Source organism: Heterocephalus glaber, unplaced genomic scaffold (assembly GCF_053883595.1).
Source record: "Heterocephalus glaber isolate CG9 unplaced genomic scaffold, H.glaber_assembly_v1.0 deba00001472, whole genome shotgun sequence".
Taxonomy (NCBI): Eukaryota; Metazoa; Chordata; class Mammalia; order Rodentia; family Bathyergidae; genus Heterocephalus; species Heterocephalus glaber.
In genome coordinates, this window is record NW_028258315.1 from 1,699,856 (window position 1) to 1,769,716 (window position 69,861).

The 69,861-nt window shown below is 52.8% G+C and overlaps 1 protein-coding gene and 1 long non-coding RNA gene across 7 annotated transcripts; one reads left to right on the forward strand and one right to left on the reverse strand.

Moving 5' to 3' along the window:
* Positions 1–17,719: 17,719 nt before the first annotated feature.
* Positions 17,720–22,297, reverse strand: LOC147826151 (uncharacterized). Of its 3 annotated transcripts, none has more exons than XR_015439271.1 (3): positions 21,953–22,297; positions 20,919–21,385; positions 17,720–18,020 (listed from the first exon to the last, which is right to left on the reverse strand). It is a non-coding gene; the product is annotated as an uncharacterized LOC147826151 (long non-coding RNA). The 3 variants fall into 3 exon arrangements; XR_015439270.1 differs by having other exon boundaries at positions 20,919–21,096; positions 21,193–22,297; XR_015439269.1 differs by having other exon boundaries at positions 20,919–22,297.
* A 56-nt stretch (positions 22,298–22,353) lies between these two features.
* Positions 22,354–39,178, forward strand: Irf4 (interferon regulatory factor 4). Of its 4 annotated transcripts, none has more exons than XM_087181710.1 (9): positions 22,355–22,454; positions 23,168–23,405; positions 24,259–24,445; positions 25,205–25,293; positions 25,850–25,994; positions 27,691–27,798; positions 30,410–30,763; positions 34,091–34,203; positions 36,140–39,178. In XM_087181710.1, the coding sequence occupies exons 2-9, from the start codon at positions 23,190–23,192 to the stop codon at positions 36,281–36,283; spliced, it is 1,356 nt and encodes a 451-aa protein (XP_087037836.1). In that variant the 5' UTR covers positions 22,355–22,454; positions 23,168–23,189; the 3' UTR covers positions 36,284–39,178. The 4 variants fall into 4 exon arrangements, with proteins under 4 accessions (XP_087037837.1, XP_087037836.1, XP_004847855.1 ...); XM_004847798.3 differs by having other exon boundaries at positions 25,853–25,994; XM_087181711.1 differs by lacking the exon at positions 27,691–27,798 and having other exon boundaries at positions 22,354–22,454.
* Positions 39,179–69,861: the final 30,683 nt, after the last annotated feature.

Consider the following 69,861-nt stretch of genomic DNA (forward strand, 5'->3'; position numbering starts at 1 on the left):
CTGCCAAGGTGGAGAACGGAGTTTTAGACTTCACTGGATCTCTGCTTCTCACTGGGGAGAGATGCACAAATAAAGTCAAGTCCAGTGGTCCATGACCTAAGCCTTGCCCTTGAACATACTACTTAGAATTCTTGCATTGGAACTTTGAATTCACTGCATTGGAATTTCATCTAACTTTCGTGTGTGTTTAAAATACAAACTCTTGTGAAACTGAAGTTTTTTACCATTCGGGAATCTCTTAGAGTATTATTTGGTAGTCTGCACTGTAGCCTTGAGAGAAAGATGGGAAAAGAAAATGCAATACTTGTCTCCTAGTTGAGAGCTTAACGCTACCCGGTTTTGAACACACAGCAAAAAAACAACAGCAAGGCATGTCGGCTGGGATCAGCTCAGCACCCAGGAAGGTGAGGGGCTGTTGGGAACCTCTTTTTTACAGGCATTTAGTGGCTCCCTCCTTACCAGGTAGTGCCACACTGTGACCCTGTGGGGTGCACCAGTGTTCTGTACTCTGGTTGTGTTTTGTCAGATCAGCTCCAGAATTTCGAATCCACTGTGTTATTCTCAACGTGAAGTAATAAAGTTTACATGGGGGCAGAGTTTGAAAGAAAACAGATCTAAAAAAAACAGAACTGAAGAAGTCCTTATCACCCTCATTTGGCACAGCATAAAACCCCTCTGGAAGTAAGAAGAAATCAAACAGAATGAAACTATTTTCTTTTATCTGAGACCAGGGACCCGCTGGCTGGCTGCTCAATTTCTCCCCTCTGGCGTGGCCCAGACGCCAAGAGGTGCAATTCTATCTCTCGGTTCTCTGGGGCTGCTGCGATGACGAATTAGCAGCAAAGTGCGCTGCTCGGTGGAGTCAGCGTCAGAGGAGCCCCATGTGATGCGAGTCGTGCACTGTGCTTAGCAGAAGGGACCTTTGGGAATTTGGCAAATAAACAGCAGCGTTCTGACCCCTCTTCTGCTCCAGCAGCAGTGTGGGTTCGGCTGCAGCAGACCGGGGGCAGGGACGGAAGAGGCAGATCTGGGCCTCCGGAGGAGGGAGTGCTGGGGGGAGGGGCTGTTGGCTTCGCAGCTTTAGTGTCCTCTGTCCCCCTCCTGGGTGCACCAGAAGTGTATGGTGGAAGAGCCAGCACAGTGGAGCTTGCCTGTAATACCAGCACTCTGGAAGGCTGAGGCAGGAGGATGACAAGCTGCAACCCAGGGAGGGCAGCTTTTGAGATCCTATCTCAAAATAAAAAAAATTTAAAGGGCTAGGATACAGCTCAGGGTTAAGGTCTTGAATTTAATCCCAAGGACCACCAGAAAGCTAGAAAGGAAAAAGAAAGAGAAAGACAGAAAGAAAGAAAGAAAGAAAGAAAGAAAGAAAGAAAGAAAGAAAGAAAGAAAGAAAGAAAGAAAGAGAGAAAGAAAGAAAGAGAGAGAAAGAGAGAGAGAGAAAGAGAGAGAGAGAAAGAGAGAGAGAGAAAGAGAGAGAGAGAGAAAGACAGACAGACAGAAAGAAAGAAAGAAAGAAAGACAGACAGAAAGAAAGAAAGAAAGAAAGAAAGAAAGAAAGAAAGAAAGAAAGAAAGAAAGAAAGGGGGCCAGGGATTTAGCTCAGTGGTTTCGCTGCCTTCCTTGCAATCCCAAGGTCCTGAGTTCAATCCCCAGTACCAAAAAAAAAAGAAAGAAAGAAAGAAAGAAAGAAAGAGTGGGAGGGAGGGAAGAAAAGAGAGAGGAAGGGAGAAAGGGAGAAGGAATCTGAGCATAATACACATGCATACACACTACACATGCAATCACACACATATTGACATGCATCATATGTGTGTACACCATTCCCCAGAACTATGTGAGCACTTTGTACACATAGTGTCACGGTTTGGGTCTGGATGTCCCCCAAAGCCTCATGTGGTCATAGGCTTGGATCTAGAGTGTGTGAAGCTGGAATTGATTCGTGATGCAGTGCTAGGCTCAAGGGCACTAGGATTAAGGGTGTGAGTGCTGCCGGCTCTAGGCTCTACGTAGTCTGAATGAGATAAAAGGGGAGGGAGACGCTGTTAACTCTTTTTCCTTTGCTGCCTTGTGTGCACCATGTTGTTTCTGCTCTCCCATGGCTGTTTGTCGTCCCTGCCTTAGAGTTGGCTGATTATGGACTGAAACCTGTATGAACTGTAAGCCAGATAAACCCCTTCCCTTCTAACTTTGGGTGTCGGGCATTTTGTCTCGGCAATGAGAGAGAAGTAACTAACAGTCTACCTCTGTAGGATGGGAATTATGACTGTGTTCCTGCTGAGAAAGCTTGTACTTAGAGTGGTTAACCTACAGCCTTATGCTAGTAAGAGAGTTCAGAGTGAATCCAAGTTTCCTCTGCATCCAAAATCCCAAAGAGAGAAGCAGTACAAAAGAAAACCCTGACTTTAAAACAATATAACTCCTCAATGAACAATGCAGCCCTACTTCAAGGGCAAACCCCTGGTCTCCCCAAAGTATGAAAAATCTAATCTTCCACCCTTACCCTCTCTGCCTGTCTTAAACATATGGTCATTGCTGAAATAGTATATATGAGGTGTGATCAAAGATACAATGAATTTTTTTAAAGTTTTTTACAGTAAAAAATAGTGCTGTTAATCCCCTAGAACACTCCCCCTCGCTCCCCCACACTTACTGCCTTGTTCTTGCATTTTCTGACACAGCTCTGGACACGCTTTCATGTCTTCAGCTTCGCTGTCAAAGCTGCCTTGACATCCTAAATCGATTCAAAATGTTTACCTTTCATGGTCATTTTGACTTTGAGGAAGATCCATAACTTGCGCAGTGCCAGATCCAGGGACCAAGGTGGATCATGTGCTTAGCTGGACGGCACTCTCTAGCAGCCGTCGCTGCATTTTGATCACCTCATAAAGACACTCAGGAAAGAGGACTCCAGAACTGCTTTGGAAAGTGGGAAGACCCAAGCATGTGTCGGAAGTGAGGGGAGGATTCTGAGGAGGATTAACTGCGATGTGCCTTTCACCATAATAATTTTTAAAACTTAAACATTCCCCATATAACCTGGTCACACCTTGTATGTATATGTCCCTGCCCCTTGGCCTGGAGATGAGCAATCTCAATGTCTCCATGCAGAGTGCACGCATGCACGGACACAGATTTACACAAAGGACACCATCCCACGAGGCTCTTCCCACGCGGCAGAGTGCACTGACACTCCGGTGAACACATCTGGTCCTCTGACGTCACTGTTGTGGTCACATTGATTCAAAATCAACACCTATTGGATTTACGTCCTTTGAGATGTAGACTTGGGCACCATTTTTCAGTTCATTCACTCTTTTAACAAGTGTTAGCTATGAGCCTGGTCTACACCATTTGGTCTTCTAGGTTTCACAGCTGCGCTGCAGAACCCTGGCCTGGCAGCACCACCTGCCAGAGGAAGGGGAGAGGAGGTGAGGACACAGGACAGGGAGCACTGGGGCTGGCGTCACGTCCTGTGCTCCCATGCACACCGCATGTGTCCTTGGCTTCCCGGAAGTGCTGCCCGCCATGGGTCACAGGATCTGCATGTTTAAATATCCTGAAATGAAAGAGGAGGCTGGGCCCACACCTAGGAAGAAGAGCAGCATGGCTTTCCACTTACTCTCTGTGTCTCTCTGTCTCTGGTCTCGGCCTCTCTCTCTCTCTCTTTCTCATATATATATATATATATATTCACTCCTCTCCGTCTGGAGCTGGCGGATGGAGGCTGCTCTGAGAATCCTGGGCCATAGTCCGTGGTGCCCACTCCTCAGCAAGAGGCTGTCCTCCCTTGGTAGGAAGGTGTGGGCTGCAGACTTCTGCCCTCAGCCAAGTTCCGGGGGGAGCCCGGCTTCAGCCTCAGCACCCCTCCGCTTTGCCAGCCTTTCCTCTGGGGTGCTGGGCTCATTCGTAGGTCTTTTGGGAAGTATTTTGTTTTGTGAATAAGAGGATTTCAGTTACTATTATTCTTTAAATGGGACCCTGGCACTCCAGCGGCGTTTACTCCCTCTTAGGCACAGTGATGTCAATCCCATGGTGCCTGTAGCCTTGGCCGACCACTTCCCACAGCTGAGTGGGACACCTGCCAGGCAGGGTCTCTGTGCTTGCTCTCTACCAGACACCACAGCACTTCCTGTCCATATGTGTTTGTTTTTGATTGACAAATACAACTGGGATTTACCTACGGTGCCCAATGCAACCTGTGCAACATGGGCATTGTGGCATGGGCTCGGGAAGCCCACTGCTCAACCCGGGAGAGCAGCACACGGCCTGTCCTGTGTGCTCAGCTGCTCAGGGTCCAGGTGCGGGATCTCATCAGGAAAACAGCAAGAGGGTGAGGGAGTGCATGGCTCAGCTCTGCTCAAGGCATTCAGACAACTGCCTTCAACCTTCACCTGACTGTCCTTAGGAGGTGCTTCTGGTGACCCCTAAACCCAAGGAGGTGCTTTCATTTTCCCTCCGTTAGAACAAGCAGGATAGCTGCTGGGGAAAGGCTGCACCGGCCCCTAGCTCCCCCTCCTACTCCCCTCCTCCCCCTCCCCCGTGCCAGCCTGCAGAGGGCTTGGCACCACGGGCCGTTTAGCCTCAGACTCATTCTGGGCTGCATCAACAGAAGCAGAGGAGCCAGGACTATGGGGCTGCCCGGGGCGGGGGGCCCTGGGGGCAAAGCCCGCATCCTCTGTGGCTCCTACCCTAGTCCTGCCCTCGCCCGCCCTCGGTGACACCCTGGAGCCCCCGGAGCCCACAGGGAGTCTAGATTCCTGGCTCTGGGCCGAGAACGGTGCAGGGTGGAGGGGAAGACAGTCAGCCGCCCGGGTCCCAAGCTCTACTGGCTTTTTTAAAGGAAAGAAACGCAAAATATACAATGCACAAAATCACAGGCAGCCAGATTGCCACTGTAAGGATTGATCATTTAAAGTCTTGTCATCTTTACTTTTTTTCTTAAAGGAAAACATATAATGATGAGTGTAATTTCTAAACAAGTCAAATACAATTTCTATACTCTTTTTTAGACAGGCAGAAATGTCAGACAGAATTCACAGATGCACAGGGGAAGGTTAGGAATAGTAGGGGCTGTGGATCCGTGTCGCAGTAGGGTGGCCTGGGAAGGGCAGGGCCGGGCCTGGGTGGGACGAGGGGCCCGGGACACACTTCTGCTGGGGCTGTCTGCTGCCCCTCAGGATGCCGTGGACACAGAGGCCTCCCTGCCTGGGTGTGGATGCCCGCGGCTTCGCCCCCAGGCCTGAGTTCCTCATTGTGAAACACAACGGCCGGACCTCCCCTCACAATGTCTCTGGCGGCGTCTGTGTCTGTGAGGCTGGGGCAGCATCTCAGCTGGAGCTTGGGGAAGCGAGGGGCCTTCGGCTGCTGACTGAGTGGTCGAGCAGGCGGGTGCGGGGTGTGAGGGATGCTGGGCACCGAGCTCCACAGTGCAGCACAGCAAGGACATGGTCGGTGTCACCACCGGACACCGTGAACGCTGCACGCTGGTAGGTGAGGCTCAGGGTCCACGGCCAAGGTCACAAAGCAGTTGGCTTGAGAATTTCAGGTGCGGGAGGGCTGGCTTCTCCTTGGAGCTGATGCGGGCCACACTGCTTCCTCCCAAGACCAGGAGCCTGCACCCAGGAGGGACAGAGGTGGCTCCACCCGTCTGGCTCCCCCGCACTTTGAGTGCCGTGTTGCCTTTCCTTCACAGTGCGGTTGCCACGAGCTCACTCTGGGGCTGGGGCTGTGCGCTTGCAGTCAAAGCCCACAGTCTGCGTAAGGCAGCCACCTGCCTGGGCCAACTGGGCCTTGGGGCACACAGGAGCCTCCGCACCCCGCAGACACCATGCAAGGCCAGTCACTCTTTGGGCTCAGGGCTACTTCCGCTCGCTGGTTAGTGTTTCAGGTAAACGACTGGGTGTGCTGACATTCTCTCGGAGACCTCGCTAGGCGCCACCCTGCCCTGCTGCACACTAAAACAGAGGCCGGCATGTGGCGGTTTCGGACCGAATCACATCCTGTTGAACCAAGACCAGCATCATAACAGGTAACCACGCTCACGGGAGCCATGGCCCCTGGGGGCCGTGGGTCTAAGTCCATCACCTCCAAACCTAAGCTCCTATGGGCCAGAGGCTGTGCAGGCAAACTGCCAAGGTCCCCAACACTGTACAGACTAAACAACTTCCCTGTGAGTCAGCATGGGGCTATGGACAGCTAAGATCCAGTCTGGGTTCTGCAGATATCTAAAGAGCTCCCTAAAAAGAAACTTTGAGAACAGCTTCCTACTCAGAGCTTCATTACAAAGGTGCAGACGAGGTAGTAGAAGTAGTGGGTATATAGCAGCAGCAGCAGACACAGTATCAGCACACCCTTTCATGTTTATCTCAACCTGAAACGCTGCCGTAGTAAGAGCTGCAATGGTAGCAGTAGTCATAACAGCATAGTGGCAGCAGTAGTAGTAGCAACGGTAGCAGGAGAAGCAGTAGAGTAGTAACAGTAACAGTGATAGTAACCGTAATATCAGTGGTAGTAATAGTAGCAGTAATAACAGTAGTGGTAGTAGTAGCAATAATAGTAGCGGCAATAGCAGTAGCAATAAGAGTAGAAGTAGTTGTAAATAGCAGAAGCAGCAGTAGAAATACTAGTAATAACAGTAGGAGTAACAGCAGTAGTTGTACCAGTAGTAGTAAGAGTATAGTAGTACTAGCAGTAGCAGTGGTATCAGAAAGCACAGCAGTAGCAGCAGTAGTAGCAGTAGCAATAAGAGAAGACGTAGTAGTAGAATAGCAGAAGCAGAAGGAGTAATGCTGGTAATAACAGGAGCAGGAGCAGCACAGGAGCAGCAGTAGCAGTGACCCCCAGTAGCGTAGCAATAGGGGCAGTAGCAGTAAACAGCAAGCAGCAGCAGCAGGAGCAGTAGCAGCAACAGTAGCAATGCAGCCGGGCTCTGCCAGAGCAACAGTAGCAGCAGACACGGCAGCAGGAGCCTCGGTGCCCTGTCAGTCTCAGCAGCACCAGGAAGAGCAGGCCGCCCCTCACTGAACCCTCCTGTGTAGCTGACACTGCACTAGTAGGTGTCACCTCCTTGAATCCTCCAACCCGCTCTACTACAGACCTTCAGTGGCTTCAGTTCCCCTAACCAAGTGTGAGCGCCTTCGCTCCTGCGAAGCCTCGCAGCAGTGGCGGCCCCACTGTGGCCTCCTCCACCAAAAGCCCAGCAGTTCAGCCTGCACCCTTCTTTCGCTTCCTCAAAGGCAGCCGCCATCTCCCTTTGCACTTTCCACCTCGTCCGGCCAACCTCCCTCTCCGGGCCAGGGTGGAGCATGCTGGATGTTCAAGCAGGACCCATTCAGGAAGCGTGGGGATCTCTCCCAAGGCACCCAGTCCTCTAAGGGAGCGGCACCTGAGACCAAGGCCTGGGGCGAGCAGAGCAGAAGAATAGATGACCCCCCCCCACTCTAACGCTAGACTCAAATGAGGGTCCAGAGTCCACCCTGAAGTAAACAGCCCAGGGGCTGGGGCGTGGCTCCGTGGTAGAGCACCTGCCTGGCTTGCAGGGGGCCCTGGGTTCTGTCCCTGGCACCCCCAAACTGGGCAGAGCTAGTGCGAGAAAGAATTCAACTGTCTTGCTCCAGCCGCTGCCATCTCTCTCTTGGACCTGGTGGAAAACACAGTGCCTAGCAGGTGCTTAGGAAAGAAGAGGCAGCCCGACCCAGGAGCTTCAGGTATAGGCTGAGCCGAGGCAGGTCACGGTGGGCTGAGCCGAAACGTCAGCTCTGTGCTCTCTTTCCACAAGGGCTCCCAAAGGTGAGAGACATCTTCCCGGACGAGACCTCCCACCTTAGTCAGGAGCCAGAGCTGATCCCCACACCTCTGCGGGATCCTGAAGCCTTTGAGTTTTCAGTCTACTATTATGCTGTATCATGCCACCGCTACATTTGAATTCAAGCAGTGAATCTCCTTTTTTAAAAATAATTCATTAATGGCAAATGGACAGACTTCTCTGGCCTATATTGGGTTGTTCACAGGGGCTGGGATTTAGCTCAGTGGTTTCACCGCCTGCCTCGCAAGCACAAGGACCCAAGTTCAATGCCGGTACCATAAAAATAATAAAATAAACTAAAATATATTGGGTTGTTCAGACTTTTTGAAAAGTTTGATTAGAATGCTTTGCCAATGATAAAAAAAGATCTGAATACTTTCTTAAATGATTTCAGTTTGGATGCACTGAGTAGCTCTATTCCTGCGGGCCTGGTGCCCTCACATCGTACTAGGGCTCTGTCGGATGTTCTTGTCTGGACAACACTGCCCAGTACTGCACTGCCTGGGTCCTGATTGTTGGTTTATAAATCTGACAAACGCATGCTCATGGCTCCTTCAGAATCTGTGTAAGTATCGCATGTAGAGTGCCAAGCTTCGTGATGAACCCACTGGGGAGATGCCCTATTCCATGTCCCTGTTTCCTGGCCAGGTCGGCTCTGTACCTTATGCTCTCCTGGATCCTGTTTCCTTAAGAACTACTTTTAGAAACACGAGGACAGAGGTTGGGTTGTTGGTGTCAAGCTCCTCAGGCTGGCAGAAGCTGGAACTGCTCCAAAGCCACCAATTCCTTCTCCGGCCAAGCTCCAGGTCTCTGTTTAGCAGAGGGACAAAGGTCCACCAACAGCGACAGGACTGAGCCCATTTCTCCTGGTTCTGCTGGAACCCTGTGGGCTCCAGGATGTGCCCAGTGCAGCTCTGGGTAACACAGGCTGGGCTGCGTCCAGACAAGCAAGATCTCTGCTCTCCAGGGCCAGCATCTCCACCAGAAGGTGACAACCGAAAGACCTAACTGTGAGGATGGATTGATGGAGAAGTGGGCGATTCCAGGACTCAAACAGGGAACACCAGATGAACCTGAGACATTTCCTGGGCCATTAAACAAGGAAGTGCTTGAAAAAGAAAAGGGCACATCAGAAGGCCACCGGGCCAAACCAAAGGAGCCAAAGTGGAACAAGTTGATCAAGAAAATAAATAATGAGAATATTCAATTCTAATCCACAAAATGAAGTCCATATTAATGGTATTAAATAATTGAAGGAAGAAATAAAATAGAAAGAAGGGACAGTTCTTCCTTGAAGAAGAAATCAAGTTAACAAATGCACAAGGAATGAGGAAAATACAAAATCACCAACAGGCAAAGATTGCAGCAGCAATTGCTGCTGGTGGGATCTGCTGAAGGTCACTAAAATCGCTAGGGATCGTGTCAAGTAGAAACTGCGCATTTGCGTAGCCTCAGCTCACCTCCCGCAAGAGACGAGCAAACAGGCAGAGAAAACCAGTGACCACTCCACAGGGGACCGTCGGACACCACCTCAACCGGGTGACCGGGGAGGGCAGCACTGAGAGCCCCACCAGTGTCGCGAACCCCGACACAATGCACCCAGGGAGTCATGCGGTCAGTGGGCTCCTCCCTAGGCCCTGCTGACCTCAGTGTAATCCGGGAGAACACCGAAGGCAGACCGAGAGGTTCTGCAGAGTTACCAAGTGTCCGGGGCACAAACGACTAGGAAGGACTGAGGAACCACTTAAGAAAGTCCAAAGGATCTACTACAACCGGAACAGGCACTGGGCTGAGGAGGCTGCTTCCACCCTGCAGGAGGGTACAGCTCATCTGCGCCTCTCACCGCTGCAGGGGCAAAGTGCCCTGGAGGGAAAAAGCAGCAGGATCTGGCCGCCCTAGGCCAACAGTTAAGACAGCACAAACCAAAGTTTCTTCTTTTTTACAAACACCAGGATAAAAAATTGGCCTTATTTGAAAATTTGTGCAAACTTTCTACTTCATTTTGTCTTTTAGGTAGCTTGCTGTTTGAAGAGCACTATTTAAGATGAGGAAAAAATAATTTAAAAAATAGAAAATGTGATCCTTATCCTTGGGGCTCATTAGGGGGAAATACGATATGATGAGGGAAATACACAAATTAAAGATTTCAAAGTGAGCCCTTTGGGGAAAAGCAAACCACTACACCCTGTGGAGGGAAGGAGAATTAGTACAGCCACTGTGGGAAACTGTGATGTTACTCAAAAACCTAAAAATTGAACTACCATATGAGCCAGCAATCCTGTGACAGACATACAGCCAAAGGAATGAAATCATGTGAGGAAGAGATACTTTCACTTTTGTGTTTATTTCAGCATTATTCAAGACAGCCAAGACAAGAAATCAAACTCAGGGTCCATCAGTGAAAGAATGGATTAAGAAAGGATGATGTGTATCCACAATGGAATAATGTATAGCCTTTTAAAAGCAGAAAATCATTAATGTGACAAAAGAGATGAACCCGAGGACATTGCCCTAACTAAAATAAACCAAGTGCAGAAAGAGAAATACCATGTGATCTCATTTATTGAACTCACAGATGTAGAGAACAGAAAGGTAGTTACCAGAGGCCGAGGGCAAGGGATTGGGGACATGTGAGCCAAAGGACACAAAATTTCAGTTAATAAGGAGGAATAAGTTCCAGTTTCTATTGCACAGTATGTAAATATGATTAATAATGCACAAATCAAAGATTAAAAGCCAGGCCCAGGGGAGAGTGAAATTCCATCATTTGCAACAATGTGGAAGGACACTGAGGATATCCTGTAAGTGAAATAAGCAGGCACAGAAAGACAAGCAATGCAGGACTCACCCTTGTGTGGGATCCGAGAACCCCTGGCTCACAAGCAGAGCACAGCAGAGTGGCCCCCAGGGCTGGGCCAGGCTGAAGGGGCCGTGGGTGCGCACAACACAAAACTGCAGCTAGATGAAATATCTTTACGAGGTCCAGTGACCATAATGAAGAACAACGAATTGTACATTTGAAAACTGCTTGAAGAGCAGACTAAGTATTCTCACCACAAGAAAATAAACACGTAAGGTAGCTGGACTTGGTCATTTCACAATGTACACATCTATCAAAACATCATACTGTTCCCCTTAAGTGCTACGGCTCGAGGGGTTCCCCCAAAGCCCATGCGTTACAGACTTGGTCCTCGGCCAGCGGCAGCCCTGGGAGGTGGAGGGGCCTGCAGGAAGTGAGGCCTGGTAGAAAGAAGCTAGCTCAAGGGGCACATGCCCTGGGAGGGAACGGGCCCCACATTCTCACCTGTGTCTCTCACTTTGCTTCCTGGCCACCGTACTTCCTCCTCCAGCAGGCGCTGCCACCATGTTGGACTGAGCCCAGACACAAGCAACACAGCCCAGGGGCCTTGGACTGAAACCTGTGAAACCATGAGTCAGACAAACCCTTCCTCACTAGGTTCCTTATCTCCAGTGTTTTGGCAAAGCAATGGAAATTCAGTCAATGGAGAGAGAGAGGGAGAGAGAGAGAGAGAGAGAGACAAGAAGAAGAGGAGGGGTGGGGAGGGGAGGAGAATCTGGCTAAAGCAAGTACTGGGATAGCCACGCTACCCTACTTGTAGGTATTAACTACATTACGGCAAACTTTCAGATGCTGCGTATGCTCTGGGCTCTAAGCTTGGCACTGCCCTTTAGAGGAAAGTGGGTTAGACTGAGCCATCCACACAGAGGATGCTGTGGTTGAATTCGGGCCAGGACGTTGAGAACCCTGCCTGCTACTGCTGAAGAATGCACTCAAATCTTCAGAAGATAAGATGTGTGGGGGCGGAGACAGCAGTGAGGTTTTCGGGACAGTTGAGGGCAGCTGGGCACTAGGTCTGAGGTCATGAGAACAATCTGTGTCATGAAGATCAAAACCTTTCCAGCTTTGGTTCAGATCGGTGGGGCTGAGGTGCAGACCGAGGCGGGGGCGTTGGGTGAGAGCCCAGCAGGAGGACACTGTGACGTGTGCGTGTGGCCAGGGCAAGCCCAAGACCATGCTCGACGCCTGAGAGCGTGCCAGACACGTCGCAGAGGCTCGGGGAGGGTGCGCGCGCACACACACTCACTCACACACACACGCACACCCTGGTGTCTGCCAGGAGGACGGCCTGGAGCTTTTGGTAAACGCAGCTCCTCCGAGCTGGAGAACTAGAGCCAGTCGGCTGAGAGCTGACAGGAGCAGGAACCACGCTCCGGTGAACCTTTGTGTTTCTCCGATGCTTAACCCAGACAGCAGCTCTGAGCTTGGACAGAGGGCTCTGTGCTTCCCTGCTAGGAGCTTCAACCAGAGCCGGCCTTCAGGCAATGCACACAAGGGCAGTAACGTGACAACAGATGCGACCAGCCTCAAAGACAGGTTAAGGAGTCAGTTCTACGGTAGCAAAGGGCAGTGGGGCTGGCAGAGATGGGGGAATTGAGGAAAAGTAGAGGACTTGTCCTCAGATTTTAGTAATTGATGCGGCCAGTTAGTCTTGCCACCTGTTAGGGTTCTGTTCCTGAGGAAATATCACTGGTTTTGATATCTCCCCAAAAAGTGTGAGATTCAGGAAAAAAATGGAGCTAAGAAGCATTTGTGTAAGTACTTCATGGTCCTACTGCACATGTTGGCAACATGGTGGGGATTTCCCTCACCCTGGAACATTCTTCTCAGTGTTCAGATTATATCATGCATGTAATTTTGCATCTGCTGTCTTCCCTTAACCTCACAGAATAAGTATTTTCCCCAAACTAATGAAAATTTTCATACATGTGATTTTCCAACTGTGTGGATACACCATGAGCTCTCTGTCCTCCCAGGGCTAGATATTTAGCTTATGGCCAAGAGTCACAGATACTGATGACAAGATGAGAATGTGCACGTCTGCCTGCACTCTGGACGAGCTGCAGGTCTGGTTGTGGACCTTTGTGCTCTCACGGAAGTGGGTCTGGATTTTCTTTCTCTTTTCAATGGCCAGTCACTCATTTCCTATATCCAGAAACATGTACTGAGCACCTGATAGGTGCAGATTCCGTTCTACTGCTGGTCATGGCGGAGGTCAAGAGAATCAAAGCCCCCCATGCACACACACAGACACACGCACATAGTGGTGCTCACAAAAACCCACAAACGAGTGGTGGAAGTAGAATGTGACCTGCAAGCAGTGCTGAGTGTGCTGTGTGTGCTGAGGACCGCAAAGGCCCCCGAGAGGTGGGAGGGTCCTGGCAGCTCCTGGCTGGAAGACTGGGAGACAGATACCTCCGAGCTGTCCCTCCCAGCACTGCCCCACGCCCCACCTCCCCCTGCATCCCCTGGCCCTGGTCAGGTCCCCCTTGAGGCCTCAAAGGGACGAGCTGGCCCTTCTTTCCCATGAACTGGCACCTGCCACAGCCTTCGAAAGAAGCCACCTGGCCTTCCTTACCGGGTGGCTACAGGGCCACACTGAATAAACCTACGGCGGGGGGCAGTGATCCGTGTCCACACCAGGAAACTAGTTCCTCCTGCCCTCCCTGGCCTCACCTGAAGTTCGGGCAGGGAAATGGGGAAGCCTGGGGCTCACCGCAGTGTCCACCATACTCAAGGCAGGCGGCCGCTCCTCTGTCCCTTGGTGTGCCCCTGCTCCACACACCTGGGCCCACCTGCCTAGCCTGCAGGAGAAGCGCATCTGTGAGCTTCGGCAGGACAACTGCCCGGCATCTGCAAGCCCTGCAGGCACAAGTCCCAAGCCAGGCTCATGAGCCCCATTCGGAACTTCGCCCTTTGTCATCATTTGCTGTCCCTGTGGACAGCACCTCCATCCCCTGGAGCTCAGCCTGCCTGGCATCCCGTGTTCCCTGGCTGGTTCCACCCAGGTCACCCCACCTCGACGCCCCTTGTCTTTCTGTACCTGCTGTCTAGCCTGACAGCCCTGCCAAGTTTCCTCCCTAGAGCTCGAGTGGACAAGGCAGATGGCATTACTTCCAGTGCAGAACCCCGGGAAGGTGGTGCTGGCTCTGAGCCTGGGCCTTCTCGTGGAGCCTACTTCTTTTATCTTCTATTTTGAGAAGCTCCTGAGTGGCCCAGGTTGGGCTCAGACTTGTGACCCTCCTGCCTCAGCCTCTCAACAAGTCGGGATTCCAGGCTGCACCGCTGTTCTCTGCCCAGCTCCAGAACTTCTGCTATGCACCTTCACCCGTCCTCTCCCAGCTGTGCTGTCCTCACCCTGCATGCCTCAGTCCACCCCCAGCAGAATCCCCAGCTGCTGGATGGAAATGCAAATGCCCAGGTCCACGGGCTGAATCCCAGCCATTGGGCTGGGGCCCTGAAGGCTCTGATGGTGACGCTGAAGGAGAACAGCCGCCCCGCAGCACAACCCCTCCTTTCCTCGGTGGCTCTCCTGAGGGCTGCACCCTGCCCCCAAGCCCCGTCTCCCACACATCAGGACTTCGGCCATGCTCATGGCAGCCTAGAGTGAGCTCCCCTCTGCTCTCAGGAATCCTGGACCACAAGGTGCAGTTCTTCCCGATGCTTTCTCTAGCTCCCAGCCCTTTCGCTCCAGTTCCTACGCCTTCCCTTTCCCGCTTTGTCCACTCTGCCTCCCGCTGGAGGACTTCGAGTGTGCACAGTGCTGTTCACGCCCCCTTCACAGCGGCCTGGTCTTAGCTGTACCTGCACAGCGGGTGCTGAGTTCAGGTAAATCGCAGACTCCAGATGTCATTTTAGCTCACAATGGTCACAAGAATGGTGCTGCCAACTTCAGGACCTGTCTCTGCAAGCCCGGCCCCCAGGTCGAGGGCCAGCCTGCGTTGGGCCATCTCTGCCTCGCTGCCCGAATCCGAGCCCCACACAGGACCGGGAGCCAGGGCAGAGCAGGAGGAAGCAGACGGGACCCACAGGGCCCTCCAGCTGCAGAGCGGGCAGCTGCCCACATTCCCCTGGACCCGGTCACACTGTGGGTGCCGGGCCCTGGCAGTGAAGTCCCTAGGCTGACACTGTGGCATGCTGGGGCCTCTTCTTCCACCGAGGAAGTGGAGAAGCCAACCGAAGTCTCTCCCAGCCAGCCAGAAAGAGGCAGATTCTCCACAGTCGGTGAGCACTGTGTGAAGCGCACAGCCCCACAGTGCCTGCGCCAGAGAACCAAGCTGCAGGGCTCTCCCACCCCATCACAGGAGACTGGGGACAACACTCGAGCAGGAGCAGGGTCGCCATCACCTAGGTCTGCACAGGGTGACCCGGTATTTTAAGAGTGCATTTTGTTCTGAAAATTATTCAACAGGCTAATGCTACAGCACCCACTAAACATATACTCATCCGCTGGATGGACACATTCCAGAGCTTCACCTCACTGATTTTCAAAAGAAAAAATATTGAAGGAATTGGGAAATGTCTGTGGAAAAATGTTGATAATTTCAGAATCTTATAATATGTAAAGAATATATTGGGTCCTTTTGTCACAGATGCTATTTTTTAAAGCCAGGAAAGAGTAAAGCTTATCAAATAAAGAAGGGCATATAATCTGTAAAACAAAAACTTGTTCATATAAATCACAAATTGTCAAAATTAAACATTTCAAGATTCCCCAAAGTTCCACGCAGCTCATTCTTCTTGAACCTGCCCAAGTGTAGCCCAGAATTCGTTTGTGAACCTGACTGTATTGTCTGGGACTGCAACAATATGCTGATTGCTCAAGAGAAGGCAAATTAATCTATCTAGAAGCTTAATCAAGGGGCTCGAGGCATAATCCTGAGCTCTTCTGTTCAAAGTGGTTTCTTTTTATTTAATGAACGATGCCAAACAAAAACAGAGCTCAGTTCAGGAGACAGAAACACCACCAAGTCCGTGGGGACCGAAGAGGAGCTGGAAGGCCAGTCCCAGGCCTGGGGTTCGGGACACCCTCGAAGCTCCAGACAGACGCTGTCCTCCCTCCCAGCTGCTCCATTGATCTCAACAGGGTCATCTCCAAAATGGACCCTAATGCCCGCACACTTCCCCCTCAGTTATCGTGAAGACCAGTGAGGAGCCCATGGTTCAAGTGGTGCCTGCTGTACTGGTGACGGGGGAGGATGTGTACTGGACTCACTCCACCAGACTGGAAGGGCAGCGCTGCTCCCTGCAGTCAGTCGCTTCCAGGCAGCAGCCCACCTCCCCCTCAGAGGGTACCAGACTCCCAGGAAGTGCGGGCCAGTGGGCACTGCCACGCCTCACGGCCTTCGAAACCCTCCGATGAGAGCAGAAGGCTCCTAGGGGCCAGGCTTTCATTCGCGCTCTGAAGATCCAAGGTAGGAATTATGGTGGCAGGAGACTGAGGGTCCCACTGACTGAGGCTCAGGCCGGCACCTGGGAGGTCTGGGCGGGAGCCAGAGGAAGCACCCTCGGGACGCTGGTGTCGGAGCTACAGCGTTGCCTTGCAGTTCGGTGAGGCAAGACAGGCGGCCTCTCAGCTCTCAGGGGCAGCGCTGACGGGACATGGCGAGTGGGCACAAGTGTGGCTGGGGGTTGAGCCCCTCAAGGATGAGGGCCTGTGTCCAGCACTGCGCCGGCAGAGAGAGAGGCTGGTTATTCTGGTCGTTTTCCATGGCCACCACAGAGACAGGAGCCTGAGGCCGGCAGGAGTGTGTCACTCTTTCATAACAACCCTCTCAAGACCACTGCCCAGTCCCTTCCAGGTGACACTTCCAGGGACCCGGCTCCTTCTCGCTGGGCCCCTTTAACCATCCCATGGCCTCCTGACACACCGAGGACCAAGCTTCTGGCCATGAGCCCAGCACCCACTCAGACCCGCCGACCATGCCACTGGCGAAAGGCAATGAATCCGCCAAGGACAAAGGAGCAGCCGCGCTGAGAGTCACCATGTGGGCCAGGACTAGCACAGGGCCGGGGCTGTGGCTGGCAGCACCCACCCTCCCCTTCTACGTTTCCTGCAGGACAGCGCTGCCAGATGTCTTCGTGCGGTTTTGTTTGTGTGAGTGAGTGGCAGACTGAGTCACTGGTAAACAGCGACAGACTCGTGGTCTGCAGGCTGGGAGGCCCCTGAGGGGCAGCAGCAGCTGGGCAGGCCTCTCGGTGGCCGTGGTGGAGGCGTCCCACGGTGACAGGGTGAGCTGCTGGGTCAGGCTCTCCTCCTGGCCTTGCGAAGCCTCCATCACCATCACGGGGGTCCTGCCCTCACCCCAAAGCTAACCCTAATCTCCTAAAAGCCCGACTCCAAATGCCACTGACTTTCTAATCAGGGGATTAAGTTTCTAACCTGTGAACTTTTGAGGAGCACATAGCACCAGATACACATCTTGATCTCAAACAAACAATGAATAGTTTCTGTAGTATAAATAGGGTCCAAATGTTTATATGGAAAAAGTCGTTCACTGTTTGTTTGCAATTCCAACTTAATTGGAGGTTTCACATTTTTATTAGCTAGAACTCACACCCCTACTCCAGGCAGAAAGGCCAACAAGGTGCCAGAGAAGTTGCTCCCGGTGCTGCCAGAGGAAGTGGATCAAAGCAGAGCAAGATTGGCACTTCAGTGGGTGCTGTCCTCCACTGCTTGTTTCCTGGCCTGGGGCTGCTCTGGGAGGGGCTCTCAGCAGGCCACCTTCTTCGGAGACCGCAACTGCCCCACCCGGGCAGCCGACCAGTGCCAGGCCGGTCTGTGGGTGGAAGCGCCCTGGCCCTTCTCCCCAGTGTGCAGCAGGCTCCTCCAAGCTCCGGAGCTCTGGAGATCTCCCTGAAGTCTTCTCAGTTCAGCACTGCAGCAGCTTCGCTCTCTGCCACATCCTGCTTCCTTCCCTTGACTTCATGAATATCCATTCAAGACACTTCCCAAAAACACCTGCTGAGGACCCCTAGTCCAAACACCCCAAACCCAAAACTTCTTGAGCACTAGCACGATGCTATACACAGGACATTCTATACCACGAATCTTTGTTTCCTGCACAAATTTATTTAAAATATTGAATAAAGTTACCTTTAGGCTATAAGATGCATATGAAACATAGGTGGATTTGTGTTTATATTTGGGTCCCAACCCTAAGACGTCTCATTTTGTACATCCAGATATTCCAAGTTCAGAAGAGCAGTCCCAGGCCTGAGACACTCTCGCCCAAGTGTTTCGGATAAGCTGCACTCAGCCTGTGCTCAGCCAGTCCCAGAATCTGCAACTGCCCCGTGAACGGCAGAGAGGACTTGGGTCCGCAGTCAGTGATCCTGTCACCAAGAGCGCACCTGGAAGGACAAGAAGCACCATCTTCAGGGCTCACTGCATGGACCACGCAGCAGTTTCAGGTGTCACGGGCCAACATCTCCCAAGAGACAGCTCTGCCTTGCAAATTTCTGCTGGATAAAGAATTCAGCTGGGTAGTAATTCAGGGTCTCAAATTTTACCTGTCTGCCCTCCCCCCAAAAAACTATTCCTAACTGCTTGCTCATCCTGTCCCCCAAGCTCAGAGACAGAGTCCTCGACCTCCCCTCCCAGCTCATCCACCCTCTGGCTTCTTCCGTCAACCTGTGCACCCGGCCCCAGCTGACAGCCCAGGGCTCCTGGGCATTACTGTCGTTCCCGCCATGCTCATGCTGTTCCAGATGCATCATCTTCCACCGTGGTCCTCGCCTGGCCGCAGAGGAGGCTGGGTCAGGATGAGGCGACTCCCTGCCAAGCACAGCACACGGTGCTCAATGGGCCCCTTCTGCCAAGTGACCAGGGGGGTTCCAGGTTCATTCTGCATCAGCCAAGATCTCAGGGAAATCTCATGTAAGCAAGTAGCACGCGCGCGCACATGCACACACGCGCACACACACACACACACAGAGGTCTCAGGAGCATCTTGTTAGCACCACGTGATCTATCCTTTCCTGAAAAACACTCTGCCACCCACGTGCCGCAGCGGCAGGAGTAACCCTGGTGCAGCAGATGACACTACACCGCCTCAGTGTGCGGCTGAGAGAGCAGTGGAGGTGTCACCGGCTCAGTGCTGTGCACTGCCACGGACGAGTTCTGCCTCTCACCCACTGCTCCAGTGCTCAGAAAGCCGCCAGTGACTGCAGGCCATTCACACACTCGCTGGCTGGGAGCCGGAGCTGGCAGGATCCCAGGCTCCTTTCAGGCCACGTCACCACTTACGTAGCGAGTGACATGGAGAGAGGGCAGCGCTAGAAGGCAACTTCTTGGAAACCAGGCCACCAGGAGACAAGAAGGGAACAGCCCGTTGTTTATAAACAGAAGGAAAAGAGACAGTGTTGCCCTAGTGTCTTTGACCTTGTGACTTCTCATTCCATAATCAATTAAAGAGGCAAATCCCACTTTCCACAAGCAAGAAGCTGGTTAGCCCCTGCCCAGCCAAAGCTGGGCACATTAACCCCGGCACCAAAGGGGCTCACACGAGGCTTCCCCACAGCCCGTGTTCTGGGAAAGTTTATGCTGGCACTCTGAAAATTCCTTCATCAAAGAAACTCAGAGAATCTTCTAAATTAAATTAAAAAGTGTATATAGCTCTATACAAAAAAATACAGTTTGTGCATCATAGTACTAGTGAAGAACGTAATATTTTACAAAGAATCCTCAACTCCATTCTCTTAATTATGTGTGCATTGAGAGTATTTCATACACAATTTCATTTCAAGAATGGCCCACGCCAGCTCCCATCTTGTACAAGCTTGTAAGGTTAGATTATTTTCTCCAGAGGATTAAAGGTTTGAGAGGCATGGCTGAGAATCAGCGTCCATTTCCTCCTATTTCCTCAAAGAGAATATAGTTCCATGAAGGAGAATGAAGTGCAGACCAGCAGTTAGATCAGTGGCTTAAAAAATAATACAGCTTTTCTGACTCCAAATTCATCCAACAGGAAGCCATGAATGGTTGCAAGACCAGAGAGAAGAAAACTATTGAGGGCAAGGAGAGGGTTCAGCGGCCAGAAGCTGCCAACTTCCTCATCACAGGCCGGGCTCTTCACCCACTGACTTAGCCAGGGAGCTGGGCCTGGAGTGGGATGCACCCGACCCCCGGCCTGCACTCAGAGGCTGACCGGAAGCACTGACGCGAAGGGCAGCCCCACCAGGGAAGCCCCGGAGAGAGGCCCTCGGCAGAGCTGTATTCTTGGGCCTCGAGGACCTCTCTGACATCTTTCCTCATCCTGGCTGCCCTGCCCACCAGGGAGATGCGGTTGACGATGTGTCAAATACAATGGAGTCCAGGGACTTCTCCAAGCACCGAGGTAGGGTATAAATGGCCCAGGCCGGACGTGCAGAGCACCTAGGATACGCCAGGCGGCGGCACTGTAGATTAGCACCACCAGGAGCAAACCGCTCCTCCAGACCTCGTGGCTTAACCAGGTGTGGTGGAGCCTCACAGCCTGAGGTCTAACCCCAGTAACGTCCTCTGCCAGGCAGGACCCCATGGTCAGGGCATCATCAGCACTGCATACTCAACAGCCCCAAGCATCAAGGGAGAGACTTATCCTAAATGAGCTTCCTCGAAACAATAGAACACTTTCAGGATTTTTACAGCTAAAAATGATACTCTAAAAATTTTCAAAGATAAAATCACATTGGCTTTAACACATCACTGTCCTGCTCCCTTTTAAGAATGAATCAGTGAGGAAATAGCGTCCAGAACAAGGTTTCGATCCCACCCCCACCACGCTAGAGGGACCTAAGGACCTTGCATTTGCCAGGCAAACACTCCACCGCGCTACATCCCAGCCAGCACTTATTTTTGTGTTTCTAATATGGGTTTTATAAAACATTTTTCTTGCATGTGATTACAAGATATATAATTGTAAAAGACTGATCTTTAAAATGCTGAATTTAGGAACATTTAGCTCTTCTGCATTCAGATCAGCCATACTGGCAACAGCACCTCACCTGGATGACTCACTGAAAGCTTCTCATGGAGTTTGAAGACTGGCTTTGGTTTGAGGTAGACCCTGAATTCACTGATTTTCCATTTTCATTTTTCAACTAGTGGTAATATTTGGAGATAAATGTCTGGTCTGTTAGAGACTGATTTCCTCAAGTCTCAGTGGGGGAGAGGAAGAGGAAGTTCCTAAACGGCCATGTTTTTGTTGGTTGGTTTCAGCTGTGACTCTGGATGTAAAAGCTTTTTGGTTACCAACCAGCAGCACCTACCTGGTCATCCCCTAAGCCAAAATACGGCACACAGAGTTTCAGGGACTTGAGCAGTTCATTCTCTGCATTCATTTCACCATATACTTAAGAAAACAGCGCTTCTAGTGGATGTGCATGACAAACAAGTAGACCAGAAGATGGCGTTGAAGGTTAGCAGTCGCTTCTTCAAACGAGGTAGCTGTGTAAATTTAAAGAAAAAAAAAATCATGCAATGACTATTGTTTTGAACTTCTAAACAAGGATGTAGCTGGGTGAGCAAAATTTTGAAACTGACTAAACCCAGGACAGAGGACACGTGTGCGAAAGTGCACAGAGCTCTGCCTGTCGCTGTCCTCAGCAGTGTTGCCCGGGACTCGGGTGCTTGGAGGCAATGTAAAGCAACCTCTGCTCTGTCCCCGTGGGGCTCCACGGGCTCCAGCTCCTCCCAGGTAGGAAGCACCTCGAAAAACGCGCTGCGCTGAATCAATCTGTGAACAGAGAAGAAAGGAAAAAACAAGCTGTGACCAGAATTTTCTTTGAACGAAACCCGGTTGTTTATTACAGAGACTCTGATCATGGAAAACTTACTCACCCGGGTGAAAGAAACATACAGCATCCTGTTACTTTCTGAGAAAGCCTGTTGGTTTTAGGGAAAGCACACCTATCTGTACCTCTCTGCCTGTTTTACTCTGGCCTGAACTTAGTTCACTCCTCCAATGAGGACCCCGATCCAATATACGAGATTAATTAAGAAACACTGAGAAACAAGGGAAATCAAGACCTGTTCAAAAGTTGCAGGCTGCCCCCGGGCGGTGATGAGAAAGCTATAGAAACTGCTCCGACAGTTCACCTGAAAATGCTAAGTCAATAAATGTGTGCGAGTGCGTGCGGGGGGGGGGGGGTCCCAGCCGACCTGGAGAACCTTGGGGTGAAAGCTCCGGGGTTAATTTGGGGAATTAAAGACAGTTTGGAAAACTAAGTACATCCTGGATCCGCTTAACTATTACTTCTGTGTTGGACATTTATACCCCACTAAGAAACTGCTTTCCACACACACAGGTTAGAGCGATGTCACTGTAAGGTGACTGCGATTCAGAGCGGTTAACTTCGCCCCTCCTCTTTCCATTGGCATTCCCGAAACTTGGGCCCCCGCACCCGCGCATCAGTGTTGGACCGCAGTTTGGACCACGGCTTATCACTTCCCGTTTTCTCTTCGGTGGCGATGCTCGTCCACAAGGAGGGCCAGGTCCCTCCCTGCTCGCGTGCCCTCCGTCCAGCTCCTCGCCGCCGGACGGCCCTGGGCCCTGGGGCGGCTTGGTCCGCCCGTCCTGGGTTCCCGGCCCCGCAGGCCGGGGTCCGCGCGTGCGCTCTGGGTAGGTGCCCGGGTCGCGGGGCCGCGGGGCCCGGGTCCCTCTCCGAGGCTCCGAGGTCCCCGCCCCGTGGCAGGCGGAGCCGCCCTGCCCCGCCCCGCAGCTCGGCTATAAAGTTCCTCTTTCTCACCTCCCCGCTTCTGCCCTTGAAGCCGGGTCCCCCTGCGCGCGAGCCGAGTCCGGCGAGGTGAGGCCTGCAGCGGGCAGGGAGCGGGGCACAGGCGGCCTCAGGGCGGGCAGCGCTGGGAGCGGGTCGGGGTCGCCGGGTCGGGTAGCCCAGATCCCTGGCGAGGCCTGGGGAGGCACCGGGCGCACCCCGCCGGCTCCCTGGTCCCCGCCTCACGCGACCCGACCCGCATGCGCGCACCCGACCGTTCCGGCCCGGCCCGGGATGACCGAGGCGCCGTGGGCTCCGGTCGGGCTCCTGCGCTCAGGCCGCATCCCACAGGGGCCCGACGCCCCGGCGCGCGGGGCCGGCACCGCCCGAGCAGCGTCTCGAATGTGGGCGCTCAGAGCCCCGCGCGCGGCCGCGGCCGGCTCCGTCCAGGCCGGAGCTGGCATCGCACTCTCCCGCCTCAGCCTCCTCACTGACCGGGACCATCTGCACTGCGCGCAGCTGCACTCCCACCTGTTCGTAACCCGGTCCCCGCCACTTGTTGCTGCCAGGACCTTTTAATCCTCGCTGGCTGGGGCAGGTGCGGGTGACCGGGGACGAAGCGAGGGCGCTGGAGAAGACAGCGGAGGGAAGCGGGGCCGGGTGCTGCGCCCGGGACGGTGGGCGAGTCCACGTGCCGGTGCTGCGTGCGCGGCCCAGGGCTGCGGCTGGCGGCGGCGAGGCGCGGACCCGGGCTGGAGAGGCCGGGCGCCCGGAGCGGCGCTCACGCGAGCCTTGTCCCGCAGGGTGGCGGGCGCAGCGCCCGGGATGAACCTGGAGGGCGGCGGGCGCGGCGCGGACTTCGGCATGAGCGCGGTGAGCTGCGGCAACGGGAAGCTCCGCCAGTGGCTGATCGACCAGATCGACAGCGGCAAGTACCCGGGGCTGGTGTGGGAGAACGAGGAGAAGAGCATCTTCCGCATCCCGTGGAAGCACGCGGGCAAGCAGGACTACAACCGCGAGGAGGACGCCGCCCTCTTCAAGGTGCGCGGCGGGCGGGCGCGGGCGCCGGGACTCCTCGTCCCTCCTCGGTCCGGTCCGGGGCCCTGCAGGGGCGGAGGAGGCGGCAGAGGCCGGCGGGGCGGGTTTCTGTTTCCCTCCGGACCCGGCCCGGCCCGCATCCCTCTCAGCTCTGCATCACACATCTGCCCTCGCGGCTTCTCTGTTTCCCCCTCAGAGTTCCTCGCGCGCGGGATCTTTCTTTGGTTCTTTTCTGCTCTCAGGCTCTAGCACTCTCACCTTCTACCAGTTTCTCACTTTCCGCCTCCCAGTGCCCCGCTCCGGCCGTCTCAGCGCCCCTCCTGTGCTCTCTCCCGGGCTGGGCCCTTAGAGCCGTTTGCCCGGGAGCCCAGGGGCCCCACCTGCAGGCGGGGATGGGGACTTCCCCGGGGATTTGCTGCCCTCGGTGTGGTCGCGTCCACACTCACTCTGCAGGGGCCTCCCCTCCCTCGCTGGTCCCAGCCAGGGAGTAGAGCCCGTTCCAGGGGCCTCCACGCCCGCCCCTCTTCATAAATACCCAGAAAAAGGCCATCTCTCCACCGGGCAACCAGAAGTCCCAGAGTTATTTTGCCTAGGGGACACCTGCTGCCTGTCTGTGACACATTTTGAGCCAACGCATAAGCAGGAAGCATCATTCTTCCTTGGAGAAGTGCCGTTCCCAGATTGTCTTTAAAAAGACCCATGGTTTTTTTTGTTTGTTTGGTTGGGTTTTTTTTTTGGTACTGGGGATCGAACTTGGGTCCTTGCGCTTGCGCAGCAGGCAGCGAAACCACTGAGCTAAATCCCCAGCCCAGAAGACCCGTGTTTTGACTTTCCCTTCTCCGCTCTTTCCTCCCAGGCTTGGGCACTATTTAAAGGAAAATTCCGAGAAGGCATCGATAAGCCAGACCCTCCTACCTGGAAGACTCGCTTGCGGTGTGCTTTGAACAAGAGCAACGACTTTGAGGAGCTGGTGGAGAGGAGCCAGCTGGACATCTCAGACCCATACAAAGTGTACAGGATCGTCCCAGAGGGGGCCAAGAAAGGTCAGGGCTTCCCGAAACCCGGGTGGCTGCCATTGGCGCTTACACTGCCCTCCTTTCCTTCTGAGTGTCACTTGCTAGTTTTGCTTTTGATAGCCCAGCGGGTCCCTTGCCCAAATTCTGTGATGTTTAAGTTGAAAATACTGCAATATTGGTGTGGGATCATTTTGCGGAGTCTGCCTCTGTGAGTGTGAGTGTGTGTGTGTGTGTGTGCGCGTGCGCGCACTGTTTCCAGTTACAGTATGGAAAAAGAAAGCCTGCAAGACTCATTAATGCTTGTTGTCTAATAGCTGTTAGTGATGTTTTCTACAAGGGGAAGCATACTGTACACCCACAAAGAGTTACTATTTATAGTAATAAAAATGCGGCTTTTAAGAGCAGGCTGGGGTGCTTACTACAGCTGAGACCCTTGGTCCTCTCTGTCCAAGACGAGGGTCAGTGTGTCCCAAGCAGGGCCCAGGATCTTCATTTTAAATAAATCCTGCAGCGTCTGGCTGGCCCTGGCTTTTGGCAGACGAAAAGCACATTCACACATTGTGTTTTATTAATTTCTTAAGTGTCGTGCACAAGGCAGACCCTGTCAACATCACTTTAATGGTGTGGACGAATAACTGCCCAAGGGAGTTGCTAGAAAATGCCTTATTTGTCAACATCATGCTATGCATTCTAAGAATCAAACCCTCAGGTATTTTTCCAAGATTTGACATGAAGTCAGTTCCTTTTTTTCACTCTGTGCCGTTTCCCTCTTCCCCAAACACACAGGCGCCAAGCAGCTTGCGCTGGAGGACCCTCAGATGACCATCAGCCACGCCTACTCCATGACGACACCCTACACCTCCCTCCCAGCCCAGGTTCGGAGGACAGTGCAGGGTGCTGGGGCCGGGCCGGGTCTCCGAGCTGGGCCCTCGGAGGCCTCAGCACACACCTGGTCACTGAGTGAATGTCTGATCGCTGTCCCTGGTGGCTGAGTGGGGAGACTGGGTGTGTTCTGCCTGGTTCCCCAGTCCTCTGGGAATCAGACCTCTGAAGGGTTTGGAAGCAGAGCTTTGTCATGTGAAACCACAGGGCAGCTGATCACTGCAGGCTGCCCAATGTGATTGCAGCTCCCTGTGTCCACTTGGGTGGGGAAGAGAAGGCAGATTTCCCTACAGTATTTTTGGTGCCAAACGCAGCCATATGATGATGCTTTACAGCAGTCGGCACTTCCCAACAGTGCCCCATTGTGCTCTCAGATCCTCTGTGGCTCCGTCCACTTGGTCTGATGAGCGGTCCACTCGCGTCTTTTTAGATGATAAATGGCTTCAGCTGCTGGCCCAAGAAGGGGTTCCCTGAGGGGCTGGGAAGATGTGAAAGCACCTCACTTCCCAGGTCGACACTTTTCATCTCAGCTTCCCTGCGTTGCTTTAGCAGGTCCATAACTACATGATGCCGCCCCACGACCGCAGCTGGAGGGATTACGTCCCTGACCAGCCACACCCAGAAATCCCGTATCAGTGCCCCATGCCTTTTGGTCCCCGAAACCACCACTGGCAAGGTCCAGCTTGTGAAAACGGTAAGGAGCATGCTGGGCCCGAGACAGAGCGGATGGGGATGTGGGCTCTGGGCGTTCCCGGGGGTGCCAGGGCTTCCTCCTTCTTGGGGGCTCCTAGAAAGACCCTGTGTGGGTCCTTAATTACACATCCCATACAGCATCCCAGAAAGCTAAAATCGCCCTTAAAAAAACAAATAGAAGAGTTCAAGGAACCTCCCCGCATGGAAGTAACAAGCCCAAGTCACCCACTAAGTGAGGGCCTGGGCTGCATTCCGGATCTCCTAATCCCAAACCCAGCCTTCCATGTAAGACAAGACCGCAGCTTCAAATGTTTGTCGATACATTGCTGAATGTGTTAACATTTTTCATCTTGTCTCCAATCTTTTTTGTAACCGTAAGCAAAATGGGCTGGATGTTGGCAGCCTTCCCTCCTGGATTTTCCCTTACTGCTGACTGAGGGCCCCAAGCTCAGCAGTCTGTTTCTGGCCATCTGTCCACAAGGGGCAAATGCCAGCTGTGCCCGTGCCTCCCTGGGCAGGGACACCCCGAGACTACTGAGCGAGTGTCCGTCCCTGGGACAGAGGTGTTCTTGGCATTGAAGGAGATGATAGGAAGGGAGTGGACAAACGTCAAGAAAAAGAAAGACAATGTTTTCGCTGGAGCCTGGCTAGTACTGGGTCCCAAAGACCGGCTCATCTTGGATTAGATGTGGTCTGCGGCCCACAGGGCCCAGGACATCAAATGAGGCTGCACGGCAGATCTTAGGTAGCTAAGTGCCAAGAAAACTTTACCAGTGAGTTCAGTGCAGTGAGCGAAGGCCTGAGGACTTTGGAGTCAGCTGCTTCGGTGGAGGTCCTGAGGGGTCAGCACGCTGACCTCTAATGCCTCTGGGAATGTCGCTGCCCGTAAGGCAATCCTTTCCCCTTCCTTGTCCTGTTCAAGGCATTCTTGCCTTCTGGTGTTGAAGGGTTTTTATCTTCATTCAGTATTTGTATTGAGTGGCATGTTAAGTAGAGAAGCTTAGAATTGAGTTTTATGGGCTTTTCAAGGGTGATTTGAAATGACACTAGTTTCTGGGACTCAGGCCTGTGCCCAGAGTGCAGGCTGCAGTGAGCAAACAGCACAGGAGTTCAAGGCAGTGCTTTGAGTTGTGCGATGAGATTGCATGGAGAGTCCAACCTCCACCACAGGAGATGCTAAGCCAGCGTCAGCACAGTGGGGTTCTGGGCACGTTCTTTCTCTATTTATGCTCAAGGCAACACATAGCTACTGTGCTGTCTGAGACCCAGGTCCGTTTTCTCCTGAACCCAAACGTACCGAGCAAAACAGATATGGACTTAACACTCCTTTGGTTTTTGATCAGGCTTTCGGTCAGAAATCATCCCAACTGAGCTCAGTGCCCTGCTATGAATTGGCCATGTGAGCAGGAGCCGATCCCCTTGTCTCTCTCTGAGCCTCAGTTTCCCGGCTTATAAATTATGGACAGGGTTGTGAGTTTCCTTCCAGTGCTGTGCAGTGGCTCCCTCCTCCTTCAGCCTTAGTTTTTCCAACTGGATTTCAGTTGTCTTTGCCCTAAGAGCCTGTGCCCTGCCGTCTGCAGGCATCAGGGTCACTGCCTGCTGGGCTGGAAGGTGCCCAAGGCCGGCCTCCCCCTCCCAGGCTCAGTGCACACTCAGACCCTCTTCCGACACCCTCTGCCTTTTATTTGCAAATGCAGGTTGCCAGGTGACAGGAACCTTTTATGCTTGTGCCCCACCTGAGTCCCCGGCTCCCGGAATCCCCATAGAGCCAAGCATAAGGTCTGCAGAAGCCTTAGCGCTCTCAGGTGAGTGCAGTGCTCGATGTGGAAGCTCCTGCAGGAGGTGGCCTCTGCTTTGGCTCCTCTGGCCTTGGGAAGTGGTGGGGACAGAGACACCGGCTTTGCACCCTCCAGGCTCTGGAGTGGGCTGGAAAGGCTTGTAGTCACCGCAGAGAGCAAGGAGCAGCAGGAAACTTGGCAGGAAGCAGCTAGCGTCTGTAACAGGTCTCATGGGGGCTGGACGGAGGTGCCTAAGCTCTGCCTGGGCACCCACCTGAGCTTCTGGAGCATGCCACACCCCAGGCTCCTGCAACCACGGTGCCTGTGGCCAACGGTCTCACAGTGCAGAACAGTTTCCTAGGAAGGCGTAAGAACTTCCACTTTGAAAGGCTGTTCGTCCTTCCAGGGCCAGCCCCAGACTCCCCTCAACTTCTGAGGGCGCTGTTTGTGGCCCAGCTGTGTGAGGCTCGCTCACCCAGAGGAGTGCACACTGCGCTCTCTGCTCTTCCACCAGACTTGCAAATTAGGGGTTCAGTCTGACTCACGCCTTCCACTTCTGAAAGAATTCCTGCACCTTGGGTGCTGAGTTGAGGAAGGCACCTCAGGACTTAGCAGGTGTATGTCCTCCAAGACAATTTTGGCTTTAAAGAATATTTCAAGGGCTGGGGATTTAGCTCAGTGGTTCTGGTGCCTGCCTCGGAAGTGCAGGGTCCCAAGTTGGATCCCCAGTACCGAAAAAAAAACCAATCTGATACAGATTGAATATTCCTTATCTAAATTGGGAACAGAAGTGATATACAAATAATAGTTTAATTTGTTCTTTGGTGGAATTTGAATTTATAGTAAAAATCTATAGCTCAAGCTTTGGAATTCTCACCCTGCTCTGACCTCTTTAAAAACCATTCACAGAAAATATAAGCTAAATTCTGAAGGTTTTAGGGAGATGAGAGTTGGGCCTTCTGCCCACCAGGGAGCGACAGCTTCACCTTCCAGGTCCTTTCGGGTTGTAAATTTCTGAGGAGGCCTGTGCCTTTCTCCTGGGACAGCGCTCACCAATAGCGGAGGATCCCGTAGGGTGGGGAGCTGCTTCTGAGCAGCAAGACTTGTGTTTGTTTTTAGAAACTCTCAAACCCTTTTTTGAGCATCTCAGACTTGTGTGGGTGCCTAAAGAATAGGAAATAAACAGCTATTTATATCTCTGCAACCTTGTGATTTCTGACACATTAAATGAAATGAAACCTGCCCTGAGAGTCACCTCCGATGGCCAACCCCCACTCACATTGGCTGAGCATCTGACTCGGTGTTCACAGTGGCAGAAATGGAAGCGATGGCCGTGTGGGTTAAATCTCAAAACCTGCCCTGAGGAATAAGAGGGTTTTGTGGGTTTCTTTTTTGCTATGCATAATGCAGTTTAATTATCAATCTTGGATGCATTTATCAGAGCTGTGATTCCCTGCCATGTTACATTCCACCCAAGACGCTGGGCCTCGAGTTACATTTCAGTAAGGAGCCCTCCGCCAGAATAGCTTGGTCCTTCAGTTTGTGGGTGAGACTTTAAAGAGGTTTCTGAAATCAGTAAAACTTATAAATAAATTCATCTTTTAAAGATTTTTTTAGAAAGCCCAGTTTTAGAGCTATTCAAACTTAAACACAAACCTGAGTGAGATTTCAGCAGGTTTGACACTGATGGAGGCTTGTACAGCACTTCACACACACACACACACACACACACACACACACACACGCACGCGCGCGCTGCTTTTGGTGCTAGGTTTGGAATCCGGGGCCTCACAGAGGCTAAGCAAACACTGCACCACGAGTTACCCCCAGCCTTAACTTCTTTTCTTCCCCCAGAATGAATTTATGATAAAAGCAGCACATACTACTCATTATAGAAAACTAATTTAAAATCAGAAAGACAAAAGGGGCAAAACTAAAAACATCATATTCCAGCATCCCGAAATCACCATTTGTAGTTGAGGGAGTAGTGGTTAGACTGCTGTCTGTTTTGCCTGTCTATCTATTACCTATCATCTGTCCACCTGTCATCCACCCTATCTATATCATCTATCCGATGCTGTACTGATACTTTAGGGAAGTTCCAGGTGTGTGGTCATTCTGTACTTGCTTTTCTTCTGAAACATCATTATATGCTTTTTGCTAGTAACGTTAAACTTAGGGCTCACCTCCTCCAAACTCAAAATAGATTTGCTTAAAGATGAGTTTCCATTCAGTGACGAATTACTTCAGATGTAAATATCACCACTGTCCGCATCATTACCCCAGAGTGACTCCTTAGATTCTTTAACAGAGGTGCTCTCTAATTTGACTTTAACGTATTTCGCAGAAAATTAATGAAATATATGCGTTCCTTTATTTTCAAACAAATGAAAGCACCTATGAGCACATAAGCGTTGGGACTGCTGGGTTGGATGCGTGTCCTTCCACAGCCTCTCTAGGCAGATGTGCTCAGGCCGAGGCTGTCCGGAAGAAGACAAGAGCACAGATGTCTCCAGGCTCCCATCTGTTGGCTGCCTGTGCTCAGGGAGACCCAGGAAGCCTGTGTCCACCTCCTGAGCTTTGCTCTGGGGGTCGACCCGGGCCTATCAGCGCTGACCGCAGAGCTCTGTGTTCGCAGACTGCCGGCTGCACATCTGCTTGTACTACCGGGAGATCCTGGTAAAGGAGCTGACCACGACCAGCCCTGAAGGCTGCCGGATCTCCCACGGACACACCTACGATGCCAGCAACCTGGACCCGGTCCTGTTCCCCTACCCGGAGGACAACGGACAGAGAAAGAACATAGAGAAGCTGCTGAGCCACCTGGAGAGGGGTGTGGTCCTGTGGATGGCCCCGGATGGGCTCTATGCCAAGAGACTGTGCCAGAGCAGGATCTACTGGGACGGGCCCTTGGCGCTGTGCAGCGACCGGCCCAACAAGCTGGAGAGAGACCAGACCTGCAAGCTCTTCGACACGCAGCAGTTTCTGTCAGGTACCAGCTCACCGTCTGTGGGGGAGGTGGTGACAGAGTGGTCACAGGTCCCCTCCTGCCCCAGGTGGAGGCCCCGAGCCTCACCCAGAAGTGCCATCCCGCCCAGCTCGTGTCCACCTCTGCCTCTGTCCTCATCCCCTCTGGTCCCGAGGCCCGGTGTCCAGATGAGATGACCCAGGTGGACAGGGTTCCGGCTTAGCGCTCAGCTCTCTGGTTTTCAGAGGCCACCTGTTGACATAGCTCTGTTTCATTGGCAAAGGTCTCATCAAGCTTATCTACCGAGACTTCAGCTCTTTTCTGGTTCCTGGAAAAATCGTGGAGGTTTTAGGTACATCTAACATTCTCGGTTGTGAGTCCCATCACCTCGTGCAGATGCCGCCGTGCAGGTGGGACCGAGGAGAGCGGTGCCCCGAATCCATGTAGCAAAGGGGAACAAGGAGGAGGCTTCGCCTTGCCTCTGTCTTGCGAATGCTGTGCATCATGTTTTCCAGAATCAGTGCACTGTGTCGCTCTGGTTTTGATTTCAAGACAGTTCAGTTAGGCCTGGGCTGGTGTTCATGAAATCACTGACTGCCACGGTGGGGCTTCTTCAGCAGTGTCGCCCAGCTCCCCAAGGAGAAGGCTGCCACCCTGCTGGCTCTTCCTTATCCTTTCCTTCTCTCTCACGGGTGCCCATGCAGAGCACCTTGTATCTCAGGTTTTCATGTAACTCGCTTTCCTGAACACGGGGACCGTGTGTTGTTTAGCACTTCACACACATCGTGGAATGGATGAACCGAGCTCACTAGTGTGCATTACACACATAGCTGGAATTTTCTGTGGAGAGGCCACTGCAAACTACTCTCCTAGCAGTTCTCAAGTGTAGAGTACACCGTCCCCCCCAAAAGAGCTGAACTCATAGAAGCGGCAAGTTCAACTCTAATTAATAACTATGGCCTTGGCACTGTAGAGTAGGGCCTATGGAATTTATCCCTCCTAACTCAGAGTCTGTACCCTTTGACCTCCTTCTCCCCAGCCCCTTGTCCCACCCCCTGGTGACCACCAGTCTACTCTGCTTTGTGAATTCGGACCTTTGTATTCAGATACCGAGGGGTGAAGGCTTTCTAATTAAGACACCCCAGAAAACTGAGGTCATTCGGGGTATGTCTTTTGTTTCCTGGCATCTTTCACTGAAAATAATGTCCTCCAGGCTTATCTGTGTTGTTGCAAATGACAAGATTTCCTTCCTCATGGCAAAGTAGTGTTCTGTTGTGTGTACACCACATTTTCTTTATCTATTCATCAGTTGGTGAATAGTTAGGTTAATTCGCGATCTTGATGACTGTGAATAGTGCAGATACACTGGTTTCATTTCTGTTGGGTACATACCCAGAAGTGGATTTGCTGGATCCTGAACGTGCTTCATGTTGTAACTCATTTAAAGTGAAAATAGGAAGCACACACTGCTGGCACTGCCAGCATTTGATTGCCGTTTTGCCTTAAGCAGCCCAAGTTTGCACAAGTTCATCCAAATTCTCCTTTGGTGCCCAAAACAAATATTCCCCAGATAAAACCCTTTCCCCAGAGGTGGGATGCAGGAAGAGGTTGCCCAAGGTGACTGTGTGGTGAAGAGGATCTGGGGCAGACGCCCCTCAGCGGAGGCCACAGGACTGTCCCTGAGCCACTGCTGCACTAGCCATCCGCACTGGGGCCTGGCGTGGTGCTGGCGGTAAGGAGCAGAGAGGAGTGGAGAGCCCTGAGGGCGGCCCTGCTGCCCACCACAGGGTCTGAGAGTGCTTGCAGTCCTGGGAGAGGGAGCTCCCCAGGCTGGCGTTTCGCCGGGGATTGTAGATCTTGGTTTCTGTAGATTCAGGGCTCAGATTAAGGCAAGCCAGAGAACTGGCACTGGCTTCTGCACGTTTCTCTTGCCGTGCATGCTACAGGGAGTCAGGAGCCCCGCTGTGACAGATAGAGCTGCAGGGTGCACTCAGGTGAGGGGTGGACGTGGCCCAGAAGCAGGTGCAGGAGGAGACAGGCGCCAGGGCACGCAATCTCACTGGCCTTGCACTGCGGATTCGTCAGTGAGCAAGGGCTCTTCTCCCTCATTTCTCTCGCCTTCTCTGTGGCTGGGGCCTGTGCTCTGCGGCACTACTTCTGAGGTTTACGGAGGCTCAAGGAGGATGCTGGGACTTCAAAGCTCCAGCTGTGCATAGGGACAGGTCCCCCCGTCGTCTTCACGTTGGCAAGTGTATGAGACATAGCTTCTCCAGAGCCTGTGCCCGCTTTCCACTGCTGGGCCCCAGCTCTGGGAGTGTGCTCCACACATCCTACTGCATTGCTGAGGTTTGATTTGAATTCAGGAAGGAAAAAAAGTGCAGGAAGTCAAGTAGTCCTATGAGTTAGCTAGAAACTTCTGCTGCACAGAGCAGTGGAAATCTTTGCTGTCTTACCCATTCAGGATTTTCACCCTGCTAGGGACGGTCCCCAGAGGCATATCTGCTAAGGATGTGGTGGCACAGCTGCTCTGCGGGAGTGCACAGGCTCCTTTAGACTTGCACCTTCTGCAGAAGGGACTCTGGATGTGAGCTCGGGTTCTGAGAACCCCCTGGAGTCTGCCAGGGGGACAGGAGTTAGGACTCACATCTTTATTACTTGTTTTCCTCGAGTTACATCCCCAGCCCGGACATGAGTCTTTCCAACAGTGTTCCCCTCTGCTCTGCACCTTTCAGGCAGGAGCAGTGGCCTGGCATAGGGGACCCTGGGGCTTCGTCAGTCCACAACCAAGTCATTGTTCTGTCTCCAAAGCAAGGCGAGAAAGTCTGCTCAAAGACCCACCCTCTGGGGTTTAGACCTAGAGCCAAGTGGGATGTAGCTGCTGATAGCTGGGCCCCCAGCCACCTAGGTGTCCCTGAGCCATCTACGTGTCCTCAGTAACATAGACACTGACTGGATTGTGTGGCCTCCACAGCTGGGTCTTGAAGTTTTAAAATGGTCCTGGGATGTGGGAACATTCTGATTTTCTTAATGAAAATATCTCCTTTGCGGACGTTATGGTTTTTGCCTCCAGGCAACGCCATTGCTTCCCTCCTTTCTGTGACCTGCGGCCTGCCAGTGGGCCGGCGCTGCAGAGCAGTGCTTCAGCTTGGGCAGTGCCCCCTGCCCCTGGTGTGCGCGCGCGCGCATGTGCGAGTGTGAGATGTGGTATCTGAGGGCTGCACACGACGGCCGGCCCTACTTCAGGAGAGGAGCCGGCCCCTTTCTCTGCCCGGAGGGAGCACAGTGCTCTTGCTTCTGGGTCCCCTGGGCGGCGCGGCTTTCTGACATGGTGTGGCCTTGTCTGTTTCTCAGAGCTGCAGGCCTTCGCTCACCACGGCCGGCCCCTGCCGCGCTTCCAGGTGACTCTGTGCTTCGGGGAGGAGTTCCCGGACCCTCAGAGGCAGAGGAAGCTCATCACGGCTCACGTGAGTATCTGGTTACATCCTCACTGCCCTGCACACCATCTTCCGGCTCTGTCAGAGTTCCACTGAGAGAAGACTGGGAAAAAGGGTGTAACCCTGAGCTAGCGCCCGAGGAAGCGGAAGCGCGCGTGCGGCAGCCCAGCCCAGGGACCCGAGTGCTGCTTCCAGCCCTAAGGTCACGGGGCGCAGAACCAGAGACTCCAACCCAGGGCTCCACTCACCTGTCTCCTTATGTTTCAGAAGGACTGACACTAACAGTCGCTCTTTGAAGTTCTTTGTGTCTCGTGGCTTTTAAATACTGCCCAGCTGGCACCTCTTCCCTGGAGGGAGAATCTCTCTCCAGTTGGGATGTTACCCATTCACATGTGTGTATTACAGGTCGTCTCCAGATATTTCCCAGCCTCTCTTTTATTTCTGGATTTCTGGGAATTATTTAATAATTATCTGGGGGCAGCTACATCTTTCAAGAGTCCAGGTAGACCAGTTGCTCCCCCCGGACTCCTGCACAGTTTAAGATTCATGCATCTGTGCACCATGTACACATCTTTTTCATAAAAGAGAAAACAGGTTTATATGGACACCACTGAGCATTCATTTGTCATAGAAAAAACATTTGTCATTTGAAAAAAACAATTTTTGATTTTGAAAATTTTACATTACTACAAACAGACAATGAGCAATCCCAGGTAAAAAGTTACACCCCATGATATCAAAATTCAGATGAGATTTTAGCTCTAGTGATATTTCTTATTGAAAATTGGAGGAGGAAGGTGTGGCTTGGAGGTAGAGCACTGGCCTAGCATGCATAACACCTTTAGCCTCATCTGTAGTATCCAAAAGAAAGAAAGAAAATTGAAATAAGACACTCTTTAAACTCGGACATTCAGTTTACTCTTCCTAATTGTAGAAACAAAAAACCAGTCAACCAGCAACAAAAATATAATCCCAGATTTTAGCATTCTGTCCTAACTTCTCTCTAGTGAATGATAGCATTGCTGGTGTCTGGTTGTGAACAGAGCTGGCTCAATGACCAGAGAAACCCAGCCTTGCTAAGCAGCATCTGGGAGGAGTGGTAACATCCTACATCCATCCAAGTGTGAGGCTCAAGTTTCTGAATTTGTGCCTTTCCACACAGTAGGCAAGGAAGACTCCCAGGCAAGGTGCCGTGGGATCCATCAAAGGAAAAGGTACAGGTGCACACCCATGAGATCTGTTTTTCACTATGGATTTAATTCATCTTAGGTGCTTGCAAAGGAGTTGTGCAAGACATTTATACCACATAGCGCGAAGGCTCAGTTTAACACATTTCATTGAAAGCATTCAGCTGGCCTTTGGTGCGGTGATTCGGGAAAAGCTGAATGTAGACCTTTGGTGGTCCAAACTAATAACCAGACTAGATATGTTTGGGGCCAATGAACTTCTCTTTTCCTTTGATAGCAGTTTTGTTGCTGTTGAATTTTATTTCCTTTTCTTTTCCCGTTTGGTTTAGAATTCTGTAGCCTGCCAGGGTGTCTTCAGTCGTTCAGGATGAGCTGTCACTCTGTCGTACTAAAGTTGTGGAAAAATAAACTCATTAGTTTAAATTACCCTGAAATTTGCCTGACCTTTTGATTTGATTGTTTGATCTGATAATGTTCATTCAGTCTTAGCGAAATGTAAATTTCAAGTGGTAGTTGATTTAGAAGTTCAGCTTTGTGTTTAGTCTCAACTGAAGTCCAGAACTAAGTAGATTCTGTCCACAGGTTGCTCTATATTCAGGAGTAATAAAAAAGTGGCGCTTCAGATGACTTTAAATATGAAATGTCTTGGTGTGTTATAGAATATAATTTTGAACTTTATTTAGAATTTAACCCTTAGAATTTGAGAGTTATTTCATGATAAGCTAATTACACAATGTTAAAAAGAAGACCTCAATAACATTTTTAATGTCTTGTTAAAGGTGGAACCCCTTCTAGCCAGACAACTGTATTATTTTGCTCAACAAAACAGTGGACATTTCCTGCGGGGTTACGATTTACCAGAGCACATCAGCAGCCCCGAGGACTACCACAGATCCATCCGACATTCCTCCATTCCAGAGTGAAAACCATCCAGACAAATGACTTCTTTAATTGTAAGTATTTGGCTTTGACAAGGACAGCCGAGGGACTGCCCTCTCTCTTACCTCCAGAGCTGAGGAAAATTGCAGCTCACAGCAAGGATGGGTGTAGAAAATCAGCTGCCTCTGACAGGAAGATGAGCTTATTTCAGAAGGAACTGTAGTCTTCAGGTCTGATGGGCAGACAGCTCCGCTGCTCCGCTGACTGCCACCTTTCATACCATGAATCTCACCAAGCATTTCTTCATTCTCTAAAATAGAAGCTGGAATATGGTTCTCTTTTGAAGACTGAGAAAGCTTGTGTTTTGGCAAAAACTTCAGTATTGTATCATTTCTCAGGGAAACAAAGTCCAAATTGCAGACCACACTGCACATCCAAAAGAACTGTATTCATGTTTTAGGAGCCACAGTTCGTGTGGAAATATTGCTGAGGGATAGAAGCCGAATCACCTGCCCCGGCCGGGTCTCTGCAGAGTCCACCCTTGCACCCCATTTCCTCTCCTTGGCCTGCCCTGGAAGCTAGTTGGTGAACTCTGTTGCCATTTCCTTCAGCCAAAAAACCTTAGGCCTACTTCCACATAGGAATAATTCATTTGGTTCTTGTTTCTCATTCTCTAGAAATTATTACTAAGACTTTTTTCTTAAAGAAGAAGAAGGAAAAAAATCAACAGACCCAGTACTAAAGATGTATTTTTAAAGCGTGGTGACATTTCCCCTCTTCTGTTTGTTATGTTGGGGTATTGGTAGTATCCATGACAACACTGAGAGGCGGAGCTGGGGCTCAGGTTGTGAGCCCATCCGAAGACCCAGGCAGGCTTCTGCTAGTTGTGTAACTGCACACTCAGGGGCTGTTTCTGCTTATTTTGTATATTAGATGCTTCCTCATGCCAATAATAGTTTGGCAGGGCCTTAAAATTACTGGGCTTTTGCCAAATCTATTTTTGAACAGAATCCCACCAATTCCCAATTGCCTGGATTCACCAGACTGCTTCCCTTCGTGTCTTGGGTAGACAGGGGTGCTGCCCTCCAGGATTTTTTCTCCTACTACAAAATAGCTGGCATTACTTCCAGGCTCAGCAAAAGAGTCAATAGTTCCAAAGTATGTGGCTTTCTTATACTAAGCTTTATTCTGTAATTCATTCAGCAAGCACTTAGTAAATGCCGGTTGTATCCCTCGCATTACACAAGTTACAGCCTTTATCAAGTATAGAATGCAATGAAGCCCTGGAATGTCAATTCTTTTATTTTTAAAAAAGGATTTAAAAAAACTAAAATATTGCATATTGACTATATTGGCTATAGTAAATGAAAGCAGTCTAGAAGAGGAAGAAATAAAAGGCAGCTGTTTTTCTCCAACACAAATCCCCCCCCGCCAGAAGTGTCCGCAAGAAGACTTTAGCTTTGCCTGCAGGCACACACTTACCTCACCCTTCTAGAGGCCTGCACCCAGGAGGGGTGACTTGGCTCATCCACCATGCAGCGTGGGTGCCTCGGGGAACCAACGTGTCCCGTGAATGCCGTGATTTATACATCTTATAGATGCAGAGTATCGGGGGTATATTATCCTACGGGAAGGTGAAGATAAAATCGGGAACTGCTGATTCCCAGGGCCCCCGTCCCTTCCTTGCTCCCCTGAGAGCATTTAATCTAGTGCCAGCGTTTTACCAGTCTCCTCAGGACCTGTCCCTTCCAGACCCTGTAGTCTTCATTTTCCAAGTGATGCCTGATTTTTAATGCTGTGTGTGTGAATTTTTAAAAAATATTTGCTGCTTTTACAGTTAATCCTCTTTTTCTGAAAAATGCCTGTTGGTTTGGGCTATGATCTCTGATCGCACTGTCATACTGACATATGTGGACTTTTTTAATCTTGAGGGATGAATAGGAGGTGAACAACGAAAGGTCAGGTGAAGAATCCTGACAGTGGTCTCCGGAGTTTGAAAAGGAATAGTTTCCTCATTTGTCGTCTCATGTGATGTGCACACTAGAATTTAGTTTGTATTAAATGGAAGATGCTGTCGAAGATTTGAGTACTTGTTATGGCTAAAAAGCTCTGAATCACAGAGGAGGGATTGTACAAGTCTCACAGATACATGGGCTTGGTTTTTCGCTGTTCTTGGGATTTCATATGTCTAGTGAAACTCTGGGCAGTAACTAACGTCATCTGGACCATTACAGAGACCAGGTGACCAATTTGTTTAGAGCTGAAACCTTGTAACTCCCCACCCTGAGCAGAACAGAGCGGACACCCTGAAGGGAATCCAGCTGCTCAGCGGAGTTCGAGCGAGAGAGTTTGCTGCATTGAGAGAAGGAATGTAAAGTGCAAAGGCATGAGCAGCACTAATGGTATAGTCATCACTCAAGCACAGGAGGACCATGTCCATGAGACTGAGCTTGCGGCTGGGTCTCACCCATCCTTTGGTATCTGTTGCTGACCACCGTGACGCAGGAATGCAGCGAAGGTCAATTCCCCTGGTGTTTATTTTCACTGCTTTGAGGAACATGCCCATAAATTATAGTTGAAGTGGAAGAGAGGAGAGATGTGGTGGAGAAAAGAAGAGAAAGACCAACAGGTCAGTCCTCCAGTGGACACTCCTTTTTGCTTCAGATTCTTTGAGGTGAAAGGGACCTTACAGGTAATGGGATCCACTTCTCCCTCTTCCCCTGCCCTGTGCCCCCTATGTTGAGAGAACTGCTGGTGGGTAGGACCCTGGCTGACTCAGTGTTTTGAGGGTCCTGCCGTGTTGTTGAGACCTTGCAGAACATTCTGTGAACATTCTTCATACCTGTCATGGATTTTGATGTAGATTTCATTTTCAGAACACACTGATGTGATAATACAATGTTTTTAGTTAGCTGATAAATAAAGACTTTTAAAAAACATTGTCATGGAGTTTGTGCGTTACTGAACACTCCTCTTGACAGCTTTTTACTTACTTCCTCCTTCTGTTCGACTTTCTCAGTGAGGCTGCTTTGGCAGTCTACTTCCTTCCTGGTTGTTGAGTGTCCCTGAAATCAGATCTCAACTTGCTCAGCTTGTTTTAAAAAAAAAGAAAAGAAAAGAAAAAGAAAAGAAAACTGCAAATGTGCTAGCTTTGGGCAATTCTCAGAAAGGACACATCTTCCAGATGTCAATACATCTGGAAAGAGTTATTCATCATCTTCATTCCCTTGGAACCTGACTGCTTTTTGTACTTCTGTTCTAAAAGTTCTAGTAGCTCCCGGGAAGTTGTTTGTAATATCTCCTTTTATATTCAAAGCTCATCTGATCTTGTTGTTGCTGAAGGGGGAAGGGCCATAGGCTAACCAGCATTGTGATCTAAAACTGTGGCTAGAAATTGCAGCATGAAGATATAATCCCTGGGGGTTCCTAAGTCTACTGCTGGCCTCAGCTCCAAATTCTCCCTCTGAGCGGCCAGCTGAGTCCCTTTCCCACCTGTGTTGCTGTGTTACTTACATGGCATGGTCCTTCCTGGACCCATCGACTTTCAGTCTCACAGAAGACTGTCAGCGTGCAGGGCTGCAGCCTGGGTGTCTAAATCCTTCAGCTGAAGGCTCCAGGGAGCTGTCAGAAAAGTCACAGGTTGGGTCTGGGACCCCCAACATATTAGAATGATTGTTGAATTGGCTAAGTGATAAGCAAATAGAAAAATGGAAAAGCACAATGATCACACTGCTTCTCAGGGCTCTCTTTGCTCCACACATGGATAGCTCAAGTCAGTATACATAGGCAAGATTGTTTTTTCAAATAATCTATCAACTGCTTGTATCTAAATGAGTGTTTCAAAGACATTTTGAGTCACTGGGCTTGCCCTTAAATCATTTTACACCTCCTTCGGGCACCAGGAAGTTGAACCTTTCTTTACAGAGCAAGTGTGACTGTTTTGGATTCACTCTGCTAAAAGCAGCAGTTAACAAAGACAAGTACACACATTAGTGTCCAGCAATACTCATCTGTGCAGGAAAAATAGTGAATGGTATATTATCTCTTCAGAAAGACCTATAGGGTCGGTTGTGATATCTCACTTTTTCTAGGATGGGCTGTACGTAAATTAACCTAGGCAGATGGGTTCCTTCTGAGTCAATGTCCATTTAGGGACTGTAGGTTGCTTGAGAACATCCAGGGCTCCTCAGTGGTCCTTGCTGTCCCCAACCTGACCAGGAGTAGGCAAATGGCTCTACTCAGAAAGTCCTCAAAGGCCCTGCTCCCCTCCCTGGGCATCTTCCTCTGCAAGCCACCCACTCCCCAGGAGCTTTGAGGTGGGAGCCCTCTCCTGGAAGCATTTCCTCTCTGCTCTTGTTACCCTCTGCTCGGTTCTGTGAGGGATGACATTTCTGAGTGAGGCATTGAGACAGTTTCCCCACTCTCTTCCCTCCGCACACAGCTGAGCCTTTGGGACCCAGGTGTAAAACCAGCAGGGAATTTGAGAAAGGTAAAGCCTTTCAGCCCTCCTGGCCTCCTACCCCAGGCTAGAGAAAGATGCTCAGAAGTGGGATGAGAAGTGAGCCCCAGAAGAAATGAGTACTCAGACTCCAGCAGCCCCTTAAAAGGAGAATCATCTTCTGGATCCTGGAAGAGGCTTGGGTGACAGTGGTGCTGAAAGCTCCAGTTATGCAGGGGCGGAGCACGGGACTGGAGGGTGACCCCATGGCTGCCTTATGGACTGATGACTGTAAGCAGGGATGGGTGCCCCAGGATGGGTGTGAACAGACGTGGGGGAGTGGGCCACCCTCCCCACGGACCAGCATGCGCACACACAAACACACACATGCTTCCACACACCCCCCCAGCACTATGGAGCTGAGCCAAGCTGAGTCTCAACTCAAGGGAAGGGGAGGTGTCCAAAGTGAACTGAACTTGAGTTTCTACCACCCTAGGAGAGTAAGAGCTTAGAATAAAAATGATATTGCTAAAGATAATACGAATTATATTTCTTGAAAGCTTCAGCTATTAGCCAGCTTTCTGTTGCTGTGACAAAAGAGCTGAGACAAACCTCGGTGTTTCAGAGGTTTCCATGGCTGACTGACTGGCCTATGCTTTGGGCCTGTGGCCAGGAAGCACAACATGACCAGACATGTGGTGGAGGAGGCTGGGCAGAGAGAGGTGGGGCAGGATCCCACAATATCTTCAGGACACACCCCCAATAGCCTCACTTCCTCCCACGAAGCCCCACCTCTTAAAGCTACCACCACCTCCCAATGGTACCACAGCCTAGGGACCAAGTCTTTAAACATATGGGCCTTTGGGGACACAAATCATAGCAGGTATGGACTAAGATGTGTACCTACTGTGTCTGTAACTCTGGTTGTAACTGCTTGCGTATTAATTTTTCCTCCCTACTCTAAACTGGATTTGGCATTATACACCTAGGACAGCGACAGTTTGGCCCAGAAGAGACACTCAGTAAGAATGGAATTGGTGAACTTTAATAGGTCTTTTGTGTCTATTTCCGTTGGGGTTCTGGCTAAGTGATGGTCCATCTCTAGGATGAACTGTTGTAGACTATTTTAAAACTGTGTATTACATGATTTTATGGCACGGGGGAAATGGTTGTTAATTTGTTACATGAAAAAGCTTTTAAAACAATGTGATATATGTTTTTTAAAATGATATGGAATTTGTACCTAAAGTAGTTTAAAAAGACCAGTCAGCAGTATAAATTTTATCCCTGAGGGGTGAGGCTACATGGGGATTTTTAATTTTCTTGTGTATTTTTTTTTACTGTTTGTGATTTTTTAAATTTCTCCAATGACCACAGATTTTGTTACTAGAATGGAGGAAGAAGGACAAATGTAACCTTTCGAAGCTGGTACGTCCCTTTTAATATTTTCTGGTGGTTTTCCTCTTTCTCAGGCTGCTGTGCGGGGTCCCCAGGGGTCCGGGCCCCCACTCCTGTGACAGTTGGTACAGGCCCAGAGGGTGCAGGCCTCAGGCAGCCCCGGTCCCCCTGGCCGGTGTCCAGGTTCACTTCGTTGCCATGCTGTTCCCTCTCCCTGTTGCCGCCTTTTCCGCAGGATGGCCTGTGCCCTCTGAGCTCTGACACTGCACACGAACCTTCCCCGGCTTTTCTAGCTATGGCCACTCCCACGTGGGACCTTCCGTGGCCGCTGCCTTTCCTCCTACTCCTGCCTCACCCCCCATCCATCCACCCCTGGCCCACTCTGCTCCAGCCCTACTATTTCCTATGCTAATATCAACACTTGGAGTTTCTTGGAGACAGGAAGGATGAAAACATTGATTCTTTTCTGTGGAAAATATACATAATATAAAATTTACCATCTTAACCACTTTTAAAGGCACGTTTCAGGGCATAAAGTACCCTCCAGAACTTTTTCATCTTCCCAGACTGGAGCTCCACACTCATTAAACGTCAGCTCTTCGTGTCCCTCACCCAGGCCCTGACACCTCTCTCTTTTAGTTCAAATCCATTTGGCTACTCCAAATAATTCATGTAAGTGGAATTGTGCACTATGTTGTCCTGTTGTGAGTGGCTTATTTCTCATAGCATAAGTCCTCAAGGGTCATCTATGTTGTGCATGTTAGAGTTTCCTTTCTTTCTAAGGCTGAATAGTATTCAATGGTATGAAAGACCTCATTTGGTTTATGTACTCTTCCCGGATGATCTGAGTCGCTTCCATGGTTTAGCTCTTGTGACTGAAGCCATCATGTATACGGGGAGACAAAGGGCCATTGAGACTCTTTCAGTTTATTTGATCACATATCTAGAAGTGGGAATTGCAAGATCATGTGGTAACTCTACAGTTCACTTTTTAAGCACTCACCGTACCGTCTTCCATGGTGAGGGCACAATTGTGCCTTCCCAGCAGTACATAGGACTCCAATTTCTCCACATCCTCAGCAATTTATGATTTTCTGAAGACCACTGACTATTCTAAAAGATACAGCAGTACCTCGGTTCACAAACTCAATTCTCTCTACGATTCAGATTGCAAACTGAACTGGATGAAAACTGAATCAAATTTCCCTGTGAGGTCAACATGGAACCTAACCACTGAATTTGATTTGGTTCTTGTCCAACTTGGTTTGTGACCAGAATTGTGGAAAAAATCAAGTTGGTGAACCAAGGTACCACTGTGCATCCACTCGATATCTACTGATGCCCCACCCTGTCCCTTTCTCCCAGAAGCCCCCAGGGCCACTCCATGGCCTGGACCTGTGCCAAAGGGGAGTAAGGGTTGAGACAGATGCTATGGGAAAGGAATCTCCAAGAAGGAAGTGTCTCCATTTTCTACTTCAAAGTGAAGAATCTGAGGTGTAGAAACAGAAAGTTATCAGCCTAATGTTGAGCAACTACTAGGAGGGAAAGCCGAAACTTTAAGCCTGGTCTTTCTGCTTTAGCTCTTATTTCTGATGTCACCCTGTCTTCCCCTCTGTCACTGCTGGATGGGAAGGAGATGAGGCACAGTGCTCTCCAGTCCGCTGCTGGAGAGCAGCCTTGGCAACAAACCTGGGCTTCCCAAGACACCTTGCTGCTCTGAAAAGAGGTGAACTCAGCGGCATCCCTAAGGGGAGCCAGTCCTCCAGATGGGGCAGAGCCTGGAAGCAGAGACCGAGATGGCTCCCCAGGGAGACCAGGAGAGGGGAACCCAGGATCTGGATGGCTGCTGGGGTCTGGTTAACTCTCAATGAGGTTCGCTCTGAATGAACATTTTTTTGGGTGCTGCGGGCTTTGACGTGTGACAGTTGATCTCGTGACCAGAGTCAGGAACGTGGTGAGTCCTCAATAGATGTTTGTGGAATGAATACATTTTTAAAAATATCAATCTTATCTGTGTAATCCTTCAAGTAATCCTGGAGACTGCACTTCCCACCTTACAGATGGGCAGTGGGCCCTGTGAAGGTCGCATGGCAGCAAGTGTCGGGGAGGGGATTTGATCCCGGCTGGTCCTGCCCTGTGGTCCCTCTTAGTTTCTCCTGCAGCATGGGGGTCTTCTGCACGGGGCTGTTGTCAGGAGGCGCAGGGCGTCCTGAGCCTGGCACCCAGGTCCCGTGTGAATGGCACCTGCTATTTCTATAAACTCCTTCGAGAGTGGGCACAGTGCCACATCTTAGTGGCCTCTAAGTTTTAATTATACATACGCTGCCTTCACAGTTTTTGTGTATGATTATTTATTTTAATATTATGCAATTTAAATGTATGACAAATATTTAATAAGTTAAATCAGTTTGCTTACTTTATTATTTAAATAAATATTACCTATTTGACATATTTCTTAAGAAACTTTTAAAAGGATTATTATGTTCTCGAGACCTTTAGGTCGACTCACTTTTTAAATTTAAATATCTACTTTAGTGTCACGCTGAGCCGTAAAGGTTTCTAGAAGCCGTACGTTTCATACGCCTGAAATAAATTTTCACCCATTTAAAATAGATAACAGCTCAAATAAAGAGCTCACTGGTGCGCCCTCGGGACTCCCTACCCGTCAGACCCGAAACTCCCGTCTCCATAGCACCCGGCACAGCGCCTTCCGAGCCTGGAATCCACCAAGGGAACGGGAGTTCTGAGCAGCCGGGAATGAGGGAGGTCGCGCTTGAGCTCTGGCTCCGGGCAGTCCCCATTCTTCCCCACCCTTTTACTCAGCAGTGGTCTCTGTGCTACTGAAAGTAGCGCGGCACAGCTGAGAAGCTTTCTGTTAAGGAAACTTCTCAAGTTCCAAGGAGCGCCTTTGTGGGAAGGAAAGCTGCAGGTGGGTCCCTAGAGCCCCGGTGGCGGTGGCGCGGAGCCCGGCAGGAGCCCAGCCCAGACACAGCCTCCGGCCTCCAAGGTGCCTCGCAGCATGACTGCTCCTCTGTCAGGGATACTTGTTGGGAGCTTTGGTGATCAAATGAAAGAAAAGGAAGAACAGACGTGCAGCCCCTGCGGCTCCACGCTGTAGTCACCCGCGGCCACATCCCCTGGGTGACCTTGCAAGGCTTGCTCACCGCGGCAGCTGCCACCACATCACTACGCCTGCTGCCTCAAAGTGAGCGCGGCACAGCTCTGCGAGCCGTTTCCACCACGTTCGTAAGTCATGGCGATGCCTCCTCAGGGGTTTTTCTGACATTTATCATCATATCCAACATTAAACTTGAAAAATGTTTGAGTTGAGATAGAACATGTATCTTTTCTACTTTTGAAGAAAGGGGAGAAGTAGCAGCGTGCGCGCTGTTCTCTGTGAGTGGCGTTGACGTGGATGAGCTGATCCTGGTCCGAGCAGCCGCTTGGTTCCGGGCGCTTCTCCGGGCCTGCCTGCCGCCCCCCCCCCGCCCCCCCAGACCTGCAGCTCCTTGCAGCTGGAGGAAGGCGCGGGTGACGCTCACCAAAGGGGGAGGACCTTTCCACCTCTTCCCCAGAGTGGGCGGGGCGCGGAGGGGAGAGGCTTGTGCTGTCCACGAAAGGCAGATTTGCGGTGGACTCAGTGCCCACTGCTCTGCTCAGAGACACCCAGCCCCTGTGGTGGGAAGCAGGGAGACCTTCACGGCTGCTTGCTTCTGATCCGAGAATATTTCTTCTGCCCCAATTTTCACCTGCCCCATAGGATGAGGAAAGTCCCCTTGGAAAAGCCTAAGGAAAACCCAGCCACAGGGATTTGTGCGACCAGAGTTTGATGGAGAACTTGGTGGATCCCAGCACTCGGGACAAGGTTTTTGTTGGGGTTCATTGGAGGAGGAAAGGCACCTCCTGAAGACTGGATGGGAATGGTGGGGCCCTTTCCAGACACGCTCTGTCCTTCCCACAGTGTGGTCCTTGAGTTCCACATGTCGCCCAGCATTTGCCATGCTCAGGGTTGCAGGCCCCGAGCAGCTGTGGCAGGTGATGGCTGAGACCTGGCAGGCCCCAAGTCTGCTCCCCAGCCTCCCCCTGGCCCATCAGCAGGAGGTCAGGGAGAGCACATGGCCCATTATGAAGGGCAGGACCCAAGGTACTGCTGAGTACCCATCCTGAATGTGCTCCCAGTGATCCTTCACTGCTGGCCTGGGTGGGTGCCCGAGCCCCAGCCTGCTGGCTCTGGGTAAGCCCGGCGAAAGTCCCCACCAGTCCAGAATGATGAATAACCGCCTTGCGATTAGAGCGCCACACCAGCAGCGGAAGCTCTGGTCAGGGGAAAAACAAACCTTTACTCATCTGACAGTGGAGGGCTTGGGGCTCTCCCAGTTGGCCGTGTTCAAGCCTGCTGGCCTCGTGTCCCTGGGGCCACTGCTGCAGATGCCAGAGAGCCTGCAGCAGGAGCCAGCCTGCCCTTGCCTGGCCACACAAGCATGCCCATGTCAGGGGCGCCCCCTCCTCACATGGGGTTCCGAGGTGTGGGTGTCAGGGGCCCAGGCAGCAGGCGCAGAGGACCCTGCAGGCCTCCTCAGCTGCGTGGCTTCCCATGACCGTGAGCCCGCCAGCTACTTCCTGTTTCCCTGCGAGCCTCTGCAGCAAACCACCTCTGAAAGGCTGGGAGCTTAGCAAGCTGCAGGGCAGGGGCAAGCCCAGCCTGCTGTGGGAGGACGGGGAAGGGAAAGGCAGCTTGGAAGGCCGGGGCAGAGCTCTGAGTCTGCGGCCAAGGCCTGAGGAGGCTTGTCTAGAAGTCGACGATGCACACCGGAAACCAGGAAGCCCCTGGCTCTGTTTCTTCAGTGCGTCTTTGCATCCGTCGGTGTCACCAGGGACTCCTGGAGGCAGAGAAAGATGGCTGCCAACTGGGTTTCCTGGGACTCTGGTGCCTCTCTGCCTTGGGAACGGCCCTGGGCTGGGCACTGCCTGCAGCTGCAAGGGCACAGGGGCGGGGCTGGCCCCATGCAGTGCCCGTGCTGCGATGAGCCTGGGCCATCACCTCAGCCGGCCTTTTGCCTCCTGCCCTGCCTGCTGGGGTGCCTGGGCCGGGATCTGTGGTCACCTGGCTGTGCTGCTGGGCACTAGGGGCTTCTCTCCCTCTCACTGCAGCTTGGTGCTGTTGACCAGCCCTGCCTTCCCGGCTCCATTCCTCTAAGATCAGCTCTTTCAGATTCCACACCTACAGGGTCACACAGCAGCTGGCTTTGTGTGCGGCTCACTGCACTTTACCTCACATCCGTCAGTCCTGTCACCACGGTGGCGGAGGGCAGGATCTCGCCCTTTGGCGCCCATGGGCCCCCACGTGTCTGGGTGGTGCGCGTGCGCTGCTGTGCTTCTCCAGGCCCACGTGCGGTGGTGCCCTGTTGGCGGCTCGCCCGCCCCTGGCTGTGGTGGGATCATCTTCACCGCACAGATCAGCAGACCACAAATCAGGGCTGCCACCCGACCGTTTGCCGGCACAGCCCGGGCCTGGGAGGGGCTTGGCTTCCTATTTCTGTCCTGGTCCTCCCGCCTCTGGTTTTTCCTGCTCTCTGGTGGGCACAGCACAGGGTGACCTTTCCTTGGTGAACCTGGCTGGCTCACAAATGCCCCCAGGCGAGGGAGAGGAAGTCCTCGGACTTGGGGGTGGGAAGAGAGCTCTCTGAGCTCCCGCCCCTGCAGCCTGGGGCCAAGAGCTTGTCCCAGGCTGCCCTGTGACTTCCTGCCCGAGGATCACAGCGACCCCACTCTCCTGGGTCTCACTGGCCGGCTCTCTCCAGTTCTCCTTGCCCACTTTCCAGAGGTGGGGCCACCCGTGTCCCTCCCCATGCAGGCGTCTTGCAGCGCTCTCCTCCGGGCTGGCCCAGGCTGAGCAGGTCACCCGCGCGGCGCTCCCCCCACTGGACGTCTCAATCTTCCTTCTCCCTGCAGCCTGGACAAAAAAAGAGGAGATGCCAAGAAGGCACCAGATCCCCATCATCTTTAGGTTTCCTTTGAATGCGAGCTTCTTCTCGCTAGTTTGGCCTTGGATCCAGCCTATGAATCCTGAGGAAGAGCCAGAACTCCTTCACCAGCTTGCACACAGCAAGCCCTCAGGACACCGCAGCTACACTGAACCCTGGAGAAGGGACAGCTGCTGAGGGGTGTTCTTGCTGCGCCTCCTGGGGTTGGAGGAGACACCCTGCCATGTACCTGCTCCTTCTCACTGGAGCCCTGGGGCTTCAGAAGGTGTGGCCACAGTCCGAGGAGAGGGTTCCTTGAGAATCTACCTGCTGGGACACCTGCTTCACCTAGATAGGAAAATCCAGAGGCCAACAGGATGCTGTCCAGCCCAACAGAGCTTTCAAATCTCTCTCCTTTCAGCATCCTTTCACATCCCTGTCCTCACCCTCCTACTTCCACCTCAGATGTTTCCTTTCCAAACCTGACGTCCTGGCCTCATCAAGGGTGGTGCAGGAGAATCTGCAGAAAAACACACTCAAGTGAATGGTTCCCTCCACTTCTCCATGGCCACCATTGCACCATGGCCTCCTCAGTCCATTTCCATGTGGTCTGAGCATCTCATCTGTTCTCTTTTGCATGCAAGTCACCCAGGCTTGAGAGCAATTCCATGGACGCCATAGAAGTCTCATAGAGATAAGACTCAGAGTTGCCTAGCATACTTGTGGAGGTGACGGTGGTCTCAGACCCCAGACTTTATCCAGAAAACCAGGCATCAAGCAGGGCTTGCTGACCACAGGAAGGAAACAGGCACTGTCCTCTCTTCTGAATCCTGTTCTTCAGCCACTGGACATAAAACATCATTCTCCAGGCGATTGCTGAGGGAAGTGGACAGGGAGGGCCTCTCCCCTTGTTTTTTCCAGATACAGATGAATTTCTACCAAAGCAGCTAAGGTTGGCTAAGGGTTTATTAATTTTGTTTAGTCTTTCAAAGAACCAACCCTGATTCACTGATTCTTTGGATTGTTTTCTTAGTCTCAATTGCATTAATTTCTTTTTTTTTCCAGTAACAAGGGTTGTGCTCAGGACCTTGCGCTTGCCAGGAAGGCATAGCACCCCTGAGCTACATCCTCAGCCCTCAACTGCATTAATTTCTGTTCTGAGCTTTATAATTTCCTCCCTCATATGAGCTTTGGGCCTGACTTATTCTTTTTCCTTTGTAGGACTGCTTTCATTTCTGTCTCATAAGTTCATGTGTTGTATCAGTATTATCACTTAATTGTAGAAACTGTCTGATTTTTTCTTTAATTTCATCTGTGACCCATTGGTTGTTCAGGAGGGTGTTATTTAATTTCCATGTGTTTATGAAGTTTTTGTGGTTTCTTTTGCCATAAATTTCCAATTTCATTGCACTATGGTCTAATAATATAGATGGGATAATTTCAGTTTGTTTGCATTTACTTAAGCATATTCTATGAGCTAGTATATGGTATATTTTGGAGAATGTCCCATGTGCAAATGAGAAGAACGTGTTTTCTGACATTGTAGAATGGAACAGTCTATAGACAACAGTAGTCTAATTGTTCACAATTTGGTTCAGGTCTGACATTTCTTTATTGATTTTTGTCCAGTTGATCTGTCTATTTGTGACAGTGGGGTACAGAGGCCTCTCATTACAATTGTATTAGTGCTTTTTTGATTTTTCATGTCCATTAATATTTGTTTTATATAATTGGATGTACCAGTATTTGGTGCATGTATATTTATGATTGTCATCTCTTCCTTTTGGAGTGTTCCTTTTACAAGCATGTAGTGAAATTCTTTGTCTCTCTTGGTCAGTCCTGGCTTGAAGTTCACTTTGTCTGAAAACAGAATAGCTATCCCTGCTTTTTTCCAGGTCCCTGTCACCTGAAGTATTGTTTTCCATCCTTTGATTTTCAGTCCATGAATTTATTTTTGGTTTAAATGTGTTTCTTGTATGGAGCCTATTGTTGGATCTTGTTTCTTGATCCATTCTGCCAGTCTGTTTCTTTTGATTGGTGAATTGAAATCATTTACATTGATGGTTACAAATGATATGTATTGTCTTATCCTTGTCATATTGTTTTCCTATTGTTGGTTCTCTGTCTTACCCCTCCGTTTAATTGTTTGCCTTGCCTGGTGGCTTCTTTCTATGGGTATTCTCAGAATTGTGTTCTTCATTATCTCTTTCTAAAATATCCTTCAGAGCATTTTGTAGAGCTGGTTTAGTGGTCATGAATTTCTTCAGTTGTTCTTTGTCATGTAAGTATCTTATTTCTCCATTGATTTTGAAACATAGTTTTGTAGGTTCCATCAATCTGGGTTGGAGGCTGTTTTCCTTTAGGGCTTGAAATACTTCACTCCAAGTTCTCCTAGCCTTAAGGATTTGTGTTGAGAAGTCTGATGTGATTCTGATGGGTTTCCTTTATAGGTGATTTGTTTTCTTTCTCTAACAGCTTTTAATATTCTGTTCTTGTGCTGAGTTTCTGGAATCTTGATTATTACATGCCTTAGTGTGGATTTATTTTGGATTTATTTTAGTGTGGGTATTTGGTCATGGCTGATTGGAGTTCTATATGCCTCACTTATTTGCATGTCAAATTCTTTTTCTGGTTGGGAAGTTTTTTGCCATTACTTCTGTGAACAAGCTTTTTATGGTGTTTGCATTGTCCCCTGCTTTCTCATTGACTCCTTTGTTAGTGGGAGTGCAGACTGGTGCAACCACTGTGGAAATCAGTGTGGAGATTGCTCAAAAAAACTAGGACTAGAGGTTCTATTTAGAAGTTCCAAAAGAATTAAAAGCATAATACCACAGTGATATATGCACACCCATTTTCTAAATCTTGGAAACAACCCAAGTGCCCATCAACCAATGAATAGATAAAGAAGATGTGATTTTTTAATACAATGGAGTACTACTCAGCCATAAAGAAAAATAAACTTGAGACATTTATAGCTAAATGGATGAACCTAGAGACTATACTCTTAAGTGAAATAAATTGGACATGCATGTGTAAATATTGCATTGTTTCTCTGGTGTGAGAAACTGAAAGTGTAAAAAGGACCAAAATATATAATAGACATTGTGAAATAGGGAGAAAAATTTCAAATGGGAAGGGGCAAAGGAGCAGGGAGAGGGAAAGGAAGAAAGGGAAGAAAACAAGAAAAGAAAGATAAAATATGCAAAGCTTTTTAAAATAAGGTGGGAAAGAAGGGTTGAAGAGATGGGAATGGGAAAAAAGTAAGAATTAAGATATATCATGTGCAGGTACAAATTCATATGATGAATGTGATTATTATGTATATCTAAATTGCACCAATAGACTTAATTTTTTAAAAGCAGCTAAAATGCTGTGCTTAGGGCTATGTCACAATGGGTACCTGTTTTGGAAGGCAGATGACTGGCGATGAATGGAAAATGTTGCAATGGGTATAATTTGTTTTTCTCTACATCTCTATTCCAATGATGTTATTCTCTTAACCATTTTAAATTCAACTTATGTCATTATTAGTAATTCCAATTTTTTGTTTAATTTCCACACAAGATAGGGCTTGCCTGTAAAATGCATTGATAGAGTGTTCTGTATTTAGTGAGAGAGATGCTATCTACCAATTACAGGGAAATGATTACATCAAGGTCCTTCGTGGATGAGATGAACCACAAGAAAGAAATGAAGAGTAGGAGAGATTAAACATCCTAAATGCTGCTCAGAACTGGAGCTCAGTGACTGCAGTGTGTGATGAGTCCTTCATCGCCAAGCATCACCCCGGTGCCTGAGCAGTGGGACCTCAGTGCTCCATGGGGTTAAAGGAACAGTTACAGAACCAAGTGGTCTCCTCCAAGGCCTGAGCAAACAGTCACCATCCTCATTACACAGGTCCATCTCCAAGCCACAAACCGGTGGAGCTGGATACTGTTCCGGAAGCTGAGAAGCAGGGCACAATGCCCCTCTGTCTACACTAAACCCAGAAACTGGGAGGGAGTTTCCTGCCACTTATCCAAGCCAGTCCCCTCATGTTTCAAAAAAGGGAAACTGAGACATGGATCAGGAAAGGGGCTTTCCTGGGGCCCCAAGCCTGATTCAGGAGCTGAGCTGAGACCTCCATCTCCATGCCATGGTCTTCCTGTTCAGAACTTGGAACTCTCTGCTTCAACCTGTAGCTATGAGGCCCGTAGACACATGAACCACTTCTGTGCTGTTATATCTCCTATAGCCACGTTAGGGAAGAGTAAAGAGAATTGGGCAGAATGAATTCCAATACGATCTTTTCAATATATGCTTAATATGAAATGATAAGAAGATATTTTACACTCTTCCCGGTATGAATTCCAGTGCTCAAATGTAGCCTTTCCTGCAGGATCCTTCAGGACCACATGCTGGTGGAGCTCACCAGAGCAGAGTGAAGCGATTCAATTAAAAACTAGCAAAGGCGGGCCGGAGATTTAGCTCAGTGGTTTTGCCACCTGCTGCGCAGGCGCAAGGACCCGAGTTCAATCCCCAGTACCAAAAAAAAAAAAAAGAAAAAGAAAAAGAAAAACTAGCAACAGGGCCAGGGATTTAGCTCAGTGGCACCATACCTGCCTGGCAAGCACAAGGTCCTGAGTTCAATCCCCAGTACAAAAACAAAACTAGCAAAACTCAGGTATCTGAAACCTCCTGTGTAGCAGACATCGGGTTTGGGCGCAGCAGCCTAATCAGACATGACTCCTTTGTGGTGGGGGAGAGAGTGGCATTTGGGAATGCTTTGTACTGTGTGTGCATCTTTCTTGCCTTCTAGTTGGTTACAGCAGCAGCAGCACTGGCTTGACCAGACTTCTATATCAATCAGCAGAGACCCCTCTTTCTCAAAGCAATTTCATTGCCAACAATCAAAAAGTTTCCCTGGCTGAATTACACATAACACACACATTTACACAAACACGTGCAGCAACTAGGATGTGAACGGGGGCTCGGAGTGGTGCTGTGCAAAGCCCACACAACAGTGCGCAGCAGTCCCATGGATCCACTGGGGGACACAGCCACAAGAATCAGTTCCCAGACTAACGTCAGGGTGAAGTGAGTCCAATCAGAGCAAAAACAAAGACATGGGGAGGCAGAGGATGAGAAGGAAATGAATCTGGGAAGAAAACAAAACATGGGAGAGGTCGAGAAAGACCCAGGGCCCTGGGAGGGTGGGGTGAAGCGTGTCACAGGGGTCACCCGCCCCGCCCTGACTGGCCACCATGCCTCTCTGGGGGTGCCTGGTCCTTTCACATGGGCTGGGCATCTATCAGTGTGCTCCCGGCCTGTCTCTAGGAGCTGGGCACACCCCCATGAAGAAATGTGGTCTCGCGAAGATGAGACACAAGGCGAGCTGGTGACCCTCCTGGGACAGCACTCCTGCCAGGAGGCAGATCTTCTCTCCAACACAGCCAGCACGCTCATCTCCAACAGCTTTGAGACACGCTCAGCTCCCGCAGTGCACCAGGGCAGGCAGAGCGGCTTCCCTGCGGTGGGAGCCTGGGTTCCTCCGTCCGGGACTTCTGGCCTGGGCCCAAGGAGACATGTTTTAAACTTGGCTGACTCGTAGCTGGGGTCCGCCGGCCTCAGTGTCCTGGCCTTGGCCTTCTCACCCACACGGCAGGGAGCGCGGCCACCTCAGCTGTGTCCGCGGGGATCTTCCAGAATGGACGCAAAGTGCGCGACTGGGCCAGCCACGCAGAGGTGACACTGGACCCTCACGTCCTGCCGGAGGGCCGTGCACGGGGAGAAAGGGGCCTTCTGCAGAAGTGCTTGGCCTTGCGCTTCACGGAGTCAGAGTCAAATCCAGTCGCTAGCTCAAACCACAGCCTCACAGGAACGGCCATGGCTTCACAAAGAAGTGAGAAGAGACAGTGCTGCGACCACATCCCTGCCAAACCCTGCAGTCAGAGGCCACAGGAGAAAGGTCAAGCACAGGGCAGAGGGAGCCTTGCGAGCTCACGGAGCCGGGTAGAGGACGTGGGCTGGAAGGAATTAGATCTTAACATGGGGTGCCATCTTCATTTTCTGTGTACTGAAATCTCCAGAAATCCTCCATTTTCCACTTCCCTAGCAATATTGTTTGTAGATACCTAGGTAGTAATGAAGGACAAAAGCTCCAGGGGCACTGCACACGTCAACTTTACAATCTTTCAGACTTTCAGGTGAGTAGGAAGATGGGTGCTCATTACATTTTTACTTTTGAAATAGTTCATTAGCAACAAAGCCCCTACCGAAGAAGAAGACACGTGGATGGCCAACAGGAAGGTGGGAAGAGACTCACACCTTTAACCAAACTCCAGTGAGCTTTACACTCCTATTAGAATGGCTAAAAAAGAGAAAGAAAAAACCTGACATCACCAAGTACTGGAGAGGATGAAGAGAAATTCGGACTCTCCTACCTTATTGGGGAGAGTGCAAAACACATTGGTGATTTTTTATAAACTTAGACATACACGTCCTGTCTGATCAAAATGTCCCGCTATGAGGTATTTAGCCAAGAAAAATGAAATCTTTACATAAACGCGTATGTCTTACTACTTTTTCTTATTGCTGACCAAGATAGCTGATGCCCAAAGTTAAAGGAGAAAAGGTTTATTTAGCTTACAGTTTGTAAAGGTTTCAGTCCATAGTCGGCTAGCTACAAGGTAGGGTGGCCTGGCAGAGGGGCATCGCAGGGGAGAAACAGTTCAAAGCAGGCAGAAGGCAGGAAAGAGCAAGCCACAAGTGACCAGCAACAATAGCAGCCCCTTTTCTGTCTCTTATATTTTATCCGAGTTTCTCATCCTTAAGGTGGGTAGCACTCACACCCTTAATGCAAGCATCACACCAGGAATCAATCCCAGAATCACATCCATGATCCCAGCATCATACCACCTAGATCCAGCCACCTCTGAAAAGCCCCACCTATGGCTTTTCGGGGACATCTAGATACAAGGCATAACAGCATGCATTAATCTTTAATGCATATTTGAAGTAAGAGACACCAAATATAAAAGGCTACCTAGTGTATGCGCCACATGTATGACAGTGCGGAAGAGCAAACACTGAGAACAGCACAGATATGTGGGTACCAAGGAAGGTGGGAGGAGCCTGCTCATAAAGGGCGGCCCTCAAACGAGCTGGGGACACATGGACCGTGCACCCTTGCTGCTGGTGGCCTGTGTATAAATTTTAAAACCTCCATGAAAATCAGGCACTTTCTGGTGGATTCAGATCTTTAAGAAAGTCATTTTCTCTTCTGAGCAATGCCACAACATCCTATTGTCCTAACAGATAACGTTCCTACAAGAGCTGAACCTAACATGAGAACAGAAAAAGGAAGGAGAGAAGTTGAAGTCATGGCAAGTTTTAGAGTCCCAGCCCTTCAAGGTCAGGAGAGGCCAGGAGAGAAGCAGCACCACGCAGATGACAGGTGAGGCCTCGGGCCGACAGGGTCTCGGCAGGTGGCACCCGGTCTGGCACCCCCTCCCCTGGCTGCCTCTTCTTGGGAGCGGAAGCTAAAGGCCCATTTGGGCTGCAGTGGGCCTGGACAGCAGGGCTGCAGGCTGTGACTCTGCCCCCAAGTGGACCCCGGAGCCCCTCCCGGGCGCCCCCGGGTGCCTTGGCCACCTTCCCTTTCCTGTCTGTGAAATCTGGCTTCCCTGCAGGACTTTTCTTTCCTGTGGTGCCAGGGCTCCTGCCATTCTAGAACGAGGGTCCAGGCCGGTGCCACCCAGTTGGGCGGTGTGCTGAGGGGTGGCCAGGCAGGGAGGGAGAGGCGGCGTGGGGACCCTCGGGCTGCTAAGCACACACTTCGCGCAGCCCGTTTTCTGTCTCCATCACCAAGCTCCCATGGCTGTTCCTCTCTCCTTGGTGTTGCTCTCCTGCTGGACGCTCGAGGTCAGCTTCAGCCAGGTGCCCTCAGCAAAGGCACAGCCGAGCCCCAGGGCTCCTATCTGGCCTGCCTGGCACCGCCAGCTCCCTGGGGAGCTGTGAGGCCGAGGGGCCCATGTGTGAGGGGCCATGGTGGCTGCAGCCATGCGGCCGGATGTCTCCCCTCTACCACTCATGGAGTGGCAGTGCCACAGCTGTGTCCCCATCTGTGGCAGCACAGATGACTCAAACACCATGCCTGTGATGAGCAAGGGGACTCACCAGGCGAGGGACGACCAGGGCCACCTCTGAGGGAGGGGCAGAGCTTCAGGGAACAGGACTGCCAGCGTCGGGACAGTGAGCTCCTCGGGGTCATTCACACACAGCTCCAGGACACTTTCCGAACCAACAGCTCCTAAGTGCGGGAAGACTCACCGCACAGTGAGGACTGGCTGGACAGCTTGAGAGGCAGAAGCTCGGCTCTCCCTGGCCCGGCGAGAACGCCCAGGGACGCTGTTCCTTACAAGGGGTGACAGCAGAAGTTGAGGGGCTGTGCTGGCAGCAAAGGAGCGAAGGAGCCCAGGAGCAGGTGGCAGAGGGGGCCAGGAGTGGCCAGGGCTCTGACTCATCTGCCCACGGTGCTCCATCAACCGCCAGCATGAGGGGTGCCGCCCAGGTCAAGCGCAGATCTTCAGTTATTAGAGCACTGTGTGGTTTCCCCAGCCCTGGGCCTTCGCCCTGGGCGGTCTGCCCGACGGCCATGCTTGGCTTTGATTAGGAGCGGGAGGCAGGGAAGGGCGCGGTCTCCGTGGAGCTGGAGTTGAGGTATTTGCAGATGCAGCTTCGCCAAGCAGCAGGGCCAGGTTTCTGTCACTGGTGACTTGGATGGGGATGGGGGGCAGGCAAGGTCGGGGCTGCAGAGGCCACAGTGCTCAGGGCCTCTGTGCGGTGGGAGGCTGAGCTTGCTGAGCTGCTGGAGTGCCTTCCTCTGGAGCCGTCGCCTGGGGCGTAGACCAGGCTCGGTCTGCTGGCAGAGTGGGGAGCCCGGGACCTGGCTCCCTGGAGAGAGAGGCCTGCATCCTGCAGACACTCAGGGCATCACAGAGGGAGGCGCCCGCCCTGCACCCTGGCTGAGCCCCTCTGCGACCTGAGCCTGAGTAATGCTTGGCCGACTCCCTGCATCGGCTCATCGGCAACTGCTGTGGCTCTTCCAGAGCGCGCGTTGCTCTGCTCCTCGGAGTCTGAGTGAGCAGCAGGCTGGGCGCGGGGAAGAGAGGACGAAGGGCACTCAGATTCCAGTTTGTAAACAGAAGGAGGTGACCATCATGGCCATTTCTGCCTGTCTCGTCCTGCAGGGTTGTGCGGTCAGCTCCACCCGCCTGCTAGGGCTCGTTTGTCCTGGGACTGAAGCTCTGCTGCATGAACAGAGGCTCCTCAGCCCACCCCACCTGCTTTTGGGCTCTGCGGGCATTTCCCGTGGGCAGAGCAGGCGGCAGCCCGTCCTGGCCAGCCTGTGGCCCCGGGGTGCTACGCTTGCCGCACGGCCTGCACGGTGTCCATCGCCTGCTGTCACGGGCCGCCCGCCAGCCCGGGTCTCAGCTGTTGTGGACCATGCCGCTAGGGCATGGCTGGCCAGACCCAGCACGGCCCTGCTTCCAATTTGCTGGGCGTCTCAGCAGAAGAGGAATAGCTGGGCCCTCGGTCACCGTGGGCTTCTCTTCGAGCAGTCCTCTTACTGTTTTCCACTGCAGCTGCCCCATATTATGTGCTGACCGCATGTTTTGGTTGTTTGCTTGCTTGTGTGTGTGTTTGAACAGTTAGAGATGGGTGAGGCAAACAAAGGTAGGTGTGTGTGTGTGTGTGTGCGCGCGCACAGCCCAGTGACCCTGGCAGAGGGGCAGCTTCCTCCACAAGGGGCATCCATGGCGGAAGCTTGAAGCATGTGTTTGAGCTGAACATGGTGAAGAAAAGGACACTCGGCCGGGTCCTGGGGTGTGTGGTCAGGGCCCCGGGCTTGGGTCCTGGAAACCAGAGCAGCTAAGGGTCCCACATCCTCAACAGGAAAGCCGGGGACAGCAGTGTGAGGCGGAAGCTACAGCAGTCCAAGCCCAGGAGGAGCTGGAGAAGGCAGTGGTGCTCCAGGACAAACGGGCTCTGGGGGTGGGTGGAGAGGCGAAGAGGGACGATTTAGGGAAATCGACTAAAATGATGTGGAGTTACACAGGCACCAGACAGAGAGCACCGCAGGCCGCCTGGAGGGTGGCTGTGTTGGCCCCATGTGAACAGCTATGGCGGCCAGCGTTCAGCTTTGGATGCATTAAGACAGGGCTATGAGGGGGATCACACAGTCGTCCGCTGTTGCAGATGTGGCGGGGGAAGGCACATGCGTATCAGAAGGAACTCGGGCTCCACTGCAGGCAGCCTGTGGCCCTGGAGCCCCTCCTGCCCTCTCGCAGTGGGGCGGTGAGGCTAGGCTGGGCATGGAGGTGACAAACCCACCAGAGTGTCCGCGTCTGAGGTGCGCGCACTGGGCTCGCTCCTTCTGGAGGATGGAGAGGTGCTCGTGTGTCCGTGTGTCCAGCCGTGAGCCAGGGTGAGCGATGGCTGTCTCTGCCTCGCCTCGGCCGCACATGCTCATCACTGACCAGTACCCAGTCAGGGGCTGCAGGCAGTGGCAGTGCGTCCAGCCCAGGCTGCCAGGCTGCGTTTTCCCAGCAAGCAAACAAATGAAAATGATTCAGACTCCGCTCACTGAACAGAGTTTGCTGGGAGCAGGATCACGGGAATGATCTACTCCTTACATTCAGGCCCTTCACCCTGTCTGCTCCAGGTCTAAATGAGGCAACTGAAGCCACTCAGCACACTGCAGCCACATCCCGCACCATGGCAGCATCCAATAACCCTCAACTCCTGGCCAGAGGTTCCCATGTGCGACTGCCCACGGCCCCACCCCTAGGCTTCTTTGGAAATGAACCCTGAACATCACACCAAGAAACAAACTGATTCCAAAAGCCTGTGTGTCCTAGGAAACATTTTTGTTTCATGTAAATGTGTCAGGAAGATCAACCACGGATCTAATTAGATATTTACCATTTGGCATTGTGTAGGTTCCTCTGTATTACCCAGAGGAAAAATAAAACCTCTAAATTTCCTGAGATAAATCACCAAATACATCTTTCTGATCTAGTCAGTTGCACTGAAAATCAGATTTTTCTGTGTGCATTCATTGCTTAAAAAAAGAAAAGAAAAGGAGGCCATAAAGGGTATCACACGCTGTTAGAAAACTTAGGAGACTTTAGTTTCCCAGGGGCGCTGCGTGCCCGGCTGAGAGCAAGGGACAGGTTTCCCTGCCTGCAGGGCTGGAGGCCAAGAGAAACCCAGGAGTCGGGGGCGGGGTAGCGCAGGGCCTCTGGACAGCGCCGAGCAGGACTCCACCTGGCCCTGCAGGACCCAGCGGCCTCGAACCTTTGGAGATGGTCGGCACCTGCCGGCCGCTGTGGGTGCCACGCAGCCCCGCACCAGCCAGGCCCTCACCCTTGGAGTTTGGTCCACGCCAGGAGCAGCACAGCCGACAGGGGACCGGTGTGTACCCGGGCAGGGCCAGCTGGGGCGGCTCTGGGAGGGGAGGCAGAGCAGGGGCTCCCGAGTCTCCCCTGGGCTCCCGGGGCAGCCATACAGCCTCTGCCACCAGAGCAGCTCCAAGGAGCCCTTTCCCGGCGCGAGCAGGTGGATGTGGAGCCGCAGCCAGGGAAGGGCCTGGCAGGCAGCCCAGCCACCCTGGCTCAGGACCCTGCGCACCTCCCAAGAGAGCAGGACACCTCGGTGCTGCCCACCCCCAGCTCCCAGCCACTCTGCGTCCTGCTCGGGCCCAGGCCCAGGTTGGCCCTGTGGAGGGCAGGTGCAAGGCCTCTGGCCGCAGCCGCAGGGGCTGCACAGGAGTGGGAGCCTCAGGTCCAGCTCCCACCCCTGGGCCTCATCCCAGCCGCGACGTCCTCTCGGCTCTACCCCGGCCAGAGCCCTCGACTGTTAGGGCAGCCACAGAGGCCCCAGTGCCCTACAGAGGAGCCCAGCACTGGCTCATGTGCACGAAGCTGGGGAGCTGTGTGTGCACACTCAGCCTTGGCATCTTTGGGGCAAATAAGGTTACAAATCGGGGCGCACTTGGTGAAACAGGCCTCCTGCTGGAGCCTCGCCTGGGCCGCATCTGCACGGCCGCCTGTGTGACTTCCGGAGGGTACTGACTGCCAGGCCTGAGCCCCAAGGCTCCTCTGAGAAGAAGCCACCGAGAGGGAGGTGCAGCGGCAGCACTGGTGTGCACGAGCCTCACAATCACAAGCCCACGGTGACTGTGTTCCCAAGTCCTCAGTGCCAGAGGGCGGGGAGGGCTTCTCCCGGGTGCCCACGGTGCAGGGGACACAGCGGACACGCGGTTGCCCCGTAAGGAACAGGCGTGAGCTGGAGAGTCATCTCCCACAGCTCTCCTCAGATCTCCCTGCACTCTGCTCCTCCCTTTCCACTTCCTGTCCATAGCCGAATCCTTTTGCCTAGCTGTAATCACAGCGCAAGTGTAATTTTATCGTCTGCCTGCAATACAATAACCCTTTCCCGTGTCACACGGGACACAAATGGGTAACAAATGGGACAGGGTGATAGAGAAGTTTCACTACGCAGTCGTCTACTGCTCATGTCGGTTGTCTCCGTTGGATGAATCAGCTCTGTGCTACTACAGCAAAGCCTCCCTCAGCCTGCAGGTTTGCAGCTTCAGGGGCCAGCGCCCACCTCGGCTCAGCTGGGGCGAAGGCCCTCACAGGAGTCACACCAAGAGGAGAGCCTGGCACACATGCGGTGTGGGCGGGAGAGAGACCGGAAGTCAGAGAAACCGGGGTCCCAGGTCCCGGGGAAGGCAGGGACCTCAGGGTTCCAGGTTGGGGACCACGCCTTTCACCACGAGTGAGGCCCGGGACCATCCCACCTGAGTGTGAGAGCTTCGTCCAGAGAACTCATTTTCAAAAGGGTGAGGGGTCAAGGGCAGGACCGAACGATTTTGTGCAAATAGCACAGGTTGCTTTTCCAAGGCAAACTATCCTCACTGCCTGCAGCCAGCTTCCTCCTTTAAGGGTGCTGGGTGGCTCTCCTGAATATTTTATTTTTATTTTTGGACCATTTTTCATGTTTGCCCTCCCTTTTCTAAGAACTATAATAATGCAACAATAACACCACTACGACCGCGGGTGACACGGGTAAGCAAGGGCCTAAGCAGCCTCTCTGAGCCTCACACTTACTGGGGGGGGCAGGTGTTCACCAGGCAGACACTGTCCCCTGGATGAGCTAGCACATTGCAGGGCCATGCACACCCCTTTTTTACAGCAGCACAATCCACAGTAGCTACAATTCAGAGGCAGCAAGGGATGAATGGATTAAGAAGACATGGCATTTCTACACAATGGAGCACTACTTTGCCATAATGAAGGATAAACTTGAGTCATTTGTGGGAAAATGGATGCACCTGGAGACCATATGTTAAGGGAGATAAACCAGACACACAGTTTAAATATTGCAAGGTTGCTCTTCTATGAGAAACTCAAAATATAAATAAAGAGCAAAATGAAAGACAGACAGGAGGAAAGAAAAAGATCTTGTGCAGAAAAGGAAGGGAACTGGGGCTGGAGGGAGGCGCAGGGAGCAGGGGAGGGAAGAAGAATTAGGACGAGTCCCCGCAAGGGGAGTGACCACGCGCACTGCACACATGGACTGCTAAAGACAAAAATTTAACCAAAAAAGAAACCAAAGCCAGAAGCCAGCTGCCCTGACTCTTGGTGCAGGGCCCTGTGGACAGAACTTGCCAGGAACCTGTGCCTGTGGAACTGTCGCAGCACAGCGAGAGCCAGCGCGGGCCAGGCCCGGCCTCCTGTGCTCGTAGCTCCGTGTGGCCTCTGGGCTTGCGGAGGAGGTGAGGCCTCACTGCGCTGTGTCCCACCCCCTCTCCTGCAGTCACGCTCAGTGCCCAGCTCTGCAGCCCCTCCGGCCAGGACCCCTGCTGGGCCTTCTGGGCTCCCCAGCCCTGGCCCTGCAGGCCTGGACACTTCCTTTCCTGGGCAGCTTCTTGAGCACTTTTAACCCACTCTCAGGGCCCAAGGGAAGGCAGAGAAGGGGAAGCGAGCAGGGGGAACAGAGCTGCGCGATGCTGGCCAGGCAGGGTCACCTCGAGGAGCAGCCCTGGAACCTCAGCCCGGGCTGGAAAGCCACACAGAGCCCGGAGCCAGCCCAGCGATGGCCAGCGTCCCCGAGAGCAGCCCCTGCCGGAGGACCCGGCCTCCTGAACTCCCAGCTCTAGCTGCACATCACAAGGGGGAGCGCCCCACTTGGGGACAGAAGCGTGCAGCGCTGTCCTGGGCCGGAAGAGGAGGAGACAGCCAGCACTGCCCGAGAGCCCTGAGAAGCCCTCACCTTCCTTCTTTCCTGCAAAGCGCATCAGTGGTCTCACGTGCTGGGCAGCGTGCTCTGGAGCTTGAGGAATGGGGCTGTATCAGTGTGCAGTCTTAGCGTGAGCAACTACACTGTGCTCATGCAGGATATGCCTCTGCCTCTGGTTTTAGGAGACACTGAAGAAGCGGCAGTGAGGGTGCCGCATGGGCCGCCGTTCTGCTCCCGCAGCCTCTCTGTGAGCCCAGTTATCTCCACATACAACGCTGAAAATGACAACCACAAAGAACTGGGCTGTGGCTGCAGGCCTGCTGCTATGTGAGCACGCGGCACGCAGCAGTGGTGAATACGTGCTGTGCACACACGCACATTGCCGGCTTCCACACGCACACCGTGCTGTGGTGAAATCAAGTGCACACTGATTTACAGAAACTGCCGGACTCATTTACAGCCCTGCTGTCAGTTTATCAATCAATGAGTGCCTTTAAAGTAAAAAGAGGGCCAGGGAGGAGGTAGGAATGGCAAAGAGCTGACAATTATCAGAGCTGGGTGGCAGGCACTGTCCTACTTCCAGCCACTTCCGGGTGCTTGAGCCCTGTCCATAAAGAAGCGAAGCCTTTGGAGACAGGCGAGCTCAGTCTGTCACGAGAGAAAAGCGTGTGCCGCAGAGGCAAGGCAGCGCTGTCCCGGGGCCACCAGGAGGCCCGGAGCCTCGTCCACATTTCAAAGCTGGCAGCGGCCCTGAGCCTGGCGGGTGACCCAGGGGCTTCCAGGAAAAGCCACAGAGGGGAAAGGGTCTCTGCAGGCAGCCTCAGGGCGGGTGAAGTATGCAAGGGACAAATACAGATGGAGCAGCAGTGGGAAAGGAGGGAGCGGGGCAGAGGGGAGACCTGAGGAGAGGTCAGGCGCTGTCCTCGGTCTCTGCGATGACCCTGACGCAGGACAATACCCGAGCAGGAGGTGACAAAAGGAGCAGGCCCGGTGCGGTGGCCTCTGCCTGCAGTCCCAGCCACTCAGGAAGCTGAGGCAGGAGGATCTCTGGAGCCAGCAGTTTGAGGCTACCTGGGCACATAGTGAGACGCCCTCTAAACCTGCCAGGCCCTCACACTGCGCCCGATGGAGGGACCAGCCCTGCAGGGCAGGGTGACAGAGTGCAACCCAGGAGACCAAAGCAGAGCAGGACCCTGGCGGGGGGGCACAGGAGCACGTGGCCAGCAGGGAGGCGCAGCAAGGGCTCCCCGTCAGGGCACGGGGCAGGGAGGGCGCCGGCCGGGGCTGCCGACCGTCAGCTCTGCAGGGCGGGCCCCATGTCTCTCCCCGAGGCCCCTCCCTGGCCAGTGAGGCTGCTCTTCCGGAGCAGCCGCGGAGCGCGAGTCCCTGCCTGGCCTCTGCGCTACCCCACGGCCCCGCGCCCAGCGCCTGCACGTGTGGCCCGCGTCCACGTGGCCCCCAGAGTCTGCGCGCCAGGGCCCCGCTCCCATCCTGGTTAGACAGCACAGCTGGGTCCACGCTGCTCATGGAGCCACGGGCGCAGCAGATTGTGCGGGGAACCCTGCCACATGGCACATGCTCACCGGGCCGACTTTGCAGCGGCCTCGGTGTCGCTGGAGAGAGAGGACACAGCCAGGCTGCACTGGAGGGCCGGGGCCACAGGCAGGGAGGGCCAGCGGTGCCTCGGACAGGAAGCCCAGGCTCCGGGGCTGCAGGCCCTCGTGCCTTTGCCGTCAGGTGACAGACGAGGCTATTTTGTTATTGTTATTCTTTGCCTCCTCTGCGCTCTGCACATCTGGAACTCTGAGCGAGGCAGAGGAGCCCTGGATGCCCATGCCGGCTTGAGGCTGACTTTGGTTTCTGCATTGAGCCTCGGGTAACAACCTGAAGTCCCTGGGACAACACTGGTGACAGAAGGCTGAGCTCAGGGCCAGGCGGGGCCTTTCCAGGGCTGGGGACCTCCAGGGAGTTGGTCCGGGGGCCTCGGGCTCAGGAGGAAAAGAATCTCCACAACACGCAGTAATAAAGCACGCTGCAGGCGGCTGGGCGGGCTGGGGGAGACCCGAGACAGGGCCGTGGGGAACCAGGCTGGGCGTAGCCTGCAGTGCATCCCCCACGGAGGGGACAGGGGCATGGGCCGGGAGGAGGTGACAAGGATGCAGGGCCCGGGGCTGCCACCTGGAAGGGCCACAGTCTCTGCCCTGGGCGGAGGAAGTCCGGGTCCCCGTCTGCCAGGGTCTTGGCTCCGGAGTGAGCGCAGTTTAATGGACCCCTGGAAGCGCATCTCTCATGCCCTGTCCTGGATTGAGATTCTCCTTCCTTGTCCTCTGCCTGTGAGCCTTTCCCACCTCTGCTGCCTCATCTCCTGCAGGGTGGGGACGCTGGGAAAGGAGAGGGGGAAGTGGCTGCACAGGGGAACTCTACAGGAGAAACTGAGGCAGAGGGTGCCCCTGCAGGGCATGGCAGGGACTAACACGAGGCAGCAGCTCCAGCCCAGGGCACAGTTGGGGCTCAGCAGGGAGAGTGGCAGGCGGGAGGGTCGGTTTCCCGCCTTCCTCAGCTGGCCTCCCGCACAGTGCACCTTGGCCAGTGCTGGGGCACACACGCTCCTCCTTCTCCACGTGGGAACTTATGCAATCTTAGAAAACCCAAAAACCAAACAATAACAACAAAAACCCAACCACAGCCCTCCGGCTGGCGGGCTCCCGCAGGAGCGACTCTCAGTGGAAAGAGTGAGGCTCCTGTTTGGCAGCCTGGCTGCTGGGCTCGGGAGGAGGCGCCCCTGACTCAGTGGAAGGAAGTGGTGTGTTTCCATCCAGAGGTCGAAAACAAAGTGGTCGGAGGAGTGGCTTGCGTGTCATCGGCATTTCCCTGTCCTGTTTGTTAAGCAGATGGGACCAGACTCCAGGCTTACTCTAACTTCGTCTTTTACAAGAAACCAAGCAGCCCCAGTGGAACGCAGGCAGGGGGCCGAGGAGGGCAGAGGCCCTGGGGAAACCCTGGGGCGTGGCCAGGAGCGGCCCATGAGGTCCAGGGTCACCGCTGTTCGGGTCCCGCACCTGTCTTCAGAATGGGAGCCGGGCGCCCTCTGTCTTCCCAGACCGGATGTGGGTGCACATGGCAGGCACTCCTGAGCTGCATGGAGGGCAGGCAGAGGTGGCGGGCTCAGGCAGGCGTCCCACAAAACGAATTTGGTGCCACTGGAAGTCCTGGCTACTCAGCAGGCTGACAGGAAGATCTCCTGAGCCCAGGAGTCTGGGCCCAGCCGGGACAATTTAGACTTGGTCACACACACACACACACACACACACACACAGCCCAAGGTAGCTTCACAGGCAGCAGGTGTGCGAGGCATCACCACCCAGAGCTGGGTCACCGGGCAGCTCATGCGGAGGCTGGAACTGCCCTGGAGGTGACCCCGGGTCCCTGTGTCGGGGAGGGGTGTAGACACCCGTGACAAGCCTGTGAGGACCTCTTTGCTCTGCCCTTTGCCAGCATGTCTCAACCCAGGAGGGCTGTTCAGGCTGGGCTTGCACGTGGAATCCTCCTGCTTCAGCCTCCCAGAATGCAGCTGGGATTCTAGGTATGCACTCCCACACCTGGGCCAACACCCTCCCTTTTTCCCTTGCCATCAACCGTGCGTGTCTTTCCCTGTATCTCTCCGGTGAGAGACTTTTTCAGTTTTATTGATTGATTCTTTTGAAGAATTAGACTGGATTTGAGTTTTATGAATTCTTTTTCAATTGATTTTCTTGTTCTGAATCTCACTCACTCGGTGGTCCTCTGTTCCTGGACTTGATCTACCCTCCTTTTGCTATTTTCCTAAGGTGGAAACTTAGGAGTATTGATTTGAGACTTCCGCTGTTTCTTACAAACTTCCGCCCTGGATTTAGCTGTGTTCCACAACTTTTTTGATACTTTGTGTTTCATTCACTTCAAAATGCCGACCAAGTTACCGTGTGATTTCTTTTTTGACCCATGGGATATTGCAGAAGTATGTGTAGTTACAGACATTTGGAGATTACCCAGAGATACCTCTGCTGTGATTTCCACTTTATTTCTGTTGAGGACAGACAACAGTTTCTACATCTCCACCTTCCACATTTGGCAGCATTTATTGGTGCTGTGTTTGTCTGGGTGACTTCCAAAGGTACCTGAGGACAGCGCCTCACACCTCAATGGTGTGAAGTCCTTGGCAGGTGGCACTAAGCTTGTTCCCTGAGTTGGAGCATAGCCAGAGGAAACGCCTCGAATCCTCCCTCAGCTGTGAGCTCCGAACTTCCATCCTGCACCTGAGGACCGTGTGGAAAGCATCCTGAAGACCCCTCGGCGGCGGCAGGCCCCGAGGGAAGGAGTCACTGTCCAAGCAGGGCCTCCCTTGGGTCACCCGACAAGGACCCCATGTGCAGCTTTCATGCGTGTGCCCAAGGAGCTTCATGGGTCACGGCACATGAGCCACGTGCATGCCAGGAGCTCAGCTAGGGCTTTCCTGGGCGAGACAAGGCGAAGGGTGTGAACAGCCCAGGAGGGGCCGGGAAGAGGAGGTGCAGAGAGAAGCGGGCAGCAGCATGAGAGGTTCAGGCAGCAGTGGGGACTCGGAAGGAGGGTGGCCGTGTGGACAGAGGGAACCTGAAGAGAGGAACGACCCTGGGCTGAAGCCAGCGCTGAGGACCGGGGAAGAGTTTCCTTTGGTCTCCGATGTGTTCATTTGCCTCTTGGGGACAGAGTTCAGCAAGGGACAGCAAACCGTTGTGAGTCACAGGGAAGCCTGTGGTTAGGAGACGGGGGAAGGAATCAGAATGAGCACCCAGCAGTTAGGAAGATAGGGAGCCGCCAGGGAAGGGTGGCCCCCTTGGGGGATCCGAACGCGCCCTCTGGTTCTCACTGCACCACTTTCTGTGAAGTAGGGGCTGAAAAGGAGGAGCCTGGAGGCGAGGGAGGCGAGCCACGGTACCCCTTCCCCACCCATGTGTGCGGCGCTCTGCGGGTGAGGCCCCGACCAGGCAGCGCGTGCTCACCGTCAGGGCCCAGGGAGTCCGCCTGGATGCCAGGGGCACCAGGGCGTGGCCAAGCAGTGACACCGAGGCGAGTCGAGGGAGGCGCGCAGGGTAGGAGCTGCCAGGCCGCTCTGCGGGCCACACCCGCTCAGTGCCCTCCTGCGGCTCAGGCTGCTCCTGGCTCAGGGCCGCCCTAGGAGCGCGTTCGGGAGGAGCTGCAGGTGCCGCTGGGGCTTCTCACACTTTCAAGGTGGCCCTGAATTCTGCCCCACTATTTACTTTGCAGCAGTCTTAGACCGACAGAAGGCCTGGAGAGGGCTGTCAGAAAGTGGCCTCACAGAGGCCTCCTGGTTTTCTCGTTAGCGTTTCACCCAAGCGTGGTACCACACCCCCAATGTGAAGTGAGTGTGCTGCAGCACCGGTGTGCAGTCTCGGCTGGCAGCACGTGTCCCTCCTGAGCTCCAGGTGCAGCTCCTCAGGGCAAGGGAGGAGGCAGAGCGTCTCGGCGGCGCAGGGCTGCTGCTTGTCCCCCCCGCCGAGGTGAAAGTGCAGAGCCAGGTGCTGTGGTTCCTGCGGGGCAGACCCGACACCTGACGGGGAGATGACAGCGGTGGTGCCCTGACAGTTCACAGACCTCTTCCAAAGATGACCAGAGCGCGCCCAGAATTCGAGCATGACTCAGCGCAGGGTGCTCCAAGAGGCGCCAGCGCCAGGCAGCGACGGCTCCCCCTGCCGGGCACGGGGACAGCGCGTGGGCCAGCGGGAGCTGCCGTGGCTGCTGGTCAGAGCGGGCTGAGGGGCGGCCTCTGGCTGCACGCCCACCCCAGTCCTCGCCCCAGGCTGGAGTACAACTCGCTGAGGGCAGGAACCGGACCGCTTCCCGGGACCAGAGACGGGTTGAAGTACACGGGGCTGGATGAGGCAGAAACCCTGTCCGAAGCCACGGAGCCCTGGAATGGAGCGTGGGGTCTTAACCGCTCCACACGGTCTCGGTCTGCAGCCCCTGCTCCGGGCTTCCGGTGGGCTCTCAGTGTGCCTGTGTTCTCTAAATGAGTCTGCATGGTTTAAAAATACTCAAAATTACTTGACTTCCATTAAGAAACTTTTGCTTTTGAATGAACGTATTTCTGGATTTTCTTACGAATGGCACAAGCTGAGGTTTCCTGAAATGAGGCGGAGCCAGCGGTGTCTCCGGCCCGGCTCTGGGAGGCCGAGCGGGCACTTCGCCCCCTCTGAGTCGTGGTGGAGGAACGGCCCGGAGCGTGAGCAGCCGCTGCCAGCCCTTCACCCGGTGCCCACAGCACCTCTCCACCAACGTGCTCCCCACCAGGACCCGCGGGCGCTCGAGCCCTGGAGGAAGCAGCCGGGCCTTCGCACAGCTGGCAGGTGTCAGTGAGCTGGGGGCTTCGGACAGGCGCCAAGGGCCCGGAGAGGCCAGCAGACAGGGTGGTCCGGCAGCTTGTGTGGAACCGGAGTTTAAAGCAGCCTTTGGCGAGCGGGGAGTGCGCAGGCTGGTGCCAAAGCTCCCAGGCCAGGTTCTCAACTGCTGCTCCCAACTTCCGTTCAGACACCTTGGGTGGCTTTAACCAGGAAACCGGAGCACACAGTGGAGTCTTGAGGAGAAAGGAAAAAAGCAGATCTTCTGTTAGCACGTTTCTCCTCTTTCAGCAACGCCCTGGAGGTGGGCATGGGGCTAGGGACAGCTGTGCCTCTGAACCCCTTGTCAGTGGAGCCTGACAGAGGTCTGGCTGAGGCAGCTGCTGCGAGATCGGAGATCGGAGGCTCTGGGTCTAAAGCGAGTCCCCGACACGTGCCTCTACCTCTCAAGTGTCGGGGCCCCAGCCCCAGGGCTTCACCTGGTCCTCTGCAGCAGCGAGAAGCTGGTTTCGGGCGGCTTCTAGAGCAGGGCAGGGGCAGCTCTGCCCGTCTCCTGGGTTGCACTCTGCAAGACGGGGGGCTCCACTAGGCAGGGGTGTGCACTGGACCTCAGCGAGCCTGTTTTCACTCGTCCCCTGAGGCGAGTTTGTGATTCTAGTCAATCATTCCTCCTTGGACTAAAATCCAGGTGTCACAACGCTGCTCACGCACGCACAGGAATCCAAAGTCTTGCACGCGGCAGCTCTGGAAAGTGCCCGGCACTCACCGGAAGGCGGTGAGCAGGGCTCGCTGCGCAGGGCGAGGGGCGGCTCTGGCCCAGGCAGTGGCCCGCACAGCTGGTGGAGGAGCCCGTATGTGACGGCGAATAGACGCCCATCGCTGCTGTCTCCTTCCACGCAAGTGCTTCTCACTGGTACCGGCGGTGTTAGTCCACGATAAAGTGACACCAGTGGAAGCTGGTTTGGAAGAGTCCCTGTGAAGAGCAGGGCACTGGTGTGTTACCGCCCGAACGCATTCTGAGCCCGGAACTGCGTGAAAGCCCGGCGCCTCTGCACAGCGCCGCCTGTCCGAGGCCGCCGACCTCCGGGCTTTGTCCCGGACTCTGCTGTCGCGTGCTGCTTCATCTTCCCTCTCCAGGTCGTCGTCGGCTCGCACCCTGA

Coding starts and splice junctions, on each gene's coding strand:
- Irf4 (XM_087181710.1), top strand. CDS start 23,190: ATGAACCTGGAGGGCGGCGGGCGCGGCGCGGACTTCGGCATGAGCGCG. Junction 24,446..25,204: donor CCCAGAGGGGGCCAAGAAAG/GTCAGGGCTTCC, acceptor CCAAACACACAG/GCGCCAAGCAGCTTGCGCTG. Junction 27,799..30,409: donor AGAAGCCTTAGCGCTCTCAG/GTGAGTGCAGTG, acceptor CTGTGTTCGCAG/ACTGCCGGCTGCACATCTGC.